Source organism: Melitaea cinxia, chromosome 2 (genome assembly GCF_905220565.1).
Source record: "Melitaea cinxia chromosome 2, ilMelCinx1.1, whole genome shotgun sequence".
Classification (NCBI taxonomy): Eukaryota; Metazoa; Arthropoda; class Insecta; order Lepidoptera; family Nymphalidae; genus Melitaea; species Melitaea cinxia.
The window spans coordinates 19,403,289-19,466,602 of NC_059395.1; the positions used below are offsets into that span (position 1 = coordinate 19,403,289).

The 63,314-nt window shown below is 35.0% G+C and overlaps 2 protein-coding genes across 2 annotated transcripts in view; both read right to left on the reverse strand.

Annotated features, from left to right (window-relative positions):
- Positions 1 to 17,319: 17,319 nt before the first annotated feature.
- LOC123662496 (transcription factor LBX2-like) lies at positions 17,320 to 44,063 on the reverse strand. The gene is made up of 4 exons (XM_045597340.1): positions 43,976 to 44,063; positions 18,766 to 19,302; positions 18,195 to 18,399; positions 17,320 to 17,467 (listed from the first exon to the last, which is right to left on the reverse strand). The coding sequence occupies exons 1-4, from the start codon at positions 44,061 to 44,063 to the stop codon at positions 17,320 to 17,322; spliced, it is 978 nt and encodes a 325-aa protein (XP_045453296.1).
- Positions 44,064 to 54,098: 10,035 nt separating this feature from the next.
- LOC123662504 (nuclear pore complex protein Nup205) overlaps positions 54,099 to 63,314 on the reverse strand; it is a 25,180-nt gene continuing 15,964 nt past the window's right edge. The window contains exons 24-32 of the mRNA XM_045597349.1: positions 61,903 to 62,018; positions 60,423 to 61,232; positions 59,623 to 59,843; positions 58,539 to 58,676; positions 57,705 to 57,936; positions 56,912 to 57,113; positions 56,125 to 56,346; positions 55,117 to 55,235; positions 54,099 to 54,259 (exon numbers count right to left, since the gene is read on the reverse strand). Coding sequence (XP_045453305.1) covers positions 54,179 to 54,259; positions 55,117 to 55,235; positions 56,125 to 56,346; positions 56,912 to 57,113; positions 57,705 to 57,936; positions 58,539 to 58,676; positions 59,623 to 59,843; positions 60,423 to 61,232; positions 61,903 to 62,018 — 2,141 coding nt within the window. The 3' untranslated portion in view covers positions 54,099 to 54,178. The remainder of the gene's footprint in view (positions 54,260 to 55,116; positions 55,236 to 56,124; positions 56,347 to 56,911; positions 57,114 to 57,704; positions 57,937 to 58,538; positions 58,677 to 59,622; positions 59,844 to 60,422; positions 61,233 to 61,902; positions 62,019 to 63,314) is intronic.

Sequence of the window (63,314 nt, forward strand, 5' to 3'; positions counted from 1 at the left end):
ATCGTAATAAAAATATTTTACCAGCGCTATCTATTTTCAATTAGTTGAACTAAATTAAGGCAAGACAAAACAAGTCAAGATTAACTTTCGTGGCAATAGATGGCATTGCACCAATTTTATTAATCACCTACAAATAATCAAAAAAAAATTAAAATCAAAATAGCTTTATTCAAATAGGCTACAAAAGTAAACTGCATTTAACTGTGTTTTAATACAAAATTGGTAATATCTTGCACGAAATAAAGCGTCACGAAATCAACATATCTTCATAATGAACTAAGTGGTCGATTGCTTAGACTTCACTCACGGAATATTTTCAAATTCAACTTATTAACCGATCTTACACAGTAATTGAAGTCGGTTTTTTTTTCGTTTGCGAGCAAACACAATTATTCCAAAATTGACGTAAATATATAATTAAATATTTTATCTTTTCCTTTTTTTTAGTTTTTGAACAATTATCAAAACATAAAAAATGGCTTACTTTGAAATACCTTCCAACATTTGCAATATGAATTTCTGTTAAACGATAAGTTAAAAGGTGGTGTTTGTTTTGAAATCTGCATGTTAGGTTTTATATAATACGAAGATATAAAGTAATGAAATTAAAAATATGTAAGCTTATTTTAGAAGTCTGGGGTATATCTGCTTTTGTCAAATCTCCTTCAAAATTCTACTCTCCTTGTGTTAAGCTCAGCACATCACGTGTTTTCTCTTGTTACCTTTAATAGACAAACTTCGAATGTTAAAAAGCCTCTATGGTGGTCTTATTTCCTAGTATCATTCCCATAGAATCACGTGGATAAGTGCATTATGGTTCTTAAAAACTTTTTTTACACACTTCAAAAAATGAGAAGGTTCTCCATTCATGTGTATTCTTTATTTCTGTTACCTTATAACTTGCTTAGCTGTATCAATTTTGATGATTCTTATTTAATGGAATTAAATTGAAAGTCCTAAGGACCTGATGAGTAACTTATTAAGTTATCCTTAATAATGCGAATTTAATAGACAATTTATTCGACGTAGTTATCAGACAAACTTTTATTCGTAGGTGACGTTATACTCGTATTACTTATCTTTAACTTACGTTTATTTATCAATCACTAAAATGAATTAATAATACAATTAAAATTTGGGCTTTTGTTATTACTGATGAACCCTATTGAAAATTATGCTCATTCATACTGCTTCAACTACTATTTGCTTTCGTTCACTAAGTCTATTGTTTCCATTTCTATAGATTTAATTTCAATTAATTATGAAATATTCTTCCTTGTTCAATATTTCGTAAATATTTAATTCGCAAAACATAAATCTAGATTCCCACACGTGTGTAGTTTGCAGTAACACGATTCATATGTGGAAGAAGAAATAGCAACAGGTGGTTCATTGTGTAACGCCCCATCCTTTTCTCCTCGTAGTATTGATCTCCTGACTCTCCTATCAATTTATAGTTTCCTGGTACTATCCCCACAGAGTCACGTGTTTGAAATTCTCCACACTGCCCTCAATCGCAGATTTTCGAACATGACAAACAAACAACAAGTGTTTGTTAATTTACATAATTTAGTTAAAAAAAAAGTAAATGAATCATCGAAAAAAAAAACTATATACTTTAACAACAGTTGATAATTCTAATTTTCTTAGCTATTTTCTAAGTTCCTTTTTGTGGTCACGTCAACGTAAATTTTTGTTTTCTTCTTTTTTTGAAATGGTTGTAATAAAATAATTTAAAAACAAAAATATAAGTAAGTACAGTCTTGAGTTTTTGCTATAACCAATTTAAGGGCTTACAATAAATTAATTTACTGTCTCATTTTTGCCACATTTCAAACCGGTCAATATCTCACCTTATTTGTAGGTAAATTATTTTATTTATTTATTTATTTATCGAATAAAGAATCAATATGTACAAATTCAAAATTACGAACCCGGGTTCGATTCCCACTCATAAAGGAAATTTGTATTTGTACAAATATTTCTTCCCGGTCTAGTTGTCTGTCCCTGTGGTCTTCCCACCGTACCTCGTAGAGCATGTTACCCAAATCGGTCCCAATTGTTATCACTGACACATAATAGCGAACGTTAACCCGTAGTGTAATAGCACGGTGGATTTGATATACGATCGTTCCTCTAAATGGAAAAAGGTGCCTATGCCCAGAAGAGGAAGTTACAACGAAACACGGGAATTTGCAAATATATGTATATATGTACATATTGCTTAATTTTTAATTGTAAGCCGTTTAAGATCCCTTAGACAGTTCTAGTTTCCTGGTGCCCACCCTAAAGTATCACGTGTCTTCCAGCAAACTGGTGATACATACATATAGTTTAGTGTGATAGCTATGTAGTAACTTAACTTCTGTAATCTATGAAAAATGAAAAAATTGTCAGCTTTTGCTTCAGAAATATAATCAATACATATACTAAAAATGTAACGAATCGCTGTCTGTGTGTGTGTGGAAGGTGTGATGGAAGATATATGAGAAAAAATATTATTTGGACCTTTACCAACGCAAATAGCACCCAAAACAATGATTGCTAGAATTTTTGTCGGTTTGTCTGTTTGTCTTTGGGTTTGTGCACGCTAATCTCAGAAACGGCTTATCCGCTTTAGATGTTGTTTTCACTAATATATTGTGGTAAGCTTCACTTAACATTTCGTTTTTTTTTCATGTCAATCTGTTCATTGGTAAAAACGTTATGCCAGCTTAAAGAATCATATAATCCAAAATAAAACAAATGATATATCCAAAAATGCTGTCCAAAGTCACTAGTCCACGCGGACGTAGTCGTGGGCACAGCTAATTTTATAATATAAACATTTTTTGTAGTGTATACAAATCTTGCCTCTTCTTGTGATTAATCTCATCTGCAGTGGATTCAACACATGCATGGCGCATGTAAGCATCAACATCAACAAACAACACATAGATTGCAGCTCTTTTTCTTCATTCTAATCTCCTGGTATCCTACTCACAGAATCACGTGTTTAGTTGTGTAAGCTCTGCATAAGTGATGTTTGGGACATGTTAACTTTAAAATTAAAAAAAATAATAAAAGTCTTCTTTTGTGATTTTCATGTTTATTATGAATTACTATTCACGTGTTTTATTATATTTTTTTGTAAATCATAACTAAAGACTCGTTTTAAAATATACGCAACCTTTTAGAAATATTTTCGTTAATAATGGTAATCTATTATATAAAATAAAATAAAATATATTATAAAAAATATTATAAATTATACTATTGCTTATCTACAAAAAGGTATAAATAAAATTTGAATTGTGTGATAATTTAAATTTATTATTAGCTGACTCGACAGGCCAGAGGTGAGACAAACGCTGTCCTGACTTGCGAACTGTCAAATGCTTAAAATGGAAATAATAATTAGTTTTTCTGAAATCTTCCAACTTTTTCCATTGCATAAGAACCTTTTTTACAAAGTAGAAAAAATTTAAACTAAAATCGGCCAATATCTCGAGTTTTACGCTTAGCAACAAATTAAGCGATTCATTTGTACAAGATGAAGATTGTTCGACAGCCCTTCTACATAAGTGTGAAGAATCCAAGCATGCGAATGGTCATAGGTTTTATTACCACTCGGATTAAATATTTGTCTATATAACTATCAAGTATAGTAGATTTTTTTTCTTTTAATTCGCAAACGAAAAGACAGGCAGACAAAATTGCTACCCTTTTTTCCCAAATAAAAGAAAATGTTTTTTCGTAGCAGTGAGAGGTTTACTGGTTGTTAAAATTGTTTCATTCATCATCATTCATCATTTCAGCCTAATACAGTCCACTGCTGGACATAGGCCTCAACATGTTCGCGCCAAAAATGGGGTGAACCCGTGTGTTTTGCCCATAGTCACCACGCTGGTCAGGCGGGTTGGTGACAGCAGGGCTGGCTATGTCGCAAATTATTTAGTTTTTACGTTTCAGTCCCCCGTAGAGCGCCACTTTTTAATTTCTTAAATTCATTGCTTTTTACACCGGTCTCGATAACCTTCTCTTTTATAATATCTATCTCTTTCTTACAAGTAGTAGATTATAATTTCGATACAATAAAAAAGTGTACGTACGAATTCACACAACATGTATGAAATTTCGTTGTAATAAAAAGTTGTGGTAAAATGTCATAGGAAGGTAGGCCCGATACTATTTGTTCTATTGATGACGATATTCACACTAGTGAAAAAGGTCGTAAGTGCCATGTAAAACGCGTCACTTATGCGTTATGAGCAGTTATGTATTCTTCTATCTCATTCTCTCCTATACATTTATGTGTTTCTTTCTTTATCGTGATGCATTTTCGTTTACTGTTGGTTTTCAAATCACAACTACTAAAGAAGTTTCACTACATAAATTCAAAAAATAGTGCCAGATACTATCGTCTAACTATCGATAGTAGACGTCTATACATGCCTTTATTAAACGATTGTTTGATACGGTTGTCATGTTGCAATCTTTAAGCAAAGCACTAGGATTTCATAAATCACTAAAGTTTAATTTTGCTGAATGTTAAAAGAAAAAATAAAACTGGCAACACGTGCAGTTTCGCGAAATGTACTAGGAGCCCAAAATATGAATGTAATCTCGTAATCTATCTATCGTATCTATGTAATCTCGAGGGCAAGATTTCGATTCAAGATTTTCATCATTTGGAACTATCTCAGATTTAGTACCTGTCAGTGACAATAGACCGATCCCAGTAGAGCAAAGCATGACCATTATCAAAAAATGGCATAGGATTGTACCCGTAGCGTGCATTTCATATAGGCAGAATGGCACCTTGGCATGTTACTAAAAATGATACATAAATCATGAACATTACAATTATTTTTGAATACATATTTTTGAAAAAGACAAATCATAATTCAATTTAAATCAGCTTCAAAAAACCCGTCGTCATTTATGCGATTATGCGATATCAGCGCTTCGTGCGCATCGACGACGGGCCTTTTATGAAACTTCTGCCTATAATCTCATAACAAATGTTAGCAATGACAGACATTATATAATCCTACAATTTTATAATGTCGCTCGCGTCATATGGAATACGAAAAAAGTAGTGTGTTTTAACATTGGTCGGTTTAATAACGAAATTAGGCACAGCCTAAGAATAACTTGTCAAATTAAATTGTCTTGAATTCGATACCTTTTGTACTAATAATTATGATTTTTGACACGGTCGCGTAATCGAAACATTCCACAGAGTAATATTATGACAATTCACTTTTAATTTTTCGTTTGTGCGTTCTTATTATTAGTGAAAATATTAATATATTAGTAATGAATAAGTTTACTTGTGAAATATCTAACGGAGACGTGGGTTTGATGAAAGTAAATAGTGCATCGAAATTCAACACGTTCGATTTTACAGATAAATTAAAAATTGTTCAGGCGTATCGATTTAACACAAATAACAATGAAGTTATAATTTTTCATTTATTAATAAATAATTAAGTACTTTAATTAAGCCTACAATTTCGTAACTAATTAATAGTGTTATCAATGATTTGCTATGTTTGACACAAACGAAATTATCAGAGTGCCGGCCTTATGAGGTCACTATGTCTATCCAGTAACTGATTTGTTTGATAGGTATCAGTTGGTTGCTGTACGTGTATTTGTATGCCTGCATTATTAGTATATATGCACAGTACGTGTCCAATAATTTACTTGTCTGTGCTTGAAATTATCTAAAAGCCTCTATTCCCAACAAAATTGATATAAATTAGGAAAAAGTTGCATTTCCAATGAGACCATATCGAAGAGCAAGTTGTTTGTGGATAATCCTGGCTACTAGTTTATGTCTGTGCAAATACTCGCCGTTAGCAAGATGACTACAACCGGAAACACTATGTTTGATGAATTCTCCAGGCCTATGACATGTGTCCATGATTATTATTACATTGTTTCCCTATTGTTCTGATTAATATATGTTGTGATTTATTTTTTCCGGAGTCTGCCGGAGTATGGCGACGTACGGTGCCCCGGTTTGGGCGGATCGCCTCACTGTGAGGAATAAGGCCGCGCTGCGGTCTGCGCAGAGGATCATCGCGGTGAGAGTGATCCGGGGGTACCGTACGGTATCGTGGGCTGCAGCTACTGCTCTAGCCGGCGATCCCCCGTGGGAACTCGTGGCGAAGGTCCTTGCCGAGACCAACTCATACGTCTCGGGTAGGAGGGCTCTCGGTGAGAACCCCACGTTGGACGGGATCCTACGGGTGCGCCGGATGGGGCAAGAAGCACTAATGCGGAGGTGGGGGGAGGACCTGGCGGAGCAGCCGCATGGCACACGCGTAACGGCTGCCTTGCGCCCGGTCCTTGAGCGGTGGATGCGCCGTAAGCGCAAACCCCTCACCTTCCGTCTGACGCAGGTTCTCACCGGGCACGGCTGCTTTGGTGAATACTTGTGTCGGACGGCCCAAAGGGAGCCGACGACTGAATGTCACGATTGTGGCGCAGCGGTGGACTCTGCCCAGCACACCCTCGAGGTGTGCCCGAGATGGGCGGCGCTACGTCGCGATCTGACGACAGTCCTCGGAGGGGACTTGTCACTGCCGAGCGTTATCACCGCGATGCTCGGCGACGACGAGTCCTGGAAGGCGATGGTCTCCTTCTGCGAGACAGTAATGTCCCAGAAGGATAACGACGAGCGGATGAGGGAGGGGGCCGCCGACGAGGCCTCCGTCCGCAGGCGACGAACGGGGGTGCGTAGGAGGCGCTACTTAATGCGTTTCCAGTAACGCCCCTGTGCCCATGTCGGGCCGGGATGGGAACCCGGTCCTGCTAGGCATGGCGTCGTCGGGATTGTTTAGAGGTGAGCCGGACAGTCCCATGGAGGAGAAGTCTGGTCTTTTCGCCGAGGCCAGCCTGTCGCTGGAGGGATCCTGTTGCCTGCAGATCCGGGACCCTCCAATTAAAGCGGCTGAAGGCTCCCGCAGGGGTTTTGGTCGGTAGTGCACCCCCAAGTGCTAAGCCGACATACGGTCAAGGAATGCCTACCCGGGCATCCTGGATATCACCCGTAAATGGGTTACCCTGCGATATCAAAAAAAAAAATGTTGTGATTTATTTTGACTGTCTTAAGAACAGGCTATTTTTATATATTCATAATATAAGCTTTTAACTCAATGTACGAAAGCGCAAGTGTTTTCTGTTTGAATACATATTTGCTAACATATGAGTTTGCATTTGCAAAATTAACTTACACTAGTTTTATGCAATCCTAGTATTCGATTCAAAGACTGCAACGTGACTTGACGGTGAGCAGTGTGAGAGCGATTGGGGTAGTGAAAAAATACACGGTTGTGGTTCGATTTTAATAACAGTGTATAAAAAATATGTATTTTGTACTCTTTGTATTATGAATTTTAACATTTAATTGTCAGTTTACTTGCCCGTTATTGCAACATGTTACATTAGAGGCCTATGCCCAGCAGTGGGATATTACAGGCTGAAGCTAACTTATATAAACATAACAAATGATTAATCCTTTAAATCCTAAATTTTTTCGGCTGCTGCATGGTAACGCTGCAAATCAATATATTGATACCAAATCCGTTTTTTTTCCGAAATTCCGAATGGAAGCTTAGGAATACTTTAATGAGCGAAACAGAGCGTATAACACACTAATGAGCGAAAATATGAGTATATCAGTACAGATAAAAATTCTATGCTGCTAAATCTGATCATAGACTTTTTTTAATTTCTTTTTTTCTCGTTATAGCCGTGTCACGTTGCATTCCTTGAACTAAATACTAGGGTTCCATAGACAATAGTTAGTAGAGTTTTAAATGTGTTTTACGCATAGGTCTTCTCGTAAGGAGGATTTTAAAAAGTAAAACAGATTTTGAAAAAACAATAAAACGGAAATACTCTATTTTTTTTTTTATTATAAGAACTTTTACATTTGTTGAAAAAGTATACATAAATTTTAATTATAAAGTAAGAAACAGCAAAAAATATTACTCAAAGACTAGAGTAGAGAGACTGAAAAAATAACTCAAGTTTACTTAATTTAAGAAGAGGTTTCTTTTTCGTCCATAAGCCACAGCAACCGCTTACCATCTGATGAATCATACGCTAATTTGCTACCATAGTGGTATGAACAAAATCACGAAATCAAAATGACGAAATATTGCTGTCTCCCTTTATGTTAGTTAATTTTTGCTTTTAAAATACTTTAATGCTTATTTATATGAAATATAGTTCTTTTTTCAATGAACTTGTATAAAACAGCGCCTGTAACCTATACTTTCCTGGTAGGCACATAGGAGGATGAAACGTGACTGAAAGCTCAACGTTTGCAAGCTCAACGTTTCTCTACACGTAACATAAATAGTAGGTAGACTAGACCCGTTCCTACTTAATATTACTTTATTGATCTGTTTGTACTGAGAATTGACTAGCGACATCTATTATTTTTCTTTCGAATTATGATAGCCTATATGTTGTACTTTAAACGTACGCCTTACGCCATCTATCGAAGATCTTATATAATTGAGTGCAGAAGGAAGATGTCACTACTGTGTATAAAACATCAATCAAATTGAGGTACGAATATTTCTTGTTGCAGAGTCAACACTATTGTAAACTACATAGATGACTTGATTTGTATTACGTACTGTAATTCCTTATCATAAATGTCGTTTCATATATCAATCTGTACGGTCAATTGATCAAGACTCTTTTAAACTATTTTGGAATTGCTTTAAAATGTATTCATATTGTTATTGTTAGTTATTATACCGAATCTTTATATATACGTGCTTAATTTAATCCAATGAGTGTAAAACATAATTAATATAACACTTAGCTTTTAAGATCTTTTATGTATGATTATAAGTGTATATTGTCAGTCTCTATCTTGTTGGTGATACATAAATAATTAAATAAATAAAGTCAAAACGAATAAAAATATTGAACTCTTATTTCTAGGATTAGCAGAAGGTTTAATAATAATAATAATCATTTATTTCAGAAATAAATCCATATTAAAAATTAAATTAAATTAAATTATGTGTTAGTAACAAATCCACTTAAAATAAAATAAAACAAAAAATGGGTTAGTAACAATTACATTATATAAATTAAATGAACAAACAACCCTAAAGAATAAGCTTTAGTAAGATTTTTTTAAGGTACTATAATAAGCTTTATTTGACTTCACATCTGCAGACCCACCCACCTTTTTTTAATCATTCCAAATTAAAACATACGTATTTCTACTTTTAAATTGCTTTTTTGTCACAACAAAACAAATTCAATTCGAATTTAAATATGCAAATTTTGTACATTTAAAACAGTAGGTATTTAAATAGATTTCATTAGATATGTTTATCGTTGACCCACGCTGGGCGCCACTGTTTTCAAGTCTAAGGAACTTAATCTAATGGGTGTTTTTTTAACCCTAAATAGAACTTTAGATATATGAAAACACAAGTCTTAAAATTAAGTATTTGCTTAAGGGGATCCCAGACAAATTCGGCCGTTTTCATGTGCTATAAAGTATACGTTAAAGTTACGTTAAAAATATCAAATAAATATATGTTGTAACTCGGATTCAGTTTATTAATGTGACTGTAAGATAATTGTATAAAATTCTCTAAATAAAGAGAAATAATTGTTTACCTGGACCTCCTTTCGCGTACAAAAATCGTATAGGCTTTCTAATTTTACTACTTACAATAGTGAATATTTTTTTTATTAATTAAGAATCCTGTACTTAATATTTCTACAGAAGGGTTTTTTATTAAGTGCAGTATTTTATTAGAAAATCGTAAAAATATAATTTTTGGTTATTTGCCGGGCGACAGGCGGCCCGCGGCAGACGGCCAGAGGCCTTTGTACGGGGAACTTGTGTCGCTCGTCATCGCACGCTGCTCTTGCTTACGCGCAAATCTATTTACTTTTTTTAATCCAAGATAGGCATGAAAATGTAACAGGCAGACAGACTTACTGTTGAATTTTGCAATTGTATTTACTTCAAATAAAAAAATAATTTAAATTATTAATTTTGAGCTGTGTAAATGTAAAGCTGCTTAGCTTGTGGTCTAAGATCCGAACCTAAAGTCGATCTTCACCTAGCTGATAATAGAATAAAATATAAATTTAGTATATCTATACAAATAAAATTGGAGCGGCTGCTTTTAATATTAAAATAACCGCTTTTTACTAAATTCATATGGATGTATACACGATACATACACAAAAATAGCATTTTGACAATTTTTGTCTGTCTGTATGTCTGTTTGTTCCGCCTAATCTCTGAAACGGCTAGACCGATTCTGACGGAACTTTCACTGCCAGATAGCTGATATAGTAAGGAGTAACTTAGGCTACTTTTATTTTAGAAATTTATTTATTTTATAACTGCGAACTGAACAACAAGTAACAACTAGTAATTAATATAATTTTATAGCCTAAATGATCGACACGACAAGAAGAAAATTAAATAATAATTATGGATGATCACAACTTGTACGCAAGCTCTTGGTATAGGAAACGGATCAATCGCATGTCCTAAGTAGTACAAGCTAGAGCCGGTAGATGGCCGAGTTTAATAACCTTTACGTAATACTGATCAGGTGAAGTGCGGGTGGGTGGGGTGTGGCAAAGTCTAAATGCTCAAGGTCATTGAGAAGGGGGAGCCTCTTAATGGAGACTTTTTAGTTTATAATTATTGATGATAAAATGTATGTAATCTAATTAGGTAATATGCATTCTTTATTTGACCACGATGTTAAAGAGATCTAAAAATATGTACAAACGATAAGAAAGGAAACGAGTTTATTATTCAAGACTTCTCCACTCAATTATAGCTTCACATTCCACGTCGTAATTTCTAAGCTGATCTATTTCCAAAGTTATGACATCGACAGTATCCGGACAAATCGAGGAATCAAAATCCGGTTCTTCATCATAGTACTCCGCAGAGCTAAACTGGTACTCGCTCCGTCTAATATTACTGTCATTTTTAAGAATTTTGTCTTGAACTTTTACACTCACTGTCGCTGTTTTTACTTCGCCGTCAAAAGATGTAGCATTTGCTTCTTGTTCTTTTTTAATATGTGTTACATTTAGCGCGGATTTTGTTACTGTTTTTTCTTTTATTTTAAAAATATTACTGATATTATTCTTACATTTACCTTTTATTAAATCTTGCTCGTTGACTTGTATGGCATCCCCTGATACAAATTCAACCAACGCAGCGTCATTCTTCAAAGTTTCCCTGTATTTCTTCGCCTTGTTCTCAAAAGTATCTTCCTCACAATCTTCAGTATCGAATTCCATATCTCTTAAATGAGATATATGCCACTCCTTATCATCTAAATCTTCTACGATATGTCTTTGATCTTTAGATTTAATTTCTTCCCGATTTTTTTCTTTTACTTCGTCCTTTGGTACGGTTTTTCTTATTAAAATTATAAAGAGTAAAACATTTAAGCACTTTTTATAATACACCATCTTAGAATAATACTTTTAGCACTAACAATAATTCAATTAAACTTTTGAAGCATGTTTATTTCTGGTTGACATATAGCGTAATCAACAGTTAGTTTCTTTCGATAAAAATTTACAAGTATAAACATTGCACGAACAGTATGTGGTATACAATCTAAATATGTTGTGAACAAAATACCGACGCAGTTAGTGTGACGCTATGGAACCAAACTTCTACTATAATAAAAAAAATCTAGGAAAACAATCTACTCAACTTCTCTTATTTTGAATTTCATCAAACATCTTTTTTATTTGGCTATAGCAGATTTCTTAATAATAGATATTCAAAAAAATATTATTTCATGATCCCAACCTTATAGGTATAAGGACCGTACATAAGGCTTTTCTTTTGTTACTGAAGTGTATCCCGTTTCTTTAATTGTCGTCTGCAAATTTGGATACTCCTATAGACTTTGTGCGTATATTATTAAGAACTCTTTATACTCTAAGAAAACATTCATACAAACAGTTCACTTTAACTTTAATTCTCTTTTATATCTCTCTCTTATACGGAGAAAGAGACCTATGCCCAAAAATGGGATGTTGCATGCTTAATCAAGCTATCAATAAATTATTTTGGGACGAAAAACAAATTGTTCACAAATAAGTACATCATCAATACCATACCATATTATTGTAGGTACATAAAGTGATTAGTTTATTAATATCTGGTGATGATAGATTATTTTTTAAAAATTGCGTGTTTTGGAGTGATTCAGCTTGTCACAGTAAATATTGTATTATTTAGTGCGATCACTGTTGGGTATAGGCATCTTTTTTATTTCAAAGAAGGATCCGTATATAAGGAGTATAAATTTTCGGCAACCGATTCAAAATAACTGAACACTTCAGATAAAATTTTAGTAAAAGCTACATTTTGAATAACAAAGCATAAAAATGAATAAAAACTACGATTATATAATGTAATGTCATATAAGTAATACATATGTATATGTAGTACGTTTTCTCAGTTTGGATGACAAATTTCGATAAAGCAAGTTCTAATTATAACCACAGAGTGGACGCAAACAAGCATATTGTTTACACTCTCAAGTAAAACTTAGATTAAGGCTTTTTAGCTCGAACTGATAGTGTCCTTGATAGCCTACAAGTAACTTATTTGCAATATAAACTTTCCTATGGAAAAAATCCTAAATCGGAAGCGTCTTCGGTGCCACAAAGCTAGCCCTGCGGTCACCTGCCCACCTGCCCAGCTTGATGACTATGGGCAACACACATAAGTTCACTCCATTTTTGGTGCGAACTTGCGGAGGCCTATGTCCAGCAGTGGACTACGATAGGCTGAAGTGATGGAAAAAATCTCATAAAACATGAAAAATGCAAACCGAATTCTAGTACCAAGCTATGGGTGGCTATAAGATATAGTAGATCTCCACTCGGTATAAGAATTTGGTCTGCATTTGTCCATATTTTTGTTAGGTTTATATGACTTTTTCCCATAGAGTTTATTACCTACCAGTCAAATAGATCCTATAAATTGCTGGTAGACTGAATTTCTATCAATTAAGTAATCTACCAAAATCAAAACTTAATTTCTAAAAGCTAAATTGATTTAAAAATAAAGGACTCAAATCATTTAATACTTGATCAAACCTTTTTAATCTTTGATCATAAAAATGCCAAAAAATTAGATTCCTAGCTATGACCTGACGTTTGAAGACGTTTTTACTCCACACGTCTGTATTGTTAGGATATTAGCTGTTGTTATTCATCTCTCACAGAGTAAAATCTCTCTCATTAAGTAAAACTATTTTAAGCATTATCAATTTAATAAACTAATGACTAGGTAGCGCGTAAGATGTGATGAGGTGCGTGTTTTCGATTCCCAACCATAAGAAATATTTATTTAAGATATACAGATCGTTTTAACAAGTAAGACTGTTTCCGCACACATGGAAACGCAAGCCTATGAGTTTGACACGTGTATTTATTATTTATTTGTCACAACATCAAAACATTCAGTGATGATGTATAATACAGAAGAATACAGTATAATATGTACACATCAAAAGAAAAATTATCGTAATTGTTACAAAGATAATTTTAAATAACAGTTAGCGATCATTCAACAAGCGGATTAAATTATTCAATCAGTTCCGCAATTACTAAACAACACCACTTAACAGAAGAAACCGCCCATCACCGCATCACAGATCGTTATCTGCGAACTAACTAATCCATTCATCTCGAACCACCCCTCAGACACTAGAAAATACTTCAATTAGGTGCCCCCACACGATCAAAACAGCCCAATTACCTCTCAGCGACCCCTTTAATAAACCCTCGTTTGCTCAAAACTGAAATAAAGACAGATAAATTATCACAATTTTCGAACGCCCTGAAATTAGCATCTCGTTTGAATAAATTGACAGATAATAATTTGACATCGAGACCCCGCGCGGGTTTAACAGAACGGCGAGATAGCGAAAACCTCGCTTAAAAAAGTCAACGTCTAATACAGCAACATAAATTGCTGTGAAATAAAGCACTGCCAGCTCGCTGCCTCGTCACAGATGTTAACAACTCACTAAGAGATGCAAATTGACAGCGGTTGGCAGCGGTGATTCGAAATGGCGCCAAAATATTTGCATAATTTGTTACGAATGGAAATGTTCAGTTTCAATTCAAAGGATTGAGGGATGATTGAAACACTTCGTAATTTTGTATCGTCGCTTTGCAACATTAATAGCTACTGATGTGTCTGTTCATTTTCGCTTTCAAATGAAATTTAACTGGCGATAATCTTCTTCTTCTTCTTCTTGGTTAATGGCTTTCAATAGTGCCAAATGAGCACAGATGATTCGACAATGTCACGTAGAGCGATAATCTTTAATTCCTGTAAAGACTCAACACTTTTGATGTTTGTGATTGTGCTTACACTTAACAAAAAAAAAGGTGTGAAACTTTGTAAACCTGAGCAAACATGTCTTCTTCTATTTAAGAGAAAGAATCTTTGAACTTTGCGTAAAGAGATGGACAAAACATCGAGAAATGTTTCTTACGTTTTTTATTACCACCAAGCAAGATATGGTCAACCAAATAAACTAAGCGCTTGATTATTTTTTTATTTCATTAACATCAACATTCTCTGTATAATAAAGTCATAAATACTGTAATCGCTAGTAATCAAATTATTTTATTACTTCATTTAATTGAAATCAAGTTAGTATTACTATTTAGGCATTTATTTCTTTATACAATACCGACGGCAAGTCGAAAAGTAGCTCTGAAATTAAAATTGGAAATTATGCAACAAAAAAAGTTTATGTTCATTTGTAATCTGTAAAAAATAGTCTAAAATAAAACAACTTAGTTTAAATCATACAACTTTACTAATCAATAAATCAATGTTACATATAGTTTGTTCTCATTATAGATACAGTTTTACTACAGGAATGTACACAGGTAATCAACATACATGTATACCTTAATAACCTTAATTATTGCACTATCTGTTGAGCGTCAAAGAGAGGCTCTTGGCAATACTGCAGTCAAAAACCTAAAAAAAAACCGTTAACGAATGACAAATTTCAACGTTTTACAATTTTAATAGGTAATATTGTTCAAGTGTGTCTGTCACTCTGCCTAAAAACAGATTTTTAATTAAAAATTGTTCGAAAGATGTAAAAAGTTTAAAGTTCCATACGTGACGTTTTTATGTCGAATCTTGTAACTAACTGAAATAGAGGTAAAATTATGTATTAACCTTTTGCTAAAATGTTAAAAAAAACTGGATTATATAAAAAAACTTATCCTACAATAATTAAAATATAATAATATAATATAATAATATAATATAATAATGAGCTTTGATGCAAATGCAAGAATGTTTTTTGCAATTTTTTTAAATAAGTATTTTTGACTTAACGGCTTCTTAGTTTATTTCGGCAGCATTTAATATTCTATAGAGTACATCGACTACCCTACTGTATCTATGTGTGCGTCATTTGTCTTAAATTAACAATTTAATATGCTTGTGCAAAATTGCATAACTACTCTACATTACGTTTGTCAAATAGAGTATCTATAATAAGTTAACGAACATAAAATAATAATATTAGTAGGTTGTTTTTTACTACTGCGGAATGTAGAACAGATATAAGAAAAATCGTGCGGCACTTAATTTTCAATAAAATTTTAGCACAATAAAAAGACTATCACGATTCCAAACCCATAGTAAGACACAGTCAGTTCTTTAATTTAAGTCATTTTTCTTCATTTTGAAAGAACATAACTACCAGTAAGAGACACAACTACATAACTGGAAAATATAATGTACTGCGGGTCTTGTATTGTTTCATTTTGTCGTACTTTTTCAAAATAATAATTGTTAAATAATTTGTTATGAGATCATCAATTTACTTCAGTTCTGTGTTAAACTACCGCTAAAACGAACAATATTAAAAAAATAACTACAATGAGGAACTTAAACATTTGAATGTCGTAAGCGACATTTATTAAAATTAACAGAAATAACAAAAAAATATATACTCATATAAACGTAATAAATAATAAATAAACATTTTTTAAAATAACAAATATATACTAGCCTCCGTCAAATACGTTTTACTATCTGGTTGTAAATATAATAAATATAAGCGTTTACAACATTAAAATAGTATGAGATAGTAAGACAATACTGTATTTTCATTTAAGCTACGTCTTAGTTATCTGTACACACACTACTTAATAGTTTTGCTTATAATATACTTAGTGATACTATATATTTACATGTGTGCGTGCATTTACCCAAATAACAAACTATTTTGTCACTCACGAAAGTTAAGACTCTTAATTATATATATGTCGTATATTTATAAATTTACTTTAGTTTGTAATCTCGATCGCACCAATCAATCTTCTTCGTATATTCTCCATCTTGCGTGATATTTCAAAATAATCTATGCTCTTCTGTTTTTTTTGAAGTAATTCATTTTCAAACTTATAAAATTGTAAGTATATGAAGTCTAAAATAAAAAACAAAATAAGTGAATATTACGTTCGTGTTAAAAAAAATGATATTAATGTATTGAAATACTTTTTCATTGATATGATTTAACTTAAAGGAAATATCATAATGAACGTACCTGCGAAATTACATAAAGCTTATAGTAGGTATAATTCATAACGTATTACGAGCATGTTATTCAAGATATATTATAGAATATTTTTATGCCTATATATTTATTCATTTCTTTGGAATACTTACTTCAACATTGCGTTTTTTTTTATTTATTTTTTTATGTCACTCAGTCAGCAAACAAGCGTACGGCTCACCTGATGGTAAGCGATTACCGTAGCTTATAGACACCTGCAACACCAGAAGCATCGCAAGCGCGTTGCCGACCCAATCCCCAATCCTCCCAGGAGCTCTGGTCACCTTACTCACCAACAGGAACACAATACTGCTTGAAAACAGTATTATTTTGCTCTGATCTTCTGTAAGGTCGAGATATTACCCCAGTCGGGCTGCTCCATATTTTGAGCAGGAAATTCCTGCTGTGCCCTACCTCAGTTAAAAGTGTAAGTGCGTAAAAAATTGTTAAGAAAGTATCAAAACTTATATAGCGCATTAATCCATTCTGAACTGACATTAGTGACAGTATTAAAATATTGCCATGTAATAATTTTGTTTTGCTTGCAAACATAAAAAAAAGAACTAACACACGTAAAAAAATTAAAATACAGTAAAATTGAGAACCTCCTTTTTAAAAAGTCTATTAAAAAGTTTCAATCTTAGGTAAAGCTTAACTTTCGGGTGACATTTTCCATTACACTTTACAAATGGCAGTGCATATACGCGGGGTATGGGGGTAGGAGCGCGCAGGCGAGAGGCAGCGCATGCGCAGACAGTTCTCTTTCACCGGTCGCTGCCTGAGCGCGGAGCTGTTCCAGACGTAGCTGATTTTGACGTTTCCATTTTGTTCTATACAGAAAAATTACAATCAGTCGCAAAAATATTTAATATTCTTGATTAAGTGTGACATAAATATAGAATTTTTTATTTAATACGGCTTTAAAAAAAAAGCTTGTTTTAAATATTTATCATGACTAAATAAGTAAAAATTATTTTGTGAACGTTTTAAAAAAATTATAAAAACGCCTTATTCCTTGTTTTCTTACTTTTACTTTAATAATAATAATAATAATATACTTTATTGCACATTTAAATAAAGAACAAAATTAAAATTACAAGCAATTATAGTAACAAATTGTACAACCAGGCGATCTTATTGCTAAAAAGCAATCTCTTCCAGACAACCTGATAATGAAAGGGATATTGCTTTTCAGATGGGCAGGTGGTATACAGATTTAAATAAGTAAAAGAAAAAAAAAATAGAATATATAACAATTATATATGCATATACATTATACACATACGTACGCAATAAAAAATAAATAAATAAAAACATTTACATACACACTAATATATAAATACAGTAATCGTATAATATATAGATTCATGGTAAATTTAATGATCTTTTATCAATTGAATGTAATGAGTTTAAATTAATTATAGACTTTACTTTCTTAAAATAAAATATTGAATATGAACGTTGCGAAAGATTAACAGGTGATTATTAGGAAATCTATTTAAGACATAATCATACAATTTCATTTCGTTTCAAGACATCACTATGTCTTAAACTTACCTCCTATTTTGATACCAAGTCTTGACTTGAGTTTCGCTTAAGTTAAGCGCATCGGCCACATCTCCGCGATCAGCAACACTCAGGTACTTCTGACATCTGAACTTGCGCTCCAAGTACGCGAGTTGCGCGTGTGTGAACGCGGTGCGTCGGCGACGGGGTTTCCGACCTGAGTTAGGTGTACCCCCACTTCGGCCTGATTGGCGATCTAAAGAAAAATTACTTGCTTATTCCTTAGTTATCAATTATTTTTATTAACATAACTAATATTTCTTGCTTATACTAGTAGATTGAACATGTTATTTTTCTCCGTGTATGTATATATGTGTATAGCAATTCCTCTATTTTAAGAAAGAATATAAGAATATAATTTATAAACATAAAACAGCCATTAAGCCTACTATATCAACTTAAAACTTTCGGAACTTATTGTTATAATAAATATTATTGTAACGTAACAATCGATAATTGATTAAAATTTGTTAGTATAAATTATAAAAAACGTATAAATCTTTCATTGTGCAATATAAGTAACAATCGTAAAATAGAATATTTTTTTTTTATAATAAATTACCAGAAGAATCCTGCCCGTCTCTTTGCGAGCTGCCCGCCATCACGGACGCAGCGAACCCGGCCAACAATTGCGACTGGAAAGTATTCTTCGTTAGATCCATAGACCTGCCATAAATACTTTCAGATATAGAGCCCGCTACTTCAAACGCACTTTCACCATCCTTCGCTCCTTCCCTGTCTGGCCTATAAAGCTGGAATAGGGAACCTTCATAAAGCTTCACTGACTCTTCTGGACGTTCATAGTCGTGCTCGTCTTCTTTAAATGGGGAAGAATATTCTGAATTTGGTATTCGATTGGGATTATATTCTATTGGAGTTGATCGTTCGTTTTCCGATTCGGTTCTTTTTTGACAGTCCGCCTTCCTCTCGTATCCTTCAGATTCGTTTCCATATGTAACCTGAATCTTTTTAGGAGTCGATGTCTCTGAACGGTTGTCCCCTACAGATATGTCATCATCGATGTCCGAATCTTCAGGATTATGTGTTATCGCCGAATCGCATCTATTGTTCGAATTATCTTCAACTTCTTGTAATGTACCTGAACCAAAAAATAAACATATTTAAATGTTAAAAATAAATACGTATAACCGTTACTAAAATAGATTATTTGTATAATTACAAGAAAAAAAAAGATTACCACACAAATACCACAAACCAAAGACAACAAACGCTAAGCATCGCTCGAAACTAAGACTTGACACTTTCTCGCACACAAACGGAAGGTGCACAAAAGCGGGATCACATAAAGACGTCAGTTTTAAAAAAGGAACGGCCATAGAGACGAGTTTCTGCTCTAATTAATGCCTCGGGGCGTTCCGTTTCGCTCTCGAGCAATTGAATACGTTTTTGAATGGTGTGTTTTAGCGCGCGCGGGAATCTTGTCTATGCCTGCGTTTGTGTCTTTTAATTTGCATGAAAATGGTGGAGAGTGGGCATTCACCATTCACAGCGGGTCGCTTTTCATGGTTCCACGGCTAAACATTCGTACGGTTCGCGTAATGGCGTAGCGGTTGCCGATTACTCGTTATTTTGCAGGAGGTGAAGAGGTCGGAATTTGAGTGTTTCTCTCGTTATAATTTCTGCATAAATATGTTTTAGCGAGCGATCCTCCGCCGGGGGACGTCGAGAACATCTTAACGTTTTCGCATGAATTTCTCCAACCAAAACATCGTTACGGTCCTTTATCATTTTGCTTTTATAGCGCTCGTTGGGAAAACTACAGAAGCGAAAACAGACAAAACTTCTTTAATTAATAATCTGTTCAGTGTTCGGTAACTTTAAATCTGCTGTATTTTATATTCAACGATCTTACTTTTTAATATTTTATTTCTATTTGGACCAATTTGCTGTATTTGTGTAAGTTTGTTTTAATGGAACAATAAAACGTAACATTCATTCGCCATGATTAGATATAGATATAGATTAGATATAGATTAGAATAAACATTATTTATTATCCAATAGCTAAACTAAATAGGTATGTAGATAATAGATATAATATATAATAGATATATATAATAAATGTAGATAATAGAATAAAAAAGTGGCATCTCTTTATTAAAAAAAACATATATATATATATATATATATATATATATATATATATATTAGATTGACTTTCATTTAAGTTAATGTCTTTTATTTCAATTCTTCCACGCCAACGTCATTTATATAATGTTTTATTACTTTTTGCATAAAAAATAACATTGAGAGACAGTTGATAAAAATATTCCTAAAATAAATAATTTATATTAAAATTTTATTGAAGCTACTCGCAATTTTGCCAATAATTCGTAATCAAGCAATTTAAAAATAAATGTTTATTTAAAGAAAGGGTCAAGTCTGCTGCCATTTTCGTTTTAAATCAAAAGGGCGTAGAATGAGCGATACATTTGCAATTCGGATCGCGACGGGGTTCCCGGCATTATTCCCGGTCACATTTCGCTATTAGGAAAACATTATTTATACCTTGCTCAATAATTATTGTGGATAAATTAAAAATATCATTGAGAACATTTTATAACCATTAAGGAATATAAAAATTTGCAAGAGAAATGTACATATATAATGTCCAGTACCTGGGTGACCGAGCTTAGCTCGGTATTTTTAACCGACTTTAAAAAAAGAAGGAGGTTACTCAATTCGACCGTATATATATATTTTTTTATGTATGTTCGGGGATAACTCCGTCGTTTATGAACCGATTTTGATATTTCTTTTTTGTTGGAAAGGAGATAGCCCTAGTTTGGTACCATGATAAGGAAACCAGGATCTGACGATTGGATATCAGAGAAATCGAGGGAAACTCTCGAAACTTCGCATAGCTTTTTACTGGGTGTACCCATTTTAATGATTTTTAATTTAAACGAAAGCCGATGTTTATCATGTGGTCACATTTAAATTCGAGATGTGATTACAACTTTTGGAGTAATCTTTGATAATGCGTATACATACATATGACAAATAAAAAAAAAACAAATATAAAAAATCAAAAATAAATAATAATTAAAAAATAATAAAGATAAAATATGACGCCGCGTTGGCGCAACGGTTACAGCCATGGATTGTACCTGTTGCGCTGGCAGTTGCGGGTTCGATCCCCGCACATGACAAACAATTGTATTGGCCATACAGGTGTTTGTCGTGGTCTGGGTGTTTTTGCAGTCCTTGTGGGTCCCCACCGTTCCTCGGAGAGCACGTTAAGCCGTCGGTCCCGGTTGTTGTTATCATGTACACCTGATAGAGTAGCCCCAGTAGTGGGATATTACAGGCTGAAGCGTATGGAAAATATTTTTCCATTTTACCGATATAATAATAAAAAATAAGAACTAGCTATTTGAATAAAAAATAACGAGTGCAATTAGAAAAAAAAAAAGAAAAAACAATAATCGATCCAAAAATTTGAGAATTTGAACCGTGGTTTTTACGGTCGATCGCAACCGGCCGATTTCCCACCTGAGCTATTACAACTTAATTGACAAGTGAGAAATTTACCTTCGTATTCTAACGATATTGTAACCATTTTTTCACTGTCTAAAAACTGGGATAAAACAACATTTACTAAAAATGAAACCTAGCTAGATTAATTTATCTCCCCCGAAATCCCCTGCATAATAATTTCATGAAAATCGTTGGAGCCGTTTCCGAGATTCAGATTCTATATATATATACAAACAAACAAACAGACAAAAATTCTAAAAACTATATTTTTGGCTTCGGTATCGATTGTAGAGTAAGTATTATTTAAAAAAAATATTCAATGTACAGTTTTGACTTTCCTACCATTTTATTATATGTGTAGATTAGTGTACCTCGCTATCCACACCACTTTGATGATTTTAACCGCTGTTTTCTTTTTTTCTCAACGATATCTCCATAATACCAAGTGTAAACCTTAGGAAAACCGGTCATTTTTTAGTTTCTAGTAAACAGTCATATGGCCAATCCGTGTGGCGGAGTTGCATACATAAGTACATTTTTTTTTATTAAGCTTTTACTCTCAAAACTGTGTATGCTAAGTATTTAACATATTAGTATAAGTATCAAGATTCACGTTCACATTACGAGTGCCGAACGTCGATAGATCGCCGCGGGGGCTTCGCTAATTTGTCGCACGATTTCAAACCATCCCTTAGTTGGGGTCTTGAGTGCGATCGGTTGTCTAACAAGCAATAGCTTTGTTTAACTTGGTAGTGATTGTTATCCTTTGTAAGCGAATGGGGTTATTATGTATTGAATAATAATTGTTTTTTTACTATACTATAATGGTACTTGACTTTTTAGTATGAATTACTTAGAGCCTGTTTCACCAATTATAGATAAATGTTATCCTACAAAGAAGTTACGATAGAACTTTAACAGCAGAAGGAAAAACGCGTAGTTATACTTACTACTTCTACTCGTTTTTTTTTTCATTCAAGTTACGTGACATTGACAAAAAAGGGTTTTTTTTTTATTAATTACACATCATCTACGAGTTTGTGATTGCTCGTGCTTTTTTTATAGATCATGCAAACATTTGCTTATCCACGAGCGTTTTTAAAAAGGATTAAAAAGGCATTTCGAGCCGGTGATAGCTTCTCATTCTCTAATATGTTTTTATCGTTTTGTCGTTTTGTGTTGTAAAGCTCGAATCAAAAAACAACAAAATACTAAACTGAAGCTATAAAAAATTCTCAAATTTGCCGCCATTACGCTCGTAAATTTTTACCGCCTCTAGTGTTACATTTTTAAGACTAATTTTCTAGGTGTATATTTTTGTAGTAACCCTAACCCTGGCATAGTGGCGCTAGTAGTCGCCTAAACACCGACGGTTGGCAAGTTCGATTCCTGCTCGAGATGAATATTTGTATTTGTATAAATATTTCGTTCAGGTTTAGTTGTCTGTCCTCGTGTGTGCTCCCTACTGTAGTTCGGAGAGCACGTTAAACTGTCGGTCCCGGCTATTATCATAAATACCTGATAGCAATCGTTGGCGTGCCAGGCGAGGCATATGCTCAGCAGTGGGATATTACAAGCTGAGTAGTGATCGTTTATCATTCCTTTAAAAAAAATTAGACCATATTGGCCGCCCCCTAAAATTTACCACCCTAAACTCCAGCCTGGTAAATCCGCCACTGGTAGTTATTTATTATGTTTGTTTTATAATAAACCTATGTGTATCTTATGGATTGTGAATGTCAAACGACATTTTGACGACGACTACACTGATCAACCCTTTCTTGTATTCTCCGTTCTACGTGAACGCGAACTGACGTAAACATCCGTGCAGTATTGACAACGTTGAAAGCTATTAAAATAAATGAAAAAATTAAAAATTACAATTTCTGCTCCATTTATTATCATGTAATCAATGCGTATACCCTACAAGTATATCGGTTAGTAATAGGTAGTTATTGTTACTATTTCTAAACTAATATAATAAACTAGCTTCTGCCCGCGACTTTATCCACGTGGAATAGGAACAATTCTGTTATAGATGATTTTTGCAAAACTTTTACTGTTTACGCAGGGCACACAGCGGAAGCTCTCAAAAGGAAAAAAACTGATTTTGATACATTCTTCATTGGCGCTCCGCTCCTATTAGTCATAGCATTATGATATAGCCTAGAGCCTTCCTCGATAAATGGGCTGTCTAACACTGAAAGAATTTTTCAGATCGGACCAGTAGTTGCTGAGATTAGTGTGCTTAAACAAACAAACAAACTCTTCAGCTTTATAGTATTAGTATAGATAGAGAAGTTTTGTTTGTAAATAAACGGAAATTCAAATAAGCCATGACTGGTGGCTATAGAAGCTACGCACTAACTGTAAATAACACTATTAAAATGCTTGCAATTACTTTTTCTTTATTATATTTCAAATACAAGTCTCATGTATATATTTTTTTTGTTTAAAGACTAGCAGTCAATGATGATAAACTACATTTGCGTGAATCAAACGCAATACAAACACACACAACTCTACTCTACCCTACAAAAACACAATAATATAAATTAACATAAATAAAGACAAAATCTGTGCGTATAATTAAAATATATATCTTTTATTTTAAATCAATGAAACAATAAAATTTACTAAATTGCAACTAATCAAGCGAAGAAAAAAAAACAAAAGTCTCGGTCAGAGTCAATAGAGCCGACTTTTGTAATAGACAATTAATCGACAGCACAGTGAATGGGCACGCGCGTGCGTCGACTCGGAGCGCTTTCGGCGCGTGTGTGGCGCGTGCCCGGCTGAGAGGCGACACGCTGCTCTCGAGAGCATATGCATCATATAGTAATTACTAATGTTAACTATTATTTAGATTACTTTAAATAATCATTGGATTTAAGCGATGTACATCGCTTTTATGTTGAAAGAAGATTTTTTTTTGTTTGGATCATAATTGTTTATTTTATTTATTTTTAACTGACTTCAAAAAGGAGGAGGTTACTCAATTCGACCGTATATATATATATATATATATATATAAATTAATATTTTTTTATATTATATACTTTATTGCACTTAAGAATAGAATATACAGAAAATTACATATATAGTTGATGGCAAAGGTGGACTTATCCCTAGAAGAGATCTCTTCCAGTCAACCAATGGTCATGAGAGAGAGTGTCATATAGCGGGGGACACAGTGCAAGAAATAACAATATTGAGAAAATAGTTGAATAACTGTAATGTGTTACAAACTTATAAGTATAAATACATACACACGGACATATCATACATATATATACATACCTTACATTTATACATACATACATATACATATATATATACATACACACATATATACATACACACATAAATACATACAAATACATAACATAATAGAAAGGTAATTATATACTTATGATTGTAAATTGACTTGAGAAATAAAGTGCTCCTTTAATTTTCGTTTGAAGGAGACAAGGGAAGGACTTTTTTGGATACTTTCTGGGAGTTTGTTCCACAGTATAGAGGCGCGTACCGTAAATGAATTAAGTTTGAATTTTGTTTGGTACATCCAGCTTTGTTGTAATGCCAGGGCGCCTGGAACGATTAGGAGAGGGTAGGAAGTGAAAACGGGATCGAAGATAAGAAGGAGAGTTTGGTTTTAATGTATGTTCGGGGATAACTTCGTCGTTTATGAATCGATTTTGATAATTCTTTTTTTGTTGGAAAAGAGATATTCCAAGTATGGTATACTGATAAGAAAACCAGGATCTGACGATGGAATTCCAGAGAAATCCAGGGAATCCCTCGAAAATCGTAGTGACGACTAAAGCATTTGTTAATTTTTTTCGTCTACTTACGTTGTATTACTTGTCGATGTAATTGAAGTCAGTTTTTGTTTTTTCGTTTGCGAGCAAACACAATTATCTATAAACAATATATTATATATATATATTAACATATTTTATATATTATTTATATTAACATATTTTATATATATTATATATATTAACATATATTAACTATATATATATATATATATATATATATATATATATATATATATACTTAATTATATTATAATTTATATATAGAATCTGAATCTCGGAAACAGCTCCATTTACATTCGATCCAGAACGATTTTCATGAAATGTAGTATGCAGGGGATTTCGGGGAAGATAAATAAATCTAGCTAGGATTCATTTTTAGAAAATGTCGTTTTATCCCAGTTTTTAGGCAATGAAAAGATTGGTTACAATATCGTTAGAATACGAAGGTAAATTTCGCACTTGTCAATAAAGTTGTAATAGCTCAGGTGGGAAATCGGTCACCAACCCGCCTGCCCAGCGTGGTGACTATGGGCAAAACACATGAGTTCACGTTGTTTTTGGCGTGAACTTGTGGAGGTCTATGTCCAGCAGTGGACTGTATAGACTGTAATGATTACATCAGAACTTTTGACTGGGTGGAGCGATTTCGACAAATTTTCTTTTAATCGAAAGGTGGTGTGTGCCAATTGGTCCCATTTAAATTTATTTGAGATCTAACAACTACTTTTCGAGCTATATCTAATAATGCGTTTTTACTTGACGCTTTTTCGTCGACCTACGTTGTATTATACCGCATAACTTTCTACTGGATGTACCGATTTTAATAATTCTTTTTTTGTTGGAAAGGAGATATCCCAAGTTTAGTACCATGATGGGATCCCAGATCTGATGATGGGATCCCAGAGAAATTGATGGAAATTCTTGAAAATCCGCAATAACTTTTTACTGGGTGTACCGATTTTGATAATTCTTTTTTTGTTGGAAAAAAGATATCCTTAGTTTAGTACCATGATAAAGAAACCAGGATCTAATGATGGGATCCCAGAGAAATCGAGGGAACTTCTTGAAAATCCGCAATAACTTTTTACTGGGTGTACCGATTTTAATAATTTTTAATTTAATCGAAAGCTGATGTTTGTCATGTGGTCACATTTTCGCTCTGGCGGGTACATCGTTCCATAGCTTAATTGGCTAGAGCGCCGACACGGTCAGTCGGAGACGCGGGTTCGCATCCCGCTGGAGCGGTCAATTTTTGATATGATATTCAAAAATGTGGTCACATATAAATTTTATTGAGATCTGATAACTACTTTTTGAGTAATCTTTGATAACGCGCAGTTACTTGACTATGTTTTCGTCGATCTACGTTATTATTACTCGTCGACGTAATTGAAGTCGGTTTTTTTTTCGTTTGCGAGCAAACACAATTATTTATTATTGTCTGTAAAAAAATATTATTCATATTTTATAAATATGTAATTCGTATTTAAATATTGTGATTTCCAAAAAATACGATTTACTAAAAATACGGGGCTAAGCTCGGTCACCCAGGTACATACTAATACATATAAATAAAGTTGTAGTATCTGTCTGTCATTTCAAAATAACTGTGTTTTTTCAAGGGCGTATAGCTATTTACATGATACCACAACACAAATAAACGATTTTAAAATTTTTGTCAGTCTGTCTTTCTGTTTGTTCGCGCTAATTTTCGAAAGGGGTGAACCGATTTTTACGGGACTTTCACTGGAAGATAGAGAAGGTTGTGCATATAGGCTACTAATTATCTCGGAGTTCGCGTGAAACAGACATGTGAAAAAAACACACGCGTCAAAAATCGCGTTTACCGTGCGCGAGTACCTACCGCCCAGATAAATATAAACAAATAACATTTTTCTATTAAATACGACAATTTTTTCGCGCAAACACAATTAAAATCCTAAAAGGCTTAAATTATAAAACAAATAAAACATAAAATGTATGAATGGTAAAAAAATTAATATACTACAATCCTCATACCAATAAATTACTTTGTTTTGTCAACTCTTTATAGTTATTTTGTATTTACATAATAAATCTAAAACGTTTTTAAATGTTTATCTATTGTCTGTGCACATGTCTGTGAAAAGGCTGAAATTAGATAAAGGAGGTCACACAGCAATATACTCGTATATATACCTTTTATCCTATAATCTAAATGGGTCAGGATCACGCCGTTAAAAAAATAATGACACTATCCAACTAGAATTTCCTATGCAAAGGAAGTCGCGGGTACAGCTAGTCTATAATATAACGTATAATATGTCAAAAATACATTCACAACCAAGGGGCAACACTTAACTACAGACTCACACGCTAATTCTATTAGATGTCACTTCAAGAAGACCTAAAACAATTTAACTCCGCTAACAAAACAAAAAATATACAAGATAAAAATATACAAGACAAAATGGCAAAACATCCGTATGATTTTTCTAGAACGCCTACTAATTTTTTTTTTCTTAGACATACATACCTATTTACAATTCACAACTTAAGAACTAAATATTTACAGATAGTTTTGGTACAAATCATTTTTTTTGCTTGAGCCTGTAATATCCCACTACTGGGCCTCTTTCCCCATGTAGGAGAAGGATCAGAGCTTAATCCACCACGCTGCTCCAATGTGGGTTGGCGGATATATTCCCAACTATGAGTGATGATCGCTATCAGGTGTACATGATAACAACCGGGACCGACGGCTCAACGTGCTCTCCGAGGCACGGTGGGGAGACCCACAAGGACTGCACAAACACCAAGACAACGGCAAACACCGTACGGCCAATACAGATGTTTGTCATGTGCGGGGATCGAACCCGCAACCACCAACCAACAGGTACAATCCACGGCTGTGACCGTTGTGCCAACGCGGCGTCATATCATGTCCGCGTAGAATTGTGCCAAAAAAGCTGGCAGCATTTCCCCGTTGAATCGCTATACCGATTCTCTGGACAATAAATGCACCAGCCTTCTTGTCACCAGTGGAGGCAATGAGGCGAGGAGTTATCTCGTTTAAAGAAAATTTTAGCACTGCTACTCCAAGGTCCAAGTCTTTCGACTGCAAATGGCACAAAGATGTAATTTGGAATTAGTGACGATATTCAAAATTACCTCTGGGCGTTCATACTCACCTTCTTCACAGGGATCGTGTTTGGGACCTATCCTGTTCAATATTTTTATTAATGACCTTGTCTCCCATATTCTACTCAGTACTTATACATAAATCACTTGAAAATTACTCTTGTAATGACTTAAATAATGATGATGATCCCCTCGTAAATAATCCCTAAACGAATGCGATACGAAATCTATAGGACAGACATTCGTGGTTGTTGACTTTAACGCTTAATTTATTTAGATCAAAATTTGTATTGAGTTTAAAAAAACTTAAATCGCAAGAGCATCAGAAACATATCAAACTTATTTAGGCGACAATATATACTTGCTGTGTGGTTACGGCAGTAAGAATATAGCCACGCCCTCTCTTCCCGTGGGTATCGTTAGAGGTGACTAATGGGTAACACATTTCACTACCACCTTGAAATTTAAAAAGCCGACCGATGGCGGGATAATTAATCCTTCTTAATGTACAAATGTCCATAACGTTCATTATAACGCAGTCAGTACGATGCATCACCTTAACCAACAGCTAAGAAGTTTCCGATAGTAAAATAGGAAAGTATAAACATATAACCTCAAGATATTTATTTATTGGTGGTACGAACAATAAAATTTCTATAAAATAATAATAAACTTCAAATCTTCAAATTTTATAAAAGTTGCAATCTTAATCTCATGGAACAATTTCCTTAGTATCTTCTACATCTAAGTGCTATTAGTGGTATCATCACATCTTGGTAGAATTGGTAATCATTAATCCCAATGAATTAATGTTACTACTTCGTTTTTAATTTACCCTACCGAATTCACATTTGAATTTATTCCACGATAAATGATCCACCAACCCAATTTAAAAGAAACTTAAAAACTTCATTAAAACTTACTTTTATATTAATGTAGAGTAACAAATTATTAACACACACATATATACAATCGTATCCGCGTAACATGATGCCGAGAATGCTATTTTGTTTTATTTCTCATTAATAATTACATCATTATTATTGAAGTAATGATTGAACTTCGGCGACTCTTTTTTCCTCTATTTTAAGAATTAACAACATTACATTCTTTTGTAACTCAAAATATTTGCAAAAATATTATAAATTGCAAACTGCAAGTGGTCACGAAACTCACGTAGGTACTTGTTAGTGGCGAGTTACTGCTCTTAAAAGAAATAAGGGTCCGGACACTTGTCTAGGTCTCGATACATAAATCACGAGAACATATTCAATACTAATATTCTTGCTCTTTAGCTTCCTAGTCAGTGGAAAATAATTGGACTTCTCTGCAAGTTATTATAAGAATATTCATTATTTAGGTAAGGTTCGGTAATTCTGAGCTTCACTAAGTTAGTTTTTTTTTTTATGTCACTAGGTCGGCAAACAAGCGTATGGCTCACCTGATGGTAAGCGATTACCGTAGCTTGTAGACACCTGCAACACCAGAAGCATCGCAAGCGCGTTGCCGACCCAATCCCCAAACCCCGCATGAGAGAGTAATCCAAAGTTGGTAGAAACGATTAAACTGTACATGAGATTTCATAGCAAAGTTCATAGGTCATAATAGGTCATAATAATTTAACAAAAAAATCTATCGTCACACTTTACAGTGCTATTAAACAATTTCCTAAATTAAAAGTGTCCAAAAGTAGCAGGAATTTATGCATAATTTATTCACTTGGAAATTTTGTAAATAAAAGTATTACATTATCTATTGGAAGAATTGGTTATTGGAAACGAGATTTATGCTACCTTCACACATAGTTTATAATGCTGACATCAAACGACGAATGTTGTTGTTTAGCGGAAATAGCAATAGACGAGCTCGAAGAGCTCAACAAAATTCGGGATGAATTTATTAGCTGGTACTGGAAATCGGGCTGATGTTACCTCTACACATGATGTAGCTGTAACGTCACCTTCTTAAAAACCTGCTATTAATGTAAAATGCCAATCGAATCATTAAATAATATTATTTAACGCTTAAATAAGATTTCCAAATCTTTTTCAACGTTTCTTCAGGTTCTGTACGCAAACACGTAATCTGTGTATCTACTATCAGCAATTTGTTACTATCAAGTTTCATTTTTAAATTTCAAAAATCGTTCATTCATTTTAAGTTAAGACAAATCGTTAAGTGTCTTGGTGAGCACTAAATTTGAAAGCGACTGAACCAATTAGTTTTTTTTTAAGTTATAAAATACGTAGAGTACCTAAGATTAAAGTTTTTACAGTCATCATCATCATCATTTCAGCCTATCACATTCCACTGTTGGACATAAGCCTCCACAAGCTCACGCGAAATATGGCGTAAACTCATGTGTTTTGCCCATAGTTACCACGCTGGGCAGGTGGGTTGGTGACCGCAGGACTGGCTTTGTCCACCAAAGACTCTGCTGTCCATCTTCGGCCTGTGTATTTCAATATCAGCAATTGGGTGGTAATCCCGCCATCGGTCGGCTTTTTAAGTTCCAAGGTGGTAGCGGAACTGTGTTATCCCTTAGTCGCCTCTTACGACACCCACGGGAAGAGAGGGGGAAGAGGGAGGTGTTTATAGTATTAAGGATTAATTAGGGCCGCTCCTCTTTGTAATTTTAACTACGTTCATATTTACACAAACACATATTACAAATTTGAAGTATCGTTTTATCATTGTATTTTGCAAATGATCGTGACATTCATTAATTTTTCTAGTTGTATTTGTGTTATAAGAATTGTTTTATGGGTCAATTGTAACCTGAAATAAAGATATTATTGTTATTATTATATTTGTTATAAAGACGCTATAATAATAAATAAATTAACAAAAATCATTTTAGAATTTAACAATTCAAAAGAAACTAATCCTCTTTTAGAATAGTGGTCATTTAGTAATATGGTATCTTGGTTGTTTGACACGAGTAAATAAACTCATCAGAAGTGGCTAAATTAACCTTCAATTTAAAATTAATAACTAATTACTAAATTAACCTTTAATTTAAATTTAAGTCTTCTAATGTTTACGCGAATTCCACTCCTTATAATCAAACAACTTTTTTGAATTTTATCGCGGTTTATTTAGTTTTTTAGATGCCCGACGCTTAGGATACTTTACAGTAACCATGGTAACGGGAGGGTCGTCCTCCCAAAAAAGTTGTTTCATTATAATTAAGTTAAACTATCTACATGTGAATAATTGTGTTTACTTCAAACGCAAAAAAAAAGCCAACTTCAATGACATGGAGCAGTAATACGAAGTAGGTCGACAAAAAAATAGTAAAGTCGAGTATCAGCTTTCGATTCAAACAAGAATCATCAAAGTCGGTATACTTAGTGAAAAGTAATGCGGTATAATACAACGTAGGTCGAAGGAAAAATAGTCAAGTAAATACGAATTATTAGCAATAACTGAAAAAGTACTTGTCAGATCTCAAATGAATTTAAATGGGTCCACATGAAATGAACCACCTTTCGATTTAAAAAAAAATCATTAAAATCGGTCTACCAAGTCAAAAGTTTTGAGATAACACACATAAAATACATACAGTCGAACATACAACATAGCTTACAATACATACATATATTATATGTATGTATTGTAAGCTATGCTATGTATTCGACTGTATGTATTTAATCTGTGTCATCTCATGTATTTTTTTGTACTATTTTATCAATGTAATATATTATATAACATTGATAAAATAGTACAAAAAAATACAATCGAATTGAGAATCTCCTCCCTTTTTTGAAGTTAGTTAAAAAAAGTTAATAGATAACAAATAAACAAAACTGTTAATTTACTGTCTATTGGTATTTAAATATTGACCTAACTTCACACATCAACGGGCTCTACAATAAAACCTTAAACTCCACTAAATTTATAGATCTACATATAAATTAAATTGACGTGTCTGTCTGTGATTTCAAAGTACCTAACTGTGTTTATTTAAGTACATATAAGTATTTCCACAATACTAAAATGCAAACAAACGATTTTAATTTTTTTTCTTTTGTCTGTCTCTCTCTCTATCTGTTTGTCCGGGAAAATTTTTGGAACGGCTGAACCGATTTTTAAACGGTTTTATTTAGCTCACCCCGTTTGTTTTATTTTTTTATTTTTTATTTATTATTTATTCTTGGGTCAAATTTAGTAATTCAAATTTCACCCTCTTCCTGTCAACCGATTAATCTGAAATTTTGTATACACTTTGGATTTTGGTGACAATACAATTATGTTTATTCATTATCATTATAAATTCAAGATGGCCGCCGCTACAAAATGGCGGATAATTTATGTTTTATTAATCCCATCAATATGGGTATCAAATGAAAGGGCTCAACAAGCAGAATACAATATACTATAAAAAATTGAAATCCAAGATGGCGGCCGCTACAAAATGGCGGATAACGTAGGTTTTATCAATCCCATCAACATGGGTATCAAATGAAAGGGCTCAACAAGCAGAATACAATATACTATAAAAAATTGAAATACAAGATGGCGGCCGCTACAAAATGGCGGATAACGTAGGTTTTATCGATCCCATCAATATGGGTATCAAATGAAAGTGCTCAACCAGTATAATCAATGTATTATATAAAATTAAAATCCAAGATGGCGGCCTCTACAAAATGGCGGATAACTTAGGTTTTATCAATCCCATCAACATGGGTATCAAATGAAAGGTCTCAACAAGTAGAATACAATTTACTATGCAAAATTGAAATCTAAGCTGGCCGCCGCTACCAAATGTCTGATAACAATTTTTTATCAATCCCACCAATATGGGTATCAAATAAAAGGGCTTGACAAGAAGAATACAGTGCACTATACAACCTCAATATTTAAGATGGGCCTTGCAATAATGAAGCACTAAATGAATTAAACAGAATGCGAAATAAAAACTAAAAACTAGAAAATAAAAATAGGTAAAAAAACTTTTTAAGTTAAACGGTTTTATGTTAAACATACATTGCAATGTTTAAGATAAATGTACTAAAAACCAAAAAATAATAAAATAGATACAGTCGTGGGAATTATAAACATATGCATAGACTAGACTAAAATAAAACCGTGGGGCACGTCAATTGTCTACAAATTATCGACTTAATGTGCGATAGAAGAATCGTTTAATTCGTCGTTAAAATAGGCAGTTGGCCCGCAGACGGTGAGGAAATTACTTACTATTTTCTTGCTCATGGAAATTGCAATAGTTATACACTCCATGTAAATAAAAGAGATGTTTCAACTAGTTTATCGTTGGACATTCACACTGCTGGCTGGCGAGGAATCGTTTCACTGCTCGTAGTTTGTCTTAAATCGACAAAACATATGATAAAAGTACTACTCGCTCACCACTATGAAACCCTAAAACTCGCTTATAATCGAGCTTGCTAGCTTGTTTCCACATTCTAGCCCTACTTATCACACGTCCATCGTTGTCGGTTGAACAACTGCCTAATTATAGTGTAACATTACAAAACAAACATTTTAATCAACGATTGTAGACAATTGACGTGCCCCACGGTTTTATTTTAGTCTAGTCTATGCATATGTTTATAATTCCCACGACTGTATCTATTTTATTATTTTTTGGTTTTTAGTACATTTATCTTAAACATTGCAATGTATGTTTAACATAAAACCGTTTAACTTAAAAAGTTTTTTTACCTATTTTTATTATGGAATATTCACTAGAAGATATAGGATGTTGTTGGGCAACATATAAGTTTTTTTTTTAATTTACGGAGGAAAAACCGCACGACGAGAACCTACCACCAAACTAGATATGAAATAGCCAACCGTTTTTGGAAATTTTTGCGAGAAAAGAATCTATACCTACTAATATTATAAAGCTGAAAAGTTTGTTTGTATGTTTAAGCGCACCTACTCAAGAACTACTGCTTAGAATCAGAATATTCTTTTTGAATTGGATAGCCCATTTACCGAGGAAGGCTTATATACTATTTCTTTAAGACTATTTTTTTTTCTCAAATTAACGCGAGTGTAATCGCGGGGCACAGCTAATCCAAAATAAAAACTCCTAAAACAAACAAGTAGTTCGGCTCCCCATCCTAATCTCAGCACATAAGTAACAGCCGTCATCTTAAAAGCCAAACATCATTCACTAATGAAGGGTCTCAGGCGATGATAATGCTTGTTGTTACTGAATTAAAAAGGGTCCTATGTTGTAACTTTGACATACGTGCTCAAGTGAGCGCCGCCCGCGCCTCTAATAAGCAGGTAATTTGCAAGTACGACAGCACTTAGTCCTTGCCATGTGGGTGAATACATTAGAACCTATTATAGACTCGTAGTTTTTAATTAGCTTAATGAATTTTTCATATAACTTGCAATCGTAAGAATGCCAACTAGCAGCTGTGTATGATAATCGGGTGAAGAGTGTCTCTCGGTAAGTTCTCATTAACCCTAAAGGCAAGGGCTCTAGTGTCTTATAAATTTTAGATTCATTGAATTAATTTATTATTTGGTTTCAATTGTAAAAAATGGTAATTTTCATTAATATAGTATTGCTCAAAGTAAAGTACTATAATAAACCTTACTAACAATTATGAATACTTGTAGCATTTTAATACACGAACTAAAAGGGGTAGTATACATATTTTATGTTCAATTTTGTATATAACTGATATTCATATAAAAAATCTATAATATATATAAACGTGAAAGGTCACTCATCACGAAATCTCCGAAACTATAACACCTATAAACTTGAAATTTGGCAGGTAGGATCCTTATAGGACGTAGACATCCGCTAAGAACGGATTTTACGAAACTCAACCCCTAAGGAGGTAAAATAGGGGTTGGAAGTTTGCATGAGAGTCCCATGTTTTTGAAGTAAGAGATTTGAAATTTAAAATGTATGCTCTATAGATGGTAACAAGGTGTCCAAATAATGTATCTTTAGAAATCAACTCCCTTTTAGGGTTAAAACGGGGGATGTTACGTTGACTCACTAATAACGAAATCTCCGAAACTATAATACTTACAAACTTGAAATTTAGCAAGTAGGCTCCTTATAGGGTTTAAACTACTGCTAAGAATGGATTTGACGAAACTCGACCCCTAAGGGGGTAAAACGGGGGTTGGAAGTTTGTATGAGAGTCCCATGTTTTTGACGTAAGAGACTTAAAATTTAAAATGTATGCTCTATAGATGGTAACAAGGTGTACAAATAATGTATCTTTAGAAATTAACTCCCTTTTGGGGTTAAAGCGGGGGATGATACGTTGACTCACTCATCATGAAATCTCCGAAACTATAATACTTACAAACTTGAAATTTAGCAGGTAGGCTCCTTATAGGGTGTAAACTACTGCTAAGAATGGATTTGATGAAACTCGACCCCTAAGGGGGTAAAACGGGGGTTGGAAGTTTGTATGAAAGTCCTATGTTTTTGAAGTAAGAGACTTGAAATTTAAAACGTATGCTCCTGTTTGGGGATAAAACGAGGGTTTGAAGTTTTTATGAAAGTCCTATATCCTTATGTAATAGTTATAGCCCTTATTAGACTTATAGACTTACACATCACGAGAACTCAAAAACCGCTAGATGGTCCATCCATCCAGGATGGACAAAAATGAAATTTGGCAGGGAGGTAGATTATAGTTAGTAGACGTCCACTTAGAACGGATTTTGCGATATCCACCGCTAAGAAGGTTTAATTGGGGTTGATAGTTTGTATGAAACATACAGCAGCTATAAGTTCGCCTGATAGGTTATTTATACTTAAGCCTGAAAATAAAACTAAAAATGTGGTGTATATAGAGGTTTTATAAAAATAATGATTAAATTATACTAAATTGTGCCTTTTAAAAAGTTACTCAGTGTGATAAGCATTTCAAGTGACTGAAATAAAAAAATAATTTGTGTTAAAAATCTTGATAGTAATGCATATCTTAATAACCACGCGGACGTAGTCGCGGTCAACAGTAAGTGTATTATAAAACAAAGTCCCCAAAAGCGTATGTGATCGATTTCCTCAAAATCTACTGAACTGATTTTCATGCGGTTTCACCAATGGAGAGAGGGCTTAAAGAGGAAGGTTTACGGAAAGGCTAAGCCGATTTTGATGAGAGCTTCACTGGAAGTTTGCCGGGAAAACTTTGTGATACACTGATTTCAACGCGGGCGAAGCCGCGGGCACAGCTAGTTTTGTATATAACTGATATTCATATAAAAAATTAAAATTCCTGTTACGTAGAAGTGATTATATCATTTTGACCCTAATTTAATGAGTACCGAAACATTCAACATTGTTTGAAATATTGTATTTGGAACGAGTTAAAAATACACAAGTAGCAATTAGGATTTATAAGAATTGACAAAAGTACATTAATATTACAAACATTACAAAACAGTATAAATAAATATAAATATATACCAACAGACGCGGTAGTCTGTTCCTAAAGTAAGCAACTTAAAGTAAATAAGTTCAAAAGTGGGTTAAAGAAATATAAAATCAGTGTATCATCATCAAAAAAAAAAAAAATTTAAATAAACTAAAAGAGACAGTACATATCCAACGCCTCAGCAAAGGCCTCGTCTTATTTAGATGAAGATCTTAATTCGCCTTGCAACTTCAATGTAATATAATACGGGTACCCTACGAATAGCAACGATCGTTATCAGGCTATAAATATCGACCAAGTTCTACGGCTTTACGTACATACTATCCGAGGTGTATTGTCATAAATACAAAAACATTTAGACCCCAAAACCTAATGTACAATTACATATACGAGGTTCGAGTGGGAACCGACTCAAAAAATTTCAGCGTAATAAAACTTACGCCCCACCATACTAATATAAGATTTTAAATTAACATGGTTATTTTTATATAAAATTATTATGATACCCATGTCTCATGAACAAGATATTCGTAGATAATGTCGAAATTTCGAACTTTTAATACCATAACGCTTTCAATTCATAATAGAAACATAATCATAATAATTGTGTTTGCATGCAAACGAAGAAATACCGACTTCAATTATATCGACAAGTAGGTAATACAACGTAGGTAGACGAAAAAATAATCAAGTAAATAGGCATTATCAAAGATTACTCCAAAATTTGTAATCAGATCTCGATGAAATTTAAATGTGACCACATGATAAACATTGGCTTTCGATTAAATTAAAAATTATTAAAATCGGTACACCCAGTAAAAAGTTATTGCGGATTTTCAAGAGTTTCCCTCGATTTCTCTGGGATCCCATCATCAGATCCTGGTTTCCTTATCATGGTACCAAACTAGGAATATCTCCTTTCAAACAAAAAAAGAATTACCAAAATCGGTTCATAAAGACGAAGTTATCCCCGAACATACATTATATATATATATATATATATATATATATATATATATATATATATATATATACGGTCGAATTAAGTAACCTTCTCCTTTTTTTGAATTCGTTTAAAAATAATATGTTAAGAGTTATTCTCAGTATTGATTGACATGATAAAACAAATTGCCAGAACTTAGAAGAACTTAGATTTATGTCCCGGATTGTTTTGTTTTTTTATATAACCTTTTGACAGCCACCACTCAAATAGGGGTTTACCTATAGGTAAGTGAGTTCCACCGCAAGTATGACATATTTATATTTGGTTCTCTCATTCTTCATGTTTCTATTGTCATTCTCTCGCTGTACAATTCCAACTATTAGTTATATCTATTACACTTTTGTAAACATATTAACATGAATTATAGTCATACGATCTGTAGTCAAGCGACAATAATTAATTGTGGAACATTATTATAAAATGAACAGAGTAAATCACGCTAATAAGATCAGAATGTTAGGCTTATTCTCATATAAAGCCGAAGAGGTTAATCCGCCACGCCACAAGAGGCAGATTTTTTTGTATCTAACAATCATAAGTAGGTCCTTTACGTACTCTCCGGAATACTGTTGGTAGTAAAACAAGGACAAATACCCAGACTCGAAGCAAATATTGGCAACGCAATGCAACATCAACATTGCCGTCTCTCTGCGTGCTTTGGACAAAATATGTTCTGTTGCGCACTTGCATACGGTAACAAATGGGAAACAACAAATCAGATAATGAAAAAAAAACTAAAACATTTCATAAAGCATGTATTAACGTCGTAGTTTTTTTTTTTCATTGTTATTTGAAAAATCGCGGATAATTCGCTCACGAATGCATTGATGCATTTGGATAACAATGCGTGGTACGATTTCAGATATCGCGATGTTCTGTTTTAATATCTGACCTATTTTATTGACGTCTATTATTTCATTGAAGGAGTATTCCGAAATATGATGCACTTTAAAATATTTGTCTTTACTAATTGCGCCATGCGACTCGCTCCGGAGATGCGATTGTACATTCTTCTGTTCAGACATAAACAATGTTTATAATGACGTATTGATTAAATTCATCTGTTTAAAACTTAATTTAGTTTTTATTTTTATTACTTAAGTTATAAACACAAGTTTAAGCTTGTACTATAGTTGTCGTAAAATCTAATTTATAAACTTGTAGAAGCGTTGAAGATAGTTCTATCCCATAATTTAATTAATATGGAATTTGCAATTCGCAAAATTGGAACAATGCGCTTTCGCTACTTTCGCTAGTTTGACTCTGATTTAGGTTTGCGAAACCTTAATTAGTACTATCACCTCCACCGTCGACATTGAAACCTCTTTAGGAAATCTGCACGTTTTGTAAGAAGTTCTGTAGCATATATTGACTAGTCTTCAATGGAGTCTTAATCTTAGGAGATTATTCTGCTCTGTTAAAGTCTAAGACTTTTTTATCTTCAACCTTATGAAAAGATGTATATCACCCAAGCTCTCAATGTATTTTCGAGATAAATCGAAACTCACATTCAACAAGTAAAAGTCACCTTCCTTGACACAGGCCTCTTCTCCTCTAAGAGAAAATTAAGGCTTAGTCGGTAAGTTAAAATAGAATTTTCCAAGGAAGAGTAATCTTCATCAGATCTTTATAATACCCGAAGCTGATTGAGAGAAGGAAAGTAGGAGAGGTTGATACCGTGAATCTGTCACAGTGGGTAGAGCTTATAAAAACGCTAGATAAGAAGATGCTCTAACTTGATATTTATATCACACTGAAATGGCAAACCTGTAATGAAAATTAGCATTTATTTGTCATTATTATAAACCAGAATGCATTTTTAATCTGTGAATCCATCTTTCTTTGCTGTTTATCTTTTTGCGAATGTTACTAAGGTATCAATGCAATAAATTATAAATTTTTAAGCAGCTTCAATTTGAAGAGAGAACAATATTTTAAATATGAACAGAATTTTTTGATAATAAAAACAAATTATTTTCACATTATTTAAATTCAAACGCCCGGTTTTGTTTTATCTGTAACAGGACGTCCAATGTTGTAGTACCTTGGCATATATAAGTTTTTAAACTTTCTTGGTTACCTATACTATAATTTATATGTAAACGAGGTCATTACCAATTTCATTGTTGAAGCAATAGCGGATAGCAATATAAGGTGTTATGAAAATCGTAGGAAACAATTGACGCGTGACAGTGACGCTGAGAGTGACGTATTACAGCGCTTTTAACCGTTTATTAAGATACGAGTATGTAGTAACAGTATACCAGTATTTACTGTTACAATACGAATAGCAAGCGTCAATTTATAATTAAATTTGAGAGTTTTATTTTATTTTATCTTATACTATTAAATGAGCAATTCTTGTATATATATATATATATATATATATATATATATAAAATCTAGCTAGGATTCATTTTTATAAAATGTCGTTTTATCCCAGTTTTTAGGCAATGAAAAAATGGTTACAATATCGTTAGAATACGAAGGTGAATTGCGCATTTGTCAATAAAGTTGTAATAGATCAGGGGAAATCGGCCGATCGCGATCGACCGAAAAGATTATGGTTCAAATCCTCATGTCTCCAAGATCAATTATCATTTTTTTATTTATTTTTCCAAATAGCACTTGTTATTTTTTATTTAAATAGTCAGTTCATATTTTTTATTATTATGTCGGTAAAATTAAAAAATATTGATCATATTTTATCAATATGTAATTCGTATTTAAATATGATTCCCAAAAAACACGATTTACTAAAATTACTGAGCTTAAGTTCGGTCACCCAGGTACTGTTATTAAATTAGTAACGACCTGTCCCGGCTTCGCACGGGTGCAAAAACTATCAGTGTTCCTCTACTATATTATGCATATATTATACATCCCTTAGTCGCCTTTTACGACACCCACGAGAAGAGACGGGGTGGCTATATTCTTTAATACCATAGCCACACAGCCTAAGTGGGTTTCGTAAGAGGAGACTAAGGGATAACACAGTTCCACTACGACCTTGGAAATTAAAAGCCGCCCGATGGTGGTATAACCATCCAACTGCTGATTTTGAAATACACAGGCCGAAGACGGGCAGCAGCGTCTTCGGTGTGACAAAGCCAGCCCTGCGGTCACCAACCCGCCTGCTCAGAGTGGTGACTATGAGCAACACACATGAGTTTACGTCATTTTTTTGATGCGAACTTGTGTAGGCCTATGTCCAACTGTGGACTGCAATAGGCTGAAATGATGATGACGATGATGATATTATACATATTTGCTACGTGTTAAAAAATTGTTCGTTGGGTTAGAGAGTCACCCACAACTCCTAACACGAGACACAAGAGAGAGAGTAAAAAAAAATCCTACAGAATCTTAATTTTTTTTTTTTCAAAACACACAAAATCACCTTACACTAAAGCAAAACTTAAACCTATAAGAACTACAATGACTCACCCACAATAAATTGCACTCAGATCTTAAGACGGCGAGAGAATCCAACCCAAAAAAAGAAAAGAGCAAAAAAGGCCGCAAACACTAGCCCTCAGGCTTATATACCCTAGCAAACCCCGCGCGTCGCGACACAACTACCCCCTAAGGTGAACCGCGACGTAATACAATACGAGGGTATTCCAAAATTAAATCAGTCGCCTAGAAAAAGTAAATAGCAACGCTAATGCATAACTGTGCTATTATACATCAGCAGGAACGAAACCAGGCGCTATTAAAAATATATGCTACATATTATATAAACCTTTCTCTGCAATCACTCTATTTACTAAAGCAAACCGCATGGAAATCCGTTGCGTAGGTAGTTTTAAAGATCTAATCATACAGACAGCGGGAAGCGACATTGCGAACGATTATTTTATACTATGTAGTGATAATTTGATTAATTTATTAGAACCTTTAAATTTCTAAATTTCACTGTAATCGTATTTAAGGTCTAAACTCCAGTCGCCTATTCGAGCTCACACATATATTTTTTTTACAGTCAACGGCCTCTACTAGGATTGACTCCTGTGTCGTGGGTCTGGAAACATTACATACTTAGTGCACAAACACAAACGCCCAGATCGCGGCAAACGTTTGTATGACATACACAAATATGTATCATGTGAATTGAAATGAAAGGAAATGAAAATACTTACTTCGCCATAGCATTACACACACTTAACGAACGCCAAAAACTTGTGTTGCCTCACTTGGGTTTAATGTGATTTTCCGTAGAAATTTTAGATGTGATTACGAAACCTGCGTGCTGGGAATGCCTGCTATTCCTATATGTACCATGATGTGCTCACGATTTAGCCTGTGCCATCCCACCGGTGGGTTACATTCTCCATGTAGATGGACGGACTATGTCCAATAATATCTCCATTTTATAGTATAAGTTAACGAATAGGAATTAAACATATTTGAATATCTATTATTATTTTTGAATATATATTTGAATAGGAAGTAATTATCTTCGAGTATATAACTGAAAAAGCTGTATGAGAATCTTACAATCGGTAAACGATTTAATCCAAAATAACACACAAAGTTAGGTACCTTTTTAAAAAAGTATCTTATATAAAAAGAATGGAACGCGCCATGCTTTGTCGTTTTTTTTTTTTTTACATAATAAAGCAAGTAAACGAGTGTACGGATCCATTGGATTTAGATGCAACTATAGAGGAGTTGGAGCTAACCGAAAACAAATACTTTTGAATATGTAACGATATCCGTTCCTATTCGATATCGATGGAAAACCATGCACCACACGCTCTCACACCAGAATATTCAAAATAAAAGAAAAGATTTCTTATTAATCTACGGTATAACGGACGCCGCGTTGGCGCAACGGTTAGTATATAAGCTACGGTAATCGCTTACCATCAGGTACGCTAGTTTGCCGACCTAGTAACATAAAAAAAATGTTAGGTCACAAATCTCATACATTTTTAATGCTACCTAGTGAATTACGAGATTGTAGATACCATGATATTATGAGTTTCTTGAGACTTTGCTTTAAAAAACTAATTGATACTAATTTTAACATTAAACAATTGGGCTCGGCAGACTTGCAACGGTCACAGCCATGGATTGTACCTGTTGCGCTGGCGGTTGCGGGTTCGATCCCCACACATGAGAAACATTTATATTGGCCATACAGGTGTTTGCCGTGGTCTGGGTGTTTGTGCAGTCCTCGTGGGTCTCCCCACCGTGCCTTGGAGAGCACGTTAAGCCGCCGGTCCCGGTTGTTATCATCTACACCTGATAGCGATTGTTACTCGTAGTAGGGACTATATCCGCCAACCCGCATTGGAGCAGCGTGGTGGATTAAGCTCTGATCCTTCTCCTACATGGGGAAAGACGCCTATGCCCAGTAGTGAGATATTACAGGCTGAAGCAATAACGGATATTAAGATCACAGAATTTTACTCTAGATACGGGTCCTTAAAATATCTTTCTTCGTCACTGTAAACCAGGTAAATTTTAGTTATGAAACGATATAAAAATGAAATGAAAAAATTAAAAATGAATTTAAAAAAATACCCAGTAAACGATTAAAGTCTGCAAGTTTAAAGGTTAAAAAATATATTATGTTAAACGCAAACGTTGCGTAACAATGTTAGGAGAAATTGAACCTGAAGTCGTCGATATCAATTGTAAGAAAGTAACTTTAACAAAATCAATGAAAATATCTTCAAAGTACATATGTATTTGAATAGAAATTACGTAGTATCTAAAAATGCTCTAAAAGAAAATTTAAAATCATAATTTATTTCAATAATATACATGATTTCCTAAACTGAATATATCGACGATGCGTTGGAGCAGCGGTCGTCACAGCTTTGGCCGTTGAGTGTAAAGCGTTTAAATATATCTACTTATCTATTTTATTTTTTATCCCCATAAAAAAAAGTAAAACAACATGCATACATACAAAATTTACCTGTAACCCCTACACCCGGCCTCAACACGTCGCCCAGCAGATCCTTGATGAGGAAAGACTTGTGGCTGTCCTGCATCCTCGATTCCATTTACTCCTCGGTTTGTGTCACATAGTGCTTACTTAACTAGGTTAACTTTCAATTAATATTAACTTTAATACTTTTTATTACGATAATCAAATAATATCTTAAAGTTCATAGAATCATAAAATTAACTTGTTAATAACTGTAATTTCCTATTTGCGATTAATGAATTACAAAATGCAATTTCAGAACGTATAATCGATCGATTCACAGTATGTCATTCAAAAAACGCGCAAATAATGACAGCTGCACTTTCGCGCGCATCCGATATGACTGTCAGCCATGTTCAAATCGCTCAAGCGGGAAAATCTTTTCATTTAGCAACGCCCTGCCCCTAACCGATGTTACATACATTTTCTTGCGGTTTTCACCCAAAACACCGCTTAAACGGGGTTTAAAACGCGTTTAGCATGCGCAGCTCCCACCGGGCGGGGTCTGAGTCTCCGCCTCCGAGCGCGGCACCAATGGCGGCCAAGCCACAAAGTTTTCCAGGCAAATGATTTGTATAGTACGCATTGAATCGAGGGTTTATCCCGTAGTTATTGAGTTTGTTTTTAAAAGACCGTTTTGAATGTAAATCGAAAAGTTAAGCGAGGTAAAGAGGCTGCCCGCGGATCCCCAATTAAATTGATAGTTGCGTGTCGAGTGGCGCGCTCGCTCGCAATGCTATCCCGTTTTATTGGGGGTTTACTCGCGGCAGAAGTGGAGAATCTTTGTGTTATTGAGAGATGTTATTGATTTAACCGTTCGATGCAGTTTTTAATGCGTTTTACGTTGATTTAATAATTAATACTTGCAATTAACAATTTAACCGTTAATCTTCTTAGCATTAATTTAATTATGAATCATTCATCTAATTTAACATGACACAATATGAGTATTTTTTATTTTTTTATATATGTAATCTACTTATATTGATAATTTACATCTATATATTCAACTTTATATTGAAACTTAATCGTTAAAATTGACAAATCGCATAAAAATCAGTTATCTATAATCGGCAGTACCTAATTAAAATTGTTTGAATTGTACATTTCTTTCATCGTTTTCTTCCAAAAAGTATTCTGTTTCTTTACAGTGTGTTCACAGTGTACACACACTGGAACTAAAAGGAACTAATTTAAAACACCGTGTGTCAATCAAATATGTTTTCCTTTAAATGATGAAAAGTTGACGCTTATTACTCGCCACCGCGGGATAGCGGTTAAGTCATAAATAATTATCTTAATATTTCCTACTGTGCAATACAATATTTTAACACAGCAGTACTAGACTTTTACACGGTTTTCGTTACAGACAATCATGTGGTGGTAGCTCCATATACCATATATTATTGTAAACTGATACTTCAAAGGCCCTTTTAATACTTACTTTAATAAATAAATAATAAATAAATATTTACAACATACACGCACGCTGGTCATCTGTTCCTAAAGTAAGCAACTTAAAATTTGTTTTACAGGTAAAAGCCAACTGGTATAGCTACATAATTTTTTTTAACCGACTTCCAAAAAAGGAGGAGGTTCTCAATTCGACTGTATTTTTTTTTTAATCTATGTTACCTCAGAACTTTTGACCGGGTGGACCGATTTCGACAATTTTTTTTTAATTGAAAGGTGGTGTGTGTCAGTTGGTCCCATTTAAATTTATTTGAGATCTAACAACTACTTTTCGAGTTATATCTAATAATGCGTTTTTACTTGACGCTTTTTTCGTCGACCTACGTTGTATTATACCGCATAAGTTTCTACTGGATGTACCGATTTTGACAATTCTTTTTTCGTTGGAAAGGGGATATCCTTAGTTTGGCACCATGATAAGGAAACCAGGATCTGATGATAGGATCCCAGAGAAATCGAGGGAAACTCTCGAAAATCCGCAATAACTTTTTACTGGGTGTACCGATTTTGACTATTTTTTCGTCGATCTACGTTGTATTACCCGTCGATGAAATTGAAGTCGGTTTTTTTTCGTTTGTGAGCAAACACAATTATTTTTTCGATAAACTTACATATAAATAATACATATATAAATAAACATATATATTACACCCAGAATCGATCGAGGAATCGAACCCACGACCCGCGGAGCAAATGCAGGGTCACTACAAACTGCGCTAACGGGCTACTTATAATATAAAAAAAATCTATCTTATAACATACACGCACGATCGTCTGCATGTTCCTATAGTGAGCAACTTAATTCTTGTGTTATAGGTAACAGTCAACTGACATAGCAATTTTTTTTTTCGTTATCAAATTGTTACGTCTTACATTTTGTACGTTAGGTTTTAGCAACCTCTTTTATTTGTAACGGGATAATTTCTATTTAATCTCATCCAAATTAAAAATATATGAAAGTAATAGTTAGTAGTAAATCTAGTAATCTGAAATAAAAAAATAAAACATGCAGTTTGTATAAAAAATATAACTAAACGAATAGGATGCTGCGTAAGGCGTAAATACTAAATGATAAATAGAGACTAGCTGTACCTACCTACCCTGATATCAGAGCGCCTTAGTGTGCAGTAGGTACGCATAGCGACGCGTAGTTATTAACCGACTTCCAAAAAAGGAGAAGACTTCCAAAGACATCAAAGACTTCCAAAGAAGGTTCTTCCAGAGAAGGTTTTTCTCAGAACTTTTTAGTGGGTGGACCGATTTTGCTGATTCTTTTTTTCGAAAGGTAATGCTTATCATATCGCTTCAGCCTGTAATATCCCACTGTTGGCCATAGGCCTCTTTCCCCGTGTAGGAGAAGGATCATAGCTTAATCCACCACGCTGCTCCAATGCGGGTTGGCTATATTCCCTACTATGAGTAACGATCGCTATCAGGTGTACATGATAACAACCGGGACCGACGGCTTAACGTGCTCTCCGAGGCACGGTGGGGAGACCCACAAGGACTGCACAAACACCCAGACCATGGCAAACACCTGTATGGCCAATACAAATGTATGTCATGTGCGGGGTTCGAACCCGCAACCACCAGCGCAATCGGCACAAACCATAGCTGTGACCCCTGCGCCAACGCGGCGTCGCTTATCATATGGTTTCATTTAAATTTAATCGAGATCTAATAAGTACTTTTCGAGTTATCTATACTAATATTATTTAGCTGAAGATTTTGTTTCAGTGTTATATAGCCCATTTATTGAGGAAGGCTATAGGCTACATATCACGCTAAGACAAATAGGAGCGGAGAACCAATGAAGAATGTTTCAAAATCGGGATTTTTTTCCCTTTGAGAGCTTCCGCTGCGTGCGCTGCGTAAACAGTTAAAGTTTCGCAAATGATTAAAGTTAGCGTTAGCCCAAAGTAACTACTACGCGGACGAAGTCGCGGGCAGAAGCTAGTATCTAACAATGGGTATTTATTTGACTATTTTTTGTGGACCTACGTTCTATTATACCACATAACTTTTTATAGGATTTCCCAATTTTTATGATTCATGTTTTATCGAACCTAATACTCCCTAATACTCTTGTGGTCCTATTTAAATTTTATCGAGATCTGATGACCACTTTTTGGGTAATCTTTGATGACGCGTATTTACTTGACAATTTTTTCGTGTACCTACGTTGTATTACTGGGCTATGTAATTGAAGTCGGTCTTTTGCAGAGTTTAGTTTAGCTTGCTCGAGAGAGCATAGTTTTGTTTGCTCGAGCAAACAAAATTATATGATACATAAATTATATATTAAGAGATTTTACTTAATTATCCTTCGTAAGTCTTTTATCTCTTTTAATTATTTTCGTTATGATACAGTAAAATTTTTGATAATTCAAACGAGTACTAGAGACAAATTTTGAGTGAGCAGTTTTAAGCTTACTTATAATAATTGTATTTGCTTGCAAACGAAAAAAAACCGACGTCAATTACATCGACAAGTAATACAACGTAGGTAGACGAAAATATAGTCAAGTAAATACGCGTTATCAAAGATTATTCAAAAAGTTGTTATCAGATCTCGATGAAATATAAATGTGACCACAAGATAAACATCAACTTTCGATTAAATTAAAAATCATCAAAATCGGTACACCCAGTAAAAAGCTATGCGGTATAATAACAATAGGTCGACGAAAAAATAGTGAAGTAAAAACGCATTATTAGATATAACTCGAAAAGTTGTTGTTAGATCTCAAATAAATTTAAGTGGGACTAGTTGACACCCACCAACCGCCTTTCGATTAAAAAAATTTTTGTCGAAATCGGTCCACCCAGTCAAAAGTTCTGAAGTAACATACATAAAAAATACAGTCGAATTGAGAACCTCCTCTTTTTTTGGAAGTCGGTTAACAAGTAGATTTTTAAAGAAACCCTTGCATCTTTTTTAAAAGTATTTCTGTTTCTATTTTCAATAGAAACTACTAAAAATAAAAATAAATACTTAATACTTTAAATACGAAATACTTTTATAGGAGTTGAATTTGTTATTTACCACTTTATGTTACGTATTTTTATTAAATAACGAAATTCAATCCCATAGTTTTTTTTTGCAATAAAATAAATAATACATCCGTGACTGGAAAGAGTTGAGATAAATTACACAGATATTTAAAACTATATCCGTTCCGTCGGCGACGCAGTACTTTAAATGTGAAATAAAAAAATACATCAATTTATATTCATAATACTTTTGTTCTCTTTTTTTTTTAATTCTCGAGTTTCTTGCTGGTTCTACTCAGCAGAATCTACATTACGTATCAGGGATAGCTTTACAATAACTCTAATTAATGAACTAAAGAATACTATAAAATTGTAAAAACAACTATTGAAAGCTGCTTTCGAAACCTATTTGAATAAAGAAATATTTGATCTGCATATTGTATATTGATCATTATGACTTTTATAGTAGGTACCTACTTATAAATTACTTGACTTGTTTTACCGGTTACTACTTAAGCTATGTACGACGTTATTCATCAGATAACAGTTTATGATGTAATTATTTTATATTCGTAGAATTCGACTTCATTTCGGGGATATTTTTATTTGCTATCTGGAATCTAAAAATTTAGTTTAGTGATTGAGATGAAACTCCCTAATGGACTGTGCTTATCTCCTGTTGCTAAGTCTATTCTTAATTTATCATCAGGACAAACTCTATCCACGACTGATGAAAGAGGCCCCAGACTATAGGTACCATGCTATAAATTTACAAGGATGAGTCCCACTCAAGTAAGATCATTGACCTAGAACGCATGCACATTTATGTTAGGGGTCGTCTAACAATCACGTGAAGTGCGAAGGGGGGTTCGGGAAAAATTAAAAACATCGCCAGGAGGGGGGGGGGGGCTGTACTAACATATCACGTGTATTTATATATTTTTCGTTAAACATCCTATGACTGGATAGAAGGTTAAAAAGTTACTAGAAAAATATATCCTTAATGGACAAACCAAGTTCACGATAATATTTGAAATGTATTTCTGAATTTAATTCATTTACAATTTAGCTGATAAGTACGGAATGTAATCTCGGAAGAAATATATTAAATAATATTAATATTTGTATGGTTAATTATTGCACAATTATACAATTTCGCCGAAAACGGATAATAATCGTTTAAATTTAGTTTATGACGCTTAAAACAGTATTAATCTTTACCAACTGATATTTTAGTGTCAATAAAACATTTTAGTTGGATGTATCAATTGAAAATTCCGCCATAGTCATTTACATCGGCAAATAAAAAATAAATCGCCGAAATGTAGTACGCGCATAGTTTCCAAACGACTGTACTTAATTGGATAATTATTTTTTTGTGTTCCTTACTTTCAGGATAGTTTATTAAAGAAAATTAAAAAAAAAAAACGAGTGTGCTTTAGACCACACGAAGGAAGTGAAACTTCTTTAGCTCCATCTAATTTATATCTCCCTCTCAACTTCCGTTCTCCTCGCCCGATCACACTTTTCGTAACGCTCTCGTCACACATTCACCAGCTTACCCCCCAAGTCAAGTGCGTAAAAAAGTTTTACTACAAAATTTTGATCATCCCGTGCTGTGGTTGCTGTAAAGAATCCGAAACGTCGGGCATGCAAAAAACCTAAAAAGCCGCGATAAAATCCAAAAAAGTTGTTTCATTTTAATGAGTGAAATTCGCGTAAACATTAGAAAACAATACCCTAAAATTTGGTACATTTACGAAAAGATAGGGATGCAAAGTCTACGCTTCGCTTCAGCCTGTAATGTCCCACTACTGGGCATAGGCCTCTTTCCCCATGTAGGAAAAAGATCAGAGCCTAATCCACCACGCTTCTCTAATGCGGGTTGGCGGATATATTCCCTACTATAAGTAACGATCGCTATCAGGTGTACATTATAACAACCGGGACCGAAGGCTTAACGTGCTCTCCGAGACACGGTGGGGAGACCCATAAGGACTGCAAAACACCCAGACCACGGCAAACACCTGTATGACCAATACAAATGTTCGTCATATGCGGGGATCGAACCCGCAAACGCCAGCGCAACAGGTACAATCCATGGCTGTGACCGTTACAAGTCTGCCGAGCCCAATTATTTAATGTTAAAATTAGTATCAATTAGTTTTTTAAAGCAAAGTCTCAAGAAACTCATAATATCATGGTATCTCCAATCTCGTAATGCGCTAGGTAGCATTAAAAATGTATGAGATTTGTGACCTATCATTTCCTAAGATACGAAAGTAATGCTGATGAACAGTAATACAATACAAAACACAACTTAACGTCTTTTTAAGGTCATTCCTTACTCTCTCTAAAACTGACTAAACAGGAGCTTTTTTTATAAGACAGTTCTGTTACAATATAATCGCGATAAAAGTTGCTTATGATTTGTTATCAGATAGGATTAATGACTGTAATGGTGAGCAAGACAGCATTTATATCTTATTTGTATCTTCTCTAGCCACGTAGAGTAGAGAAGACACGATGGTTTTTAATCAGTAAACATAAGGTTATAATCTCAATATGGAAAATATTAACTTTGTTGACAAAATCTCGCATTCAGCGTTAGTAGATATACGTCAAAATTTCTAAATTTTTGTAAATCAATATACATTTCTCAAGATATCTTTAGAATTTTTCGCTTCAAAATTAAATAATGATGAACGTTAGCATGGTCAGCGCCGACGGCTACAAGGTACCTTACATGACGCTGATGGCCGCTAAACCGACATATAAACGTCATTTAGAAACATTTCTTAGAAGTTCATACATTTAGGTGTCAGCGCGGTAACAGCGTCCGGTCAGCGCGACTCAAAAGTCAGCCTCATAACACAAAAGTTGAACAAGAACGGAAAAAACCAACTTAGAGTAACATCATAAAGTAGCTGCCACCACTAATAGCGGTTTTAACTTCTAAAAAGTTTTTCCATCATTTTTGCCTACCTCATTCATATAAAGCAGTTATTACAATTTTTAACCGACTTCAAAAAAAGGAGGAGGTTACTCAATTCGACCGTATATATATATTTTTTTTTATATATGTTCGGAGATAATTTCTTCGTTTATGAACCGATTTTGATAATTCTTTTTTTGTTGGAAAGGAGATATCCCTAGTTTGGTACCATGATAAGGAAACCAGGATCTGATGATGGGATTCCAGAGAAATCGAGGGAAACTTCCAAAAATCGTAAGGGTGACTAGTAAATTTAATCATGTTTTCATTAAGTAATATAAAGCTCTACTATTTAATAAAGGTCTGGAGTCGATCTGATGATGGAGAAGAAAGATAGTCGAGGGAACTCTTCAAGAATTTATAGCAATTACCTGCTTTTTAACTTAATTCGTTTCTATTGATGAGAACTTTGCACCTGTATGAGTTATAAGTGCCATTACAGTCTGATGATGGAGACAAAAGATAGTCGAGGGAACTCTTTAACAATTTATAGCAATTACCTGCTGTTTGAACTTAATTCATTTCTTTTGATGAGAACTTTGCATATATATGAGTTGTAAGTGCCATTTCAGTCTGATGATGGAGACGAAAGATAATTGAGGGAACTTTCAACGACTTATAGCAATCACCTGCTGTTTGAACTTAATTCGTTTCTATTGATGAGAATTTTGCACCTATATGAGTTACAAGTGCCATTACAGTCTGATGATGGAGACGAAAGATAGTCGAGGGAACTTTTCAACGATTTATAGCAATTACCTGCTGTGTGATCATTTGTGTCGCAGGACCAGGTTTGATGAAGGAGCCCATAAACACTCGAGGGAATTTCTCAACAATTTACAGTAGTTACCTTTTGCTGTTTGACGACCGCTTTGATATAATGGTGCATGCGCCGTGTCGGAGGCGCCTAAACACCGACGGTCGCGGATTCAATTCCCGCTCGGAGTGGATATTTATGTTTATACAAATATTTATTTTCGGTCTAGTTGCTAATCCTTGTGGTTCTCCCAACCTAGCCTCGGAGAACACGCTAGGCTGTCAGTCCCGGTTGTTATTACGTACACCTGATAGCGAACTTTACTCATAGTATGTCGACGCGTTAGCGCAGCGGTCACAGCACTGGCTGTTGCGCTGGCGTTAGTGGGTTCAATCCCCGCGCACGACAGACATTTGTATTGGCGAAATAGATGTTTGTCATGATCTGGGTGTTTTTGCTTGTGTATAGTGTATGTTTCCGAACCCCCGAAACAAGAGAAAAAGCATCCTTGTTAGGTCTACCCATCACAAAAAATTGTAAAATAAAATAATTTTTAACAAAAAAAAACGGACTCCGACCGGCACCGACTTCAAAATTATTAAATATTTATTTAATCATTTCTGATTAACTAAATCAAAATACGAATTACTCTGTACTAAGTAAATTTATTTTTCACTTTTTAGTTTCCTGTTTGAAGTAGGTTTTTTTTTGTTAAAATTTATTTTTATATTAAAAAACTTACTTATTCGAAAAACTCGTAGTGTATGTACGTAGTTACATAATCGGGCGCCAATTTACGAGGGTTTTGGTAGTGGGGGGTAAGGGGAGGAGTGAGTTACCCTTTGGTACCACTCCCACGGTATTAACCATAGCTATGAAGATATCATGGTTAAAGTTTTGAGTTTTTTTTTTAGTTAAGTTTTTAAATTGTTTCATTCAAAAACAATTTAAGCACAAATGCATTATTTTTGTCTAAATAACTGTATGTAAATTAGGCCCGTTCTGCGCCAACGGGCCTAATTTACATACATATAAAAGAAAGAAAGAAAGAAAGAAAAGTTCTTTATTGGCCATAATCATTTAAAATTTTAATAATACAAATATGTTAGAGGGCCAACCAGGTCTCTGCCTCAGCATTGCTTAGCAGCAAATTGTTACTGCTAAGGCGCTGCTCTTCCGTCAGAGCCTGCATCGGCGACTTCAGACGCCAAACGCCACAAGAACATAATGTGCTTAATTAAAAGAGAATATAAAATAAAAATCAACGAAAGATAGACACGTAAAAAAAAAAAAAAAGAAACTTAATAATGAGAAAAAAATAACAGAAGTAACAATAAAAATATTCCAGAAAAAAAGAAAAGAAACATATAATAATATAACAGTCATACAGCCTGACTAGATTCACACAAAAGATCTATCTATATCTTTCCGGTGTAGTTGTTAGTCCTTGTGGGTCTCCCCACCGTGCCTCGAAGAGCATGTTAAGCCGTCGGTAAGGTTGTGATAAATACCTGATAGCGATCGTTACTCATAGTAGGGAACATCTCCACCAGCCCGCAGAGGAGCAGCGTGGTGGTCTAAGCTCCAATTATTCTCCTACATGCAGAAAGAGACCTATGCCCAGCAGTGGGATGTTACAGGCTGAATCGTATATTTTGGGTACATATAAATATAGAAGTTTTTATATAAAAGCGCAGTAACATGCAGTTCAATGACCTCAGTGATATTAATGTTGCCAAGTAAAATTTTCACACATATTTCAAGTCAGTTTTTCAGAAAAGAAATGCTTAAATTTCTAGTTCTTCTAAAAGTTAATCTGGGCAATAATCGAAAAATAGGTCTATCTTTACCTTAAAAATATGAATTGATGTGTAACAATAAAAAACAGATAATACAAAAATCATATATTTTTATTTCAATAAACTTAGTACAAAATCACTTATTACACAATTTAAACATTAGGTCGAAGGAGTTAGTACGGCGAGAACTGTATCATCGTCTTGATATCCTTTACGAGTACTTCGAGGAACCCGCTCTGGACGGGCGGCTGGTTCTGAAATAAAATACATTTCATTTAATTCTAGCTTTCCTCGGTAAGCGACACGACACTACTATATTAAATGGGAAGCTACACGTCAGAAAACTGGTTATACTCGTTATAATCTGGTCTGGTCGTCTGGTTCACGTGTATCACATTACAAAATCAAAAACCAAACAGTCGGAGACTAAAATGTTTTATAGGATAGTGAGGTTTTGTAACTTTATAAATAAACAAATTTATGAATATAAAGTCACATTTTTTTTACAAATTTTATAATATTTTTAAAGAATCACCTTTCGAGACTTTGACTATCCGTCAGGAAAATCCCTAAATAATTGGAAATAAACGCGAACTTATAAATTTCGAATATATTCTTTTCATTATTACAGCCTATACAGTCCACTGCTGGACATAGACCTCCACAAGTTTACGCCAAAAATAACGTGAACTCATGTGTTTTGCCCATAGTCACCACGCTGGGCAGGCGGGTTGGTGACCGCAGTACTGGCTTTGTCGTACCGAAGACGCTGCTGCCCGTCTTCGGCCTGTGTATTTCAAAGCCAGCAGTTGGATGGTTATCCCGCCATCGGTCGGCTTCTTAAGTTCCAAGGTGGTAGCGGAACTGTGTTATCCTTTAGTCGCCTCTTACGACACCCACGGGAAGAGAGGGGGTGGCGATATTCTTTAGTGCCGTAGCCACAGCACGAATATATTCTTTAGTTCTACGTAATTACGAGTATCGAACATGAATGTTTCGAACGATACTAACATCTATACTTATATTGTTAATTCCATTTGAAACTTCAAAATTACTAATTCGGTAATTCTCTGTTCATCAGAAAGCTATATTATGAAGAAAGTAGTCGTACCTTAGCGGTCTCGAGCAGTTCATCAACAAATCGTTCATTGAAGACTGTTTGTAGTTCTTTCCGCAACATCACAGCGTCTTCGCCGACGGCGCCGCGTATCGCTGCCGCTTTGGTCATCGCTGGAAAAAATATCTTCATCATCATCATCATCATTTCAGCCTATAGCAGTCCACTGCTGGACTTAGGCCTCCACAAGTTCGCGCCAAAAATGCGTGAACTCATGTGTGTTGCCCATAAGCACCACGCTGGGCAGGCGGGTTGGTGACCGCAGGGCTGGCTTTGTCGCACCTAAAGCGCTGCTGCCCGTCTTCGGCCTGTGTATTTCAAAGCCAGCAGTTGAATGGTTATCCCGCCATCGGTCGGCTTTATAAGTTCCGAGGTGGTAGTGGAACTATGCTATTCCTTAGTCGCCTCTTACGACACCCACGGGAAGAGAGGGGCTATATTCTTTGATGCCGTAGCCACACAGCATATCTTATTAATGACTAATAGTACACATTTTATCCCAGTTTTCACATAGAATTATAATCGATTTAATAGAGAAATCCATTTCAAAATTAATTCAGTTTTAAATAAAAAGTGAAGCTACCGTCGATTTGGAATATAGATTCTGCAGAGAAGAATCGACAACAAACTACACTATTCTTTACAAACTACATTATTCTTTAAAGAAAAAAGTGTTTTAATAAAATATTTATAACCTATTTGTATTAAATATCGATAGATAGAGACCGCCACTATTATATTTAATTATTTAATTAATAAATTATAATAATAATATAATAATAAATAAATAATTAAATAATTATTTAATTAAATATAATAGTGTAATTTAATTTGTTTAGAGGTAAGACTTAAGCTAATTGACAGCGCTGAGCCACTACTTTCTTATCGCAAATAGACTACTGCACTTTACGACTCGTGTTCGATATTCAAATGACCAATAAACAAAGGAGATTATTCTCAAAGTTCGATTTATCAATATGTACAATGGAGACGAGTCCTCACCGTCGGTTTCCATTGCGAGCTGGTCCGGCAGCGATACTCGCAGCACCCGTCTCGCGTGCGCGTGCAGCAGCTGCAGCGCTGCGTGCGCGGCGTGCGAGCACAGCTGGAGCTCGCGGCGGCGCTGCAGCGCTTTGTCGCGCAAACGCGTCACCAGCGCCGCGCGCGCTTCAGACTGGACCGACGGGGACGGCGCCAACGACTCGCCCAGCAGCTTCTTCATGTCTACACGCATTTATTATTGCATAACATATAAACAGTACTAAAAAAAACGACTTACGCTCAAAGTCCTTCAGTAGGATTTTCATACACAAACCACGCCAAATATCTATATGGCCAATACAAATGTTCATTATGTGCGGGGATCGAACCCGCGACCGCAACGGCTAAAGCTATGATCGTTGCGCTAACGAATCGACAAATAATGGATTATCTTAGCTAAGTAAGGACAAACTTTATATTAAGTTTTAAATTTATTATTATTATTATTCTGTGTGTAAATATCCTGCTGAATATCTGGAGCAGCCCGACTGGGGCAGCACCACGAACTTACAGAAGATCAAAGCTCAAAAATATATATTGCTTTCAGGCAGTGTTGTGTTCCCGTGGTGAGTTAAGTGGCAAGAGCTCCTGGGATGGGTCGGGAGTAAGATCGACAACGTGCTTGCGATGCTTCTGGCGTTGCAGGCGTCTATACTCGCGCTATGGAAATCGCTTACCATTGGTTGAGTTGTACGCTTGTTTGCCGACCTATTTGTATAACAAAAAACCCGGTCAAGTAGGCCCGCACCCATGAGCGTCATGGAGGGCACGCTGTGCAGCTGGTGCCGCACGGTGGCCAGCAGCTTGCCGTGCGCGCGGCGCCGCAGCAGCAGCGCCTGCAGCAGCGCCAGCGCCGCGCCGCCCGCGCGCCGCCCGCCCTCCGCCCACGCGCCGCCCGCCCACGCCTCCTCCAGCGTGTTCAGCGCGAACATCAGCAGGTTCCACACGATCTACACGAGAGGAATCCATATCATATATCTTTACGCGTGTCACTGTGTGCGTGCGTACTTATTACTATTACATTTAAACGTTGTTTTGGCGCATTTTTTTAAAGGTAACCTGCGGAATTTCATTTCTTTCTTTGCAGAATCTACATTCCGGTGATAGGTTCACTTTTAGCGATAATTAATATTTTAATTTATAAAATACGTTTGAAACGTGTGTTTGAAGTCTGAATGAAGTAATTTTTGATTGTGATTTACCTCAATGCAATTTGAAGCGTGGATGTTACTTGCATAGACTTAAAACATCCAACATAAAAAAACAATCCTAAATATTTTATTAATGCTATCAATCATACAACATTTGGGCAAATTCTCTTGTTATATTAGATACAACCAAGTAAATTTGAGAATAAAATGTACGAAAATAATAAATCATTATATATAGCCTATATATATACCATCTCTTTCCTTTCTTCCTATACACAGGAAGAGATATATTAGAATCACAATTATTTTAAATTTTCAATTCGCACTCGTAGTCCCCAGTAGAAACACAAGCAAACAAACTCTTAGGCTTTATTAAATTGCAAGCCGTACCTTATAGTAGAGGGTGGCGTCCTGCTCGGGGTTCTCCGGCGGCGGCTGCTGGAAGCGCGGCAGCAGCGCCAGCATGAGGAACTGGATGCGCTGCACGCCCGCCGCGCCCGACTGCAGCGCCGTGTCGGAGAGCACGGGCCCGAACACCTCGCGGGTGGACGTGCGCGAGATGACCGACGTCAGCGCCTCCAGCTCCTGCAGCAGCCCTGGCGGCGAGCTCGGGTGCGCCGCTCTGTTACATACGTGCCGGGTTACATACCATATTGGAGTGCGTTAGCTTTTGTAAAGATATATACACTATGTCTTAAACGTAAACTATTTCTCTTAATACACTATCTTCGCATTTTACATAACAAAGTAGATAGACTTATTTGCCGATAAGATCTCTGTTTTTTGTAAAAATAGCTATAAATATCCTTGTACGTTATAAATTTATTCTATTGTATAATTTAATCCTGACATTAGCAATATTTTATTTTTTTAATTTTGACGTTTTTCTGGAGCAAAGCTCTGTAAACTTATATGTATGAAATAAATAAATAAATAAATAAATAAAAATATACAACGCTACTATATTTTCTATTTAGGTACAACGCCGCAACAATCAGTACATTAGTTGTCATGGATGTGACAGAGAAAGCAGCACTGCGCCTGTAAATGAAAAAATTTAACAAGAACCTAAAAAAGCCTGATGTAATTTAACAAATTTACTCCAAGCTTCAAAAATAATACAAAAATATAATTTCGTATGTGTACGTATCCGTGTTTGTACGCGTGTACGTATCCGTGTGCGTCTGAGTTGTCGTGTGCATGTGCGTGTGTGGTCTCACTCACCGCAAAACCATGTCGACACACTCGAGGTGGCTGAGCAGCAGGTGCACGGTGTGCAGCACGCAGCTGTGGTTGTACGTGCCCAGCGTGGTCAGCAGCGCGTCGCACAGCGCCAAGCTCGGGATCAAGATCTGACGGAACCTGAACATAAACAATCAGACAAGTTATTAATTTATTTTTTAATTAACAATAGTAGCAAAGAATAATTATTAAAAAGCTGTAAGGATTTGAACACCCAGTAATCTTTAAAGCTTGAATCAGTTATTCTTGAGGATGATCTGGCACTTCTGGCGTTGCAGGCTACTATAACTGCTTACCGTTATGCGGGCCATACGCTTGTCATCCTAGTCATATTGATTTGTTCCTAAGCTAACCTCAAATTGCATCCACAAGGAAACGACAAATACGCATTATTACACAATATAATATAACTCAAAAACTACTGGTCAGGTCTCGATCAAATTTAAACGGGACCACATGACAAGCTTCAGCTTTCAAATACCGGTATCCGATATCGGTACACTAAGTTAAAACTTATACGATACTCGTGTCAAAAAGTCGAATTGAGAACAATCGGATAAATCGGAATCTAGAAGAAAAAACGTCTCACGTGGTTGGGTACAGAGGATATGAAATCGGAATTTCGCTCGCCGTATACGGCGTGTATGGTGGGGTGCGTGGCGGATTAGGTTCAAATACTTATCCTACATGGAGAAAGAGACTTATGCCCAGTGCAGCAGTACCGTAACAGTGGGATGTCACAGACCGAATCGAGTTAACTGAAGTAGGGCGCAGCAGGAATTCCCTGCTCAAAATATGAAGCAGCCCGACTGGGGTAGTACGTCGACCTTACAGAAGATCACAATACTGTTTTCAAGCAGTATTGTGTTCCTGTTGGTGAGTAAGGTGACCAGAGCTCCTGGGGGGATTGGGGATTGGGTCGGCAACGCGCTTGCAATGCTTCTGGTGTTGCAGGCGTCTATAAGCTACGGTAATCTCTTAACATCAGGTGAGTCGTACGCTTGTTTGTCGACCTAGTGATATAACACAAAAAAAGAGATCGAGACAAAAGAGTGTTTCCCCTGACCGGGTGGGCACGTTGGGCACGAAGTCGGGGTCCCGCTCGGGCAGGCCGGCGTGCATGTCGGGGTGGCAGTCGAGCGCGCGCAGCCCCGCCAGCGCCGCCAGCGCGCCCTGCGCCAGCAGCGTCTCGGCGCCGGCGCGCGTGCCCGCCAGCTTGATGAGCAGCGCCAGCTTGGACTCGAACACGTACAGCACGCGCAGCGACTTGGGCTTCGGCTCCAGGGCCTGGGACATTGCCATACACGATTAGTACGGTGATGATTATTATGCAAGAATTTCATTTTAATTTTTCTACCCGAGACTAGGATGAGACTTAGGGTTACCCAATGAGAGCTTCTAATTATATTATGAATATTTCTACATATCAATTTCACCCTGAACGTCACACAAAATATTCAATATATTATTAGATTTTGAAATAATTTTAGCAATATATTACCGTTAAATATTTGAAAATAAAATGAATTTTATATTCGTCTATGGCTTATTAATATTGTTCATTAATTTGTTCTTTGTATCACTTTACTATACTTACAATATTACTCTATTGTGTGTGGTAGGAAGTACGCCATATTTGTTTACTATTTAAGACTATTCCAAAAAAATAGAATATACGTCGTATTACTTGTCAAAATAATTGAAGTCAGTTCTTCTTTTCATTTGCGAGCAAACACAAATATTTTTAATATCTTCAAAATACATAAACTGTTAAATACATATTATATACACATTATATATAGATACATTTTTTTAATCATAAATACACAACTTAGCAAACAAAAAAAAAATATGATTTTCACTAACCTCTTTTAAACCTTCGTCGTCTTGCAAAAGGCTGTCAATAAGACTCCTCAAATATCCTTGATTGGTCAACGTGTTCATCCAGTCGGTCCCAGGGTTGATTTCAATCATCGTATCTAAACAAGACAGTGCCACCATGCGGCAGACGTCGTGACCACCGCCGATACAGTCACTGCACACTATTGAGCAGAGTTTCTCACCGAAACTGTTTATCACCTCTATAGCCATGGACTTTAAGGTCGATTCTTCTCTGCTGGGGCGCGCTTTCGAACTATCGAGTCGACTTACATACGTTGCATTTAGCTCCTCTTCTGGATCAGCGGAACTAGGCTTCAAATTGACTATATTTAAGAAGTTAAGGAGCGCTCCGTACAAGTTAACTCTCATCTTCTGCGTAGATACTCCCGACACTAAGATCCAGCTTAAAATCTTGTGCAGAATAAACTTCAAAGTTAGAGATTTCGTTTGCATGATTTGGTTCGAAGGTCCGAAGAAACTGGTTTCGAATTCAGCAGTTTTCAACGAAGATTCCCTCTTCTGGAGAATGTAACAATGACGCAGGTTAACAAGTAGTAACAATATTGTCCCAGACGCCAAATTACCAATTTGTGGTAAAACTTCCGCGGGTGGTATTTTATTCAGAAGATCTTGTAGAATGTTTAGAAGGAGGTTCTTCCTGGATTCAAGATTTAGAAGATCTTGAGGTGCGACGCAGAACAGTATTTCAGTGAGTTGTCGCCACGAGTCGTAATAGTGTGTGAGTGTGGCCGCTAAATTGCGTTGTTTGTTTACTTCCGTCACGTAATCTAATACCTGTCAAAGGAGAAGTATTAGCTGCAGTAGATATCAACACGTTTTAACACCTATTTCGATTTAGTAAAAAAAAAATTAATACCAACTTTGGTGCATTATTATAGCATCAAAAATTAAAAAAATAAAATAAAAACTACCATCTGCTAAGGATTGTTAGACTATAGTGCGTTCAACGAGCTGAGATACCAAATGTAAACAAACCAAATGCGAGGTCATTCAACTATGCAGGGTTTTGTAACCTTTTTTTTACTTACACAAATTATAATAATATATTTTAAAATGTAAAATATATTTATATCTTAATAATTACTGAATTTTGATAATTAATTTAATATAATTATGTATATAAGATTTGATACTTTTTAAATAATAATTATCGAAATATAAAAATCACACCGAGCGCTTCAAGACACGGAATGAAATAAAAATAATTTAAATAAATAATACAAAATCAAAGGGCCGTCCGCGGTCCGATTGTTTTCAAGGTAAGTTAAAATATCGTTCGACCTTGCAGAGAGACGTGCAGCAGATAGCAAACAAACAAGATAGAAAGAGATAGACTATATTTTGTTTGTTCCGTCGTCGCTACGCAAAAATGATGGGCTTTGTTTACATTTGGTATCTCTTCTCGTTGAACAGACTTTAGTAGAGAATAGTGTCCGTGGCGCACCTTCTGTATCTCCAGCGCGACGAGGTTCCTCTGCGGCGCGGACGCCCGCAGCGCCGCCAGCTCGCGGCTCAGCAGCGCGTGCACTCGGGACACGCTGATGCGTTTACCGCCCAGACCTAACCAATCGATATAATATAACCTTCACTATCTTGTACTGTGTGGCTACGGTACTAAAGAATATAGCCACCCCCCTCTCTTCCCGTGGGTGTCGTAAGAGGCGACTAAAGGATAACACAGTTCCGCTACCATCTTGGAACTTAAAAAACCGACCGGTGGCGGGATAACCATCCAACTGCTGGCTTTGAAATACACAGGCCGAAGACGGGAAGCAGCGTCTTCGGTGCGACAAAGCCAGCCCTGCGGTCACCAACCCGCCTGCCCAGCGTGGTGACTATGGGCAAAACACATGAGCTCACGTTATTTTTAGCGTAAACTTGTGGAGGCCTATGTCCAGCAGTGGACTGTATAGGCTGTAATGATGAACCTTCACTATCATCAAAGAAAGTTTAACCTTTATACTACCAAAAAAAAAATGTGTGCTTTAGACCTCACGAATGAAGTTAAACTTCTTTAACTTTTACAGTAATGTACGAAACGTAACTCTCTTTCTATCTTCACTAACTTATACCTTCCTCTCAATTTCCGTTCGCCTCGTCCGATCACACTTTTCGTAACGCTCTCGTCACGCATTCACCAGCTTTCTCCGCAAGTCAAGCGTGCGTAAAGAAGTTTTACTTCAAAAGAATACGAAAGTATGAACACAATCAGAAGATTATAAATAAAGATAGGAAAAAAAAATGAACTGTCTCTCTTAGGGTTGTAAGATGTTTGAATAGAAAAAATTATTGTGTTTGCTCGCAAACGAAAAAAAACCGACTTCAATGACATCGACGAGTAATACAACGTAGATCAACGAAAACATAGTCAACGCGTTATCAAAGATTACTCAAAAAGTAGTTATCAGATCTCAATAAAATTTATGTGTGACCACATGATAAAAATTATCAAAATCGGTACACCCAGTAAAAAGTTATGCGGATTTTCGAGAGTTTTCCTCGATTTCTCTGGGATTCCATCATCGAATCCTGGTTTCTTTATCATGGTACCAAACTAGGGATATCCACTTTCCGACAAAAAAGAATTATCAAAATCGGTACAACCAGTAGAAAGTTATGCGGTATAATACAACGTAGGTCGACGAAAAAAGCGTCAAGTAAAAACGCATTATTAGATATAACTCGAGTAGTAAGTAGTTGTTAGATCTCAAATAAATTTAAATGGGACCAAATGACACACACCACCTTTCGATTAAAAGAAAATTTGTCGAAATCGCTCCACCAAGTGAAAAGTTCTGAAGTAACATACATTAAAAAAAAATAATAATAATACAGTCGAATTGAGAACCTCCTCCT

Excerpts from the sequence above, each read along its gene's own strand:
- LOC123662496 (XM_045597340.1), bottom strand. The coding sequence starts at position 44,063 with ATGGAATCGAGGATGCAGGACAGCCACAAGTCTTTCCTCATCAAGGAT. Across the intron at positions 19,303-43,975 it reads GCCGGGTGTAGGGGTTACAG|GTACATTACAAGAAGTTGAA; the intron begins GTAAATTTTGTA and ends TTTTTGGTTCAG. Across the intron at positions 17,468-18,194 it reads ACTTGGTATCAAAATAGGAG|AACAAAATGGAAACGTCAAA; the intron begins GTAAGTTTAAGA and ends TTTTCTGTATAG.